Below are 72089 nucleotides of genomic sequence, written 5' to 3'. Positions count from 1 at the left end.
ACTGGCCACATGTGGCCTTCGAAGCTTTTTGTTGTGGTCCGCCAACGGAAAATCTTACATAGTTACAGAATTTATGGAGATGCTTGGAAAAAAAAAACCCTTGATGAAGGAGAGAGGGTATTCGAGAGTATATTCATCGAGGGAATTCCACCTGTGATAAGTTTTCATTCTTTGTATTGTTCGTTATGGAAAAATTAGATTCGCGCGAATGTGACGTTAAGAACGAAAGAAGTATTGTGATTGTTTGGTATTATTTCAAATCCGTAGACAAGTTATCATTATGAAAGCAGTTATCAATGAAATCAACAAAAAATTTTATATCTTTGAGTGGTGAGCCAAATAAAAAGTGTGACATCTTTACAAACTCTTTTACTGAATGCTAAAAAGTTATGATAAAATGATGACAAATATGTGAGATGAATTTTCTTTCTTTTCTGGGATCAACAACTGTCAATGAAACATGCGTACATTTCCCCTAACAACGTGTGTGCTGCACCGCGCTAAGAATAGAGAATCTATTTTTAGTAACATATCCAAGTAATCCATTCAAAGTTTAAGAGCCACAATGCATCTTCTAAAATAACTCAACCATCAAATGCGACAAACTGGAGACACTGTCCAGACATGCCAACAGCTGGCGAAAAACCGATGCCTGACTGCACCAACGCTACATCGTGGTGATCGTCGTGAATGGCTTCAAGTGACCTTCCATACACTAAAGGTGAGTCACGTAGACGAACGTGGTGAGAAAAACCTGATTAGAAATCGCCAAATTCACCAACTCAGCATCATCGAAAAGTTTGTTTTCTGCAAATACACGGGGAACTTCATCATGTAAATGGTAAAGAGGATCCACGTATTTTCGGGACCTCCGGGTTCCCAGGGCTCTGCGCTCCCGAACTTCTGCGTAAAAAAGACCTTTTTTTTTAAAAAAAAAATATCTCTCACGTGAAATTGTTCGTGTGCCCAAATATGCCTATCTAGATGCGTATCCATTTTGCTGATAAACTCTCCGATAGCAATCAATATGTCTACATTCACCGAAAGCCACCAATAATCACCAAACATGACCTCATGGCGGCTGAACGAACTCAAATATTGAGGCAAACTGGCAATAATTCGTGCGCAGTGTTTTCTTCGCAATTAATATGATTTTCGTGAAAGAACAATAGTTTGTGTTGTCGAGATGAAGGATAATGGTTTGTGTCATCGAGATATGGAACAAAAAGTACCTAATTTTTTTGAAGCACTTCTTCCTTTTTTTTTATTGTGTATTTTTTTTATTCTTATGTGCGCAATTTTATTATTTTAACGTGAATGAGTAATACAGCAGAGCGTAAATATACCTCGCGTTAATTCGTTAATATTTCTTACATTTAATATTGTATCTATACCTTGTTGCATTGAATTTTATTTTTGTGCCATAGTATGGCGAATTTTATATCAATGCGCATCCAAACATTTATTCATCTATCAACTTCCCCTAATATGTGTTTAATAAAGACCAGAGGGGGGGGGGGGGGACCAGACCCCCCAAGTCCCCCCCCCCCCGAAATGTGAGAAAATGACCGAAAAAAGGGAAAAAGATGGCCAAATCTATTGTTCTGTCACTTTGGTCCACCCCCCCCCCCGAAATGAAAGTGGTCCCTCCCCGAACGAAATTTCTGGCTACGCCCCTGATAAAGACAACGTTTAAATGTACTTCTCCCTATATCGACTCGGCCAAAATTAATTCTTGCTTTGTTTTCTTTAATCATCTCTCTCCTCTTTCCCCCATATTTCAGCATCCCCCAATTTAGATTTGATTTTTTTTTTCTAAAAATTTTTCCTTGACATGGTGCCGTGTTACTTCGGTGACGTCCTGATTGTTATTGCGGAAGCCCTTAGAATTTTTTTTCTCATGGAACAAATGCTTGCATGTATATGTATATATTTTTATGGTTTGATTTTATGGTCAAATTTTTTTTGGAAACGAATGTTTAAGGTTTTCTCAAAAACAAAAAGAAAAAAAAAAAAAAATGGAAACATCAAATCTCTCTCTCTCTTGCATATTTAGGGTTGTGTATTTTATGGATTGAGGCATATATTAATTACTACGAGAATAAATTTTTTATTTCTTATATTTCTATTGAGCCTAATCAAGTATGATATTACCATTACCATCACACTATTGCTATCTACAAAATTTCAGGGGTAGTGCATAGTTGAAACGATTTTTTTGTTCGAAAGGGTTAAAAATATGAATAGTATGTATTTCATGTCAAAGTATTTTGGAGGAATAATACGTCTCTCATAAAGTTATGCTGGGAACCAACACAATTTTTCTTGAGCACTAAATTTTTTTTTGTAGCAACATGCCACATATGTTTCTACAAGGATACCACTGTCATAGCCAGTTTTTCACATTGCTATTCTGTTTTCCTCGCGGCAAAATTTTGATTTTGCTAATTTTTTCTCATTCCAAATCTACCACCGATTAGCCAAATTTTGATTTGCTGTTATTTTTTTGTTTACTTTCCAAGGCTACCACTGACTAGCCTTGAAACTTGATTTTGCATATTTGTTTTCTGTCTTCATACCACACGTCCATACATGTTAGGCCCACCTACACACACACTTCGTTGTCCGCACAAGGCACAGAAACATATACACAAACAACTCTGTAATTTTGCATGCTGCGTACTTTGCTTCTTGCATTCTATTGTTTTTACCACTTCATTTCCTCCTGATAACCATGGTGTCATGTTGATCCTTAAAATAAATGTAAATTCTTGCTAGCGAATTGCTTTTATGTCTGTGACATGCTATCATGATAATCAGACCAACTTTTTTTTCGTTTCCCCTATCGACACTTATATACATGATGTTTTACATGCTGTTGTCTCTTCGCACACTACTTCTTTTACTCACTTTGACGCATAATGTTTTTGTTTGATCACACTTGTACACGAACTCTTGGTTGCTTGCATTCCACTAACATTGTTTTGTTTTCTTGTGTCGTCCTATACACTCATGGTTGCATTCGGTGTGGCACTTTCTCTTCACATCCACACTTTAAAAATTCCCATGCACACAACCTTTTTGTTTTGTTCACATTTTCATACATTGTTTGTTTTGTGGTGTCCTCCAATAGTTATTCACCTACATGATTTTGCACTCACATTGCTACAGTCTCACTTTGCAAATTCATGTGCACACGCAGACCTTTGCCACATTTTTCTACATTGTTTTGCACTGTGAGGTTCTACTCACTCATTTATACATGTGGTTTTGCATACTCCCATCCACATCCACACTTGGTGGGCAAAATTCACAAACACAATCTTTTTTGTTCCCATCCTACACATTGTTTTGTTTTTGTCGTTCTACTCACTCAGTCACCCATGGGATTTCGCATACTCATCTTCACACACACATTCTGTTTGCGGAATCACATTCACACAACTCTTGTTTTCAATTTACACATAGTGTTGTCCTGTAATGTCCTATGCATGTGCATTTGATTCTCACATTCTCATCAATTTGCATATACCCACTCTGCAAATGCATATACACAATTCTATGTTTGTTCACATTTCACACCTTCCTTTTTGTATTGATCCACGCACACATGGACGTAATTGATTTTGCAAACTCATCGCCTCACATTCTAGTTTGTAAAATTCATGTACACAATTTTTTTTTTTTTTTGTTTGTTTTCATTTCACATGGTTTTGTTTTTGTGCTGTCTAACACATAACACAGTCTCACTGTTTGAACACACGTATACACATACTTCACTGTTTTTGTTTCATACTTTGTTTCGTCTTGTATCGGCATACACATACAGTTGTGCATATGGATTTCACCTACTCTCAGTCTCTTCACATGTTCATACTCAACAAACTAATATGCACAAAAATTTTCTTCCTGCAGTTCACATGTTCATGTTTTTTTTTGTCTTGTATTGTCCCAAACACTCATTTGTGTATGTGGTTTTGCATAAGCTCACCTTTTTCTCGCACTCACTATGCAAAATTCACATGTGCATGATTTTTTTTTTTGTTTTGTTTACACTTCACATACAAATACAAATACAAATACAACGCCACAACAGGCAAATGCCCAACGAGGTGGCTGATAAAAAGATGCCCATAAAAATATGGATGTCATATGTTTCAAAAATACAGCAACCCCATTAAAAATGAAATTAACACAAATTATAAACAATATATACACATGATAAAATATTATACAATGCCCATAAAGAATACTTATGGTTGTCTTATTCCTAGAATGGATAGCTTCTCGATTTACCCCAACATGTTTATCGTATTTCTTTTTAAACGTGTCAATTGTATTACAATTTACTACCTCCGGGGGTAAGCTATTCCATTTATTAACAACCCTATTAGAGAAAAATTCCCTGCGACACCATAACCTTGCATTGTCCCTCACCAATCGATACTGGTGTCCCCTTGTAAAAGCAGTTGATTGGCGGTGTACTAAAAGTTCATGGTCCATCCTATCCATCCCATTGAAAATTTTGAACACTTCGATCATATCTCCTCGACACCTGCGTTCATCCAATGTAAACATATTCAAAAAATAAAGTCTCTCTTCATAACTCAAGCCCTGTGTGCCAATAAGGACACGCGTAGCTCTTCTCTGCACCCCTTCAATCAAGTCTATGTCCCTCTGTAGGTATGGTCTCCAAAACCTTACCGCATACTCCAGTCCAGGACGAACTAAGCCTCGAAAAAGCGGAAGAATGACTTTAGGAGAACGCGAAGAGACCTTTTTGAAAATGAGACCAAGCATTCTATTCGCTTTTTTGACCACCGCTGAACAATGCTCAGAGAACCTAAGTCGCTCGTCAACGAGAATTCCCAAATCGGTGACTCTAGTTGCATCCGGGATAGTGACACCATTCAACTCGTAAGAGAACCGTGGGTTGTTCGAACCAAAATGAGCGACCATGCACTTATCTACGCTAAACGTCATGCTCCATTCATTTGCCCATGCTGCAATCTTGTTTAAGTTGGTCTGGAGCAACTCCCTATCGCTTTCATTCCCGATTACCCCCATTAGCTTCACATCATCTGCGAATTTGCTAGTAATTCCATCGATACCCTGATCGAGTTTGTCGATAAAAAGTGAAAAAAGTATGGGGCCAAGGACACTTCCCTGAGGAACTCCACTTGTGACGTCTATCCAACCAGAAAATTCACCGTTCACCATAACTCGTTGCGACCTATCTCTTAACCACGATTCTATCCAATTCAGCAAGTTGCCCCCTATTCCAATCTCGTGTAAACGCTTCAAGAGTTTGCCATGTTGGACCCGATCGAATGCCTTCTGGAAATCAAGGTAAACAACGTCGACATTTTTGCTCTTACCCAAAGCCTTAGTCACGTAATCATAGAAGCAAAGGAGGTTAGTTACACATGACTTCCCCTTCCTGAACCCATGCTGATTATCCGACAATACATTATTCTCGTCTATCCACTTCACAAACTGCCTTTTGATGATAATTTCCAAAATTTTCGAGAGGGAGCTCGTCAAACTCACTGGACGATAATTAGACACCACTTCTCTACTACCCTTCTTAAATATCGGAACAACGTTAGCCAGTTTCCAATCTCTCGGGACGATACCCTCAGCAACACTACTCCTGTATATTTGTGCGACTGGCCCCAACAATTCATTAGCACCTTCCCTGAGAACCCTGGGATAGATATCATCTGGTCCTGGTGCTTTGCTTGCACATACATTTCTTAGAAGATTTAGGACCTCCACGTCTTCTACTTGAATATCGTTGAGGGTTTTATTACCCCATGCAACACCCGTATATCGAATATCATTATCTCCATTAAAAACCGATGCGAAAAAGTCATTGAAAGCACTACACATGCCTACATTGCTCTCTACCTTAGAGCCTCCTATCGAGAGGGGGCCAACTGTCCCCTTGCATCCATTATTGACGTATCGAAAAAATGATTTTGGGTCAGAGCCAATGTTATCTGCCAACCTAGATTCAACTTCCTTTTTACTATCCCTTATCGCTTTCTTCAACAGTCTTCTTTTATCAGTAAACAATGATAGGTCACCACGTCCACTTTTATACTCTCTGGATGCTCTTTTCTTTTCAAGATAAAGGTTACGCACGCTATCCGTGAACCATAGAGGGTGTGATGTACAAACACGCTTTTTTCGAACAAAGGGTATGACGTCGTGCAAAACAGAGGACAGCTTCGTACTAAATTCTTCCCATTGACTTACCACCCCTACTGATTCCAACCGGTCTTTGAAAACTTCCGCTAACCTTCTTCTCAAAACATCAAAGTTAGTTCTCCGAAAACAAGGAACCAGTCTTTTGTTATCAACCTTACCCGAGGAAAAGTTACAGTGAAATCTGACGATACGATGATCACTGGAAGAAAACTCCTCCCCCACCGAAACATGTTCAACTAGATCCTCAGAACTAGTAAGAACTAAATCCAAAAAAGCAGTACCCCTAGTGGCTTCTGATACATGCTGATACAAAAAATTTTCGAGCACCAACTTAAGAAAGTCTCTTTCATACTGATTTCCAGATGAAAGGTTCTCCCAATCAATACCCGGGTAATTGAAATCCCCTAGTATGAGAACCCTCTGTCGCTTACACATGTAGGAAATTTCATCATGCATTTTGGCAATGTAGTTTTGATCCCTATTCGGTGGATTGTAACAAACCCCAACAATAAGCTTATGACGTCTTTTGCTCTCAAGTTCAACCCATATGGTTTCAATATCACTTCTCTGCACGTTACACTCTCTAGCCTTCAAACAGGATTTCACGTATATCAACACTCCACCCCCTTTCCTATCAGATCTATTTCTCAAAAAAGTATCGTATCCTGAGATGTGTAAGAAAGATTCATCCCCATCGTTTGCCCAAGATTCTGTAATGGCTATAAGATCCAAGCCCTCCACAACTATCATAGTTTCTAAAAAATCTTTCTTATTACCCAAGCTCCTGGCATTTATTAACACACATTTTAATTTGCCCGGTGGTTTGTTGTCAATCGAGAAGCCATCCAAGTCAGAGGTGGGTAATTTCAAGTCAGTACTGTTGTGATTATCATTAACTAACCCGCATTCCCGACTACGTGGTCTGGGAGTAAAAAACCTGACCTAAGACTATCGTAAACCTCCCAGACACCTCTCTTATTTAGATGGATCCCATCCGAACGAAGCCACCTATCGGTAAATGCGGGAAGCTCCAAGAACGTGACCCCAAGTGAGGAGCAAATGTCCTTCAGGCCTATATTGAATTGGTGGATCCTACTCCTATATCCCCTACTACCCCTTGGCAGCACTGGAATCACTGCCACATCTGAACCCCCCTCCCTAGCGGATAATAGTAAATCCCGGTATTCTGACAGAGACTCACTAATATTCGCTCCTACCTGATTTGTTCCCACCCACAGAATCACCTGTTTTGTTTCAATCAACAATCAACAACACTCACATTGTTTTGTTTTGTCCTACATACTTAATCGTGAACTTGATGTTCATATGCTCTGGTTGGTTGTTCTGTACTTCCACAATTTTCAAATTCACACTTCACATGAATTTTTTTTTTCATTTCTATTGTTTGTTGTGATGTTCTACACATTCAGTTGTGCTTTTGACTTTTCCATGTGTGTGTGCTCTTCATATATTCACATTTCGAAAAGTCGCATGCACAAATCCCTGATCATTCATATTGTTTTTGTTCTCACATGCACAGTTGTGTACTTGATTTTTACATGTACTCATTTCAGTTCACATTCACACTTTTGAAATGCACATATACACAAGTTTTTGTTTTGTCTACATGTCTCACACATATTTTTTTTGTTTTTGCTTTTGTTTGCGTTGTCCGGCAGATTCATTTACACATTCGATTTATGACCTTGTGTTCAATCTTGTTTACATTTCACATCTTTGCTCATACACAAACACACAACTAGATTTTTTTTCTTAACGTCACATTCTTTTGTGGGGTACTGTCATATATATATATATATATTCGCAAGTGTATTCAATATGTGTATAATTATTCAAGAATTTACCTACCTAAAACTTTTAATGTACAGAGTGTGCAAGAAGAATATTCCCACATTGATCTGGTCCATATTGTGGGACCACTGATCCCACTCAGATAACATATATGTATAACATGTCAATACGCTGTTGACACACTGGCTGCTCCACAAAGATGTTCAATATTTTTATACTGTGTCGTAAAATTGTGTGCTGTTCAATTATTTACCATGTCACAATAGCATAATCGTATATATTTCCTTGACTTTAATTTTGGCTCTGCAAACTGTTTTTTTTTTTGGCTCAGCTAATTTTTTAACATTTTGGTATGTACGACGAATGTGTGTTCTCGATTTTTTTCCCGTTTTTTTTGTGGCGGGGTAGAATGCCATGCCATCACAGGTATGAATTTGCATTTTTATTTTTATTTTCGTACTCGACCCCGATCGCAAAATTGACTCATACACCTCCCCAAGAATATATGTGTGGTCGCTACAGAGAACGAGCGGTACCTTTTGTCGGCACAAAACGTCATTCAACTGTATACATCGCTCTCAAACTCGCGACAATCAAGCAGACTGCATGTCTCTAGAGCATATAGGGGTTGCCAACCTTCTACCAACTCAGGGCGCACTATCATCGCTAATTCAATGCCAGGTCCTTTGTACAGGCACGGTAAGAACCAGAAAGCACCGGTAACAGTGACCGCTACTGTACAAAAGAACAGTCACGTACACCAGCGGCGAGCTCACTCTCGTACACTTGGCGAGCTCGTCATCGCCAAGGTGTGAAAATGCTGAGAGAAACCGGGCACCTAGCGTGAGCGGATTCAAGATGTGACACTGGTGCTCCTTGTGAGGCCTCCTAAAAATCGAATGAATCACGACACGCAAATATAAGATTGTGTTTACAAAATCGTAAAAGTATAATCCCTGATACATAAAACCTCTCTCAAGTGTATTCCAATGGTGGTCATCGAAGTGCTGTCCGACGTACGAACTGACAACCAGGATCGCCATCTCATCATGCAGAAGAAATGACTTTCACAAGAACGCACAATTTATGAGCTACCTCATTGGATTTTTTTAAATATTTTTTTATGTGCACATTTTTCTTAATTTAATGCAGAGCCAAAACTTTTTTTTGTTAAATGTCAATTCCGCCATCAACAAATTCTGACATGACAATTTAGTGATTTGATTTTTTGTCAATTGCAAGCATTTTACCTTGTGAGAATCTCCCTTATGCAATGAATTAATAAATGTAATTTTTATAGTCTTGTTAACCTCACCCAGCTTCCGGCCAAAAATTCTTGTTTTTTTTGTACTTTTGTCATCCCTTGCCATTTTTCACCTCTTCCCTCTTTTCAGGTATTCTTCACTCTGGTGACAAATCCATTTTTTTTATTTAACCTCACCATTTAACATTATTTCACCACAATTATCATAACTTATGAGTTGAAAATATAGTAATTTCAATCATTGATTTCAATAAAGACTAAAAATTAAAGTGGGCTTCATTGAAAAAACCGAAACATTTTTACGAAAAAGTCGGAATAGCAAAAGTTACGGGAAAATACCGGAATGCCCGGGGAATTACAGAACGGTCCCAAGTAGGTAGCCCTACTCATACCTCCCAGTTTCACTGCATAAATTTCCCAAACAGAATTCAAGTCCATCCATTTAAGACTGGCACATTCTTGGAAGGAAAGAGGAGATTAAAAAAACAGCATCCAGCTGAGCGTGGGTAGGAGCCTTAAAATTTCTGGAAATTTCTTTGGTTAGAAATTAGTGTCCAGACGAAGAATTACAGATGATCGAGATTCTCCGAGATTATCTCTAAAACTTTGTTCGATGAAGCAAGCTCGTCAATCTGGAATATTCAAGTTGTTGTACCAGATTTTACTCGGTGAATTTCGGATCTTGATTGCTGACAAAAAGTGCTCAAATATTATTCCTGTGACTGGATCCCAGTGTGTCCAAAGTATTCTTTTTTTTTTTTTTTTTGGTTACAGTTACAATGAATGAATGAATGAACGCCAAAACTTTGCCCCTGGAATTATCCCGCTGCCGAGATCTCTTCCAGCCCAGATTCGTGGCAGAGTCTGGAACAAAAGACATAGCCCGGACAGGGGCTTGAAGGTTACAGTTTCAGACAGGTTCCAAGTTAGCTGGTCAAGACTAGACGGATGTTTCACAGAGGATCTTCCAGGTTGAGAGAAGGGTATACGATCGTTGCAATTCAAAACAGGATATTGTCTGCGAAGAGTTATGCGTTAGAAGATCTGATCACTATATCTCGGTAGCTGGAATATGTAGGAGCAAGATGATCTTTTAGATTCCATTTCGGACGATCGATATACTATTGACGATAATGCATAGTTCAATTATTCTGTCGGATCTCTTTTGTTTGTGTATGTGAGACACTTCGGTTCCCCGAATCTATTGGTATTCGATTGGAATATGAATGAGAAACAGTCCGGTGTCGGTAGTAAGATCTTATTCCTTGAACTTGAGTATTCACATGGAGCTACTACAAACTGATTTTTTTGAATAGTTCGATGATACATTAAAATTTCATGTCAAGTTCCACGGTTCAGCATTTATTTGTGTTGGAAAAACCAATTTTTCAATTCGTTATGGTGAAACAGTCTGTTCTGGTACGGTTCGACCGTGCTATTTTCTTCTGGTGGATCGAATGACATAACATTGTTGTCGAGCAAGTTGATTTTGCACCACGAAATTGAAAATGTCTTATCTAGCTTTCGTGTCAGTACAATCGATAGCAATGGCCCATCGAATATTCCGTATCAAATATATTTGTGAATGGAAATTATCTAAAAATCTCAGTCTTCGATCATCTCTATCTAGAGTCGCTGAAGTCTTACTCCGTACATTGTAGATCAAATGTGTAGAATTTCATGAAAGGACTGATCAGTCACGTTTTCATTACTTGTGAATTACTTGATAATATCACGGACACATTTCAAAACGTTTGAATCTAATGACACGGCAACAGAATGGAATTTTGGAGGAAATGGAATTTAAGTCATTAGAGATGCCAGAAACTAAAAATTGTGACTCCACTTGAGCAAATCACACGGCAGGATCCGTTTCCCCGAATGGAGGTGCCTTGAAAGCGACACGACAAAAATCGAAAGCGCGTGCGTTGACATCAAATTGTGATGACTGATCCTGTTGTGCATTCGGATCTACTTTCATTAGATTTATTATTGAGATTTCTTCCTCTTTTTTCGTGAAACCAACGTAAACTGGTCTTCATTTGGTTTATTTTTGTTCGCATTGTTCATTTCGTTTGAATATATTTCCTCTGTATTTGTAGTGCAATCATCATTGGGTGGAGTTTCTCCTGTTAAATTTCCAGTATAGGTCACCCCAGGAGGGTTGTCAACCTCGAAGCGGGTAGAATTATCTTCCAACATAGTTTATGAATATGCATCCATCATTGCATACAGTCGCAGTGTCACTGCTATCTAATCATTCCTTGATTACAAAAAGTAATGTATTGGCTTTTCTTCGAGGGGTGCTTAGAATTTTGAATTTTTGAGTGCGAGGATCTGAGCCTGTAGTTGAATTAACTATATCTAAAATACCGTCCAGCATTTGTTTTGGATAATTTAAATTTGATGATTGGATGGCTTGGGAGTTACCAATTCTGCGCAGGCTGAATTAATTTTATAGATGAGGTCTAGGAAATCTTGGAAGTGGTCATCTTCGATCTTTGATAGATCTAGATCTTGTTCTAAATTAACTTCAGAAATTTGATTGATAGAATGAAGATATGTGGCAGATTTGGTAGTGTTGTGCACCACGCTGTTCCGAAGTTCTTGGGTGTTTGAAAAAGGTTCTGTATAGTTTTCCGAAGTAATTCAATCACGATTTGCCGTTGATTCACGGCGTATTTCTTGGGTGGTGCAAAAGGAGTGTGGTTTAGGGAGAGGCTGAAGTGAAGCCAAAGTAGGATAGTTATCTTTTTGTTTCAGATCTTTGCTAACATCACTCATTTTAGATGTTTTGAGCGCATCCACAGGAAGTGCTTTTGGATTCATGTGTGTGTGTGTGTGTGTTTTATAGAGTTTTGCTTTATTTCCTTCTCCAACGGCTGTTTGTTATTTGAAGGATTTGAGGTTCCATCTGGTTCTCCGGAAATATTTGGAGTTGAAGAATCACATCAAAAACTTGCTTGTTCTTTACCTAGCACTAATAAGTTTTCTGTCTCTTTCAGAGGGGTACTTGTATGAGAATCAGCAAGTAAAAAAGTTAATCGTTTTTCTTGTTCCGGCGGAGTTCCTTATATTTCGATAAGAACGATTAATATCCCCGTTAGCAGTCCTCTTGTCCTGGAAATTGGCTGTGTCCCGAGGGCGAGTGAAGTATTTAGATGTGTTGTTAGAAAAGGGTTCCTCAGTGTCTTTAAATTCATGAATTTGCAGAGAAAACTTGTGTATCATATGGATAACCAGATCTTCGACCTCGTCGTCTATTCCAGGTTGTGAAACCGTGCTTTGTAGGACACTCGACAAAATTTTTAACATCGGGCTAATCATATAATTCATCTGGATTTCCATATCACTTTGTTATAGAAAATATTTTTTTCCCTAAATCTGAAGTACCATCTAAACGAGATTGATGTTGTAGATTTGGACAAGAATTCCTATCATAATTTACATCTTTCCCTAAACGTTCAGTGTTCAAACTTTCTTTTGATAGGTGTGAGTACATTTTGTCCAACGAGCTGAATAGCGAATCCTCTTCTGAATTCGATGTTATTGCTAGAAACCTATCAATTTTTGCAAGATATACAGAAAACTGGACGTTGTGAAGATATTTATTATGTGCGATGTTGATTTTCTAAGCAAGGAAAAACTCATCTCTGCCTCTACCAGGAGTCGAACCCGGGCACCTCGACTGCCGGACGAGTGCTCTGACAACTAAGCTACAGAGGAGATAGGCAGAAATAGATCTTCCTTCGCTAGAGCGTATATATGCAAACGGAACCGTGCAATGGACAGTGACACGATCAGCAAATAGCTCATGGATGACAAGCCACCAGATGGCTATAGCATTTTATTTGCAATTGGATGAAATATTTTTCCAAGTCATTTTTGAAACTTCGACTTCGGGAGTCGTGACACCCCTTAAGCGTACATGCACCTCGTACACATTCCTCTACGGAATTTCTAACGAACTGGCACATGCCGGAATGTGTATTCTAGGTGTATGCATGGCTCTAACGTATTTACGTTGTCGAGTTGCGCTTTGTTTCGTGTTCATGTTGCCATCTGCCTTACTTTTTGAACAAAAAAAATTAAATTCGGTTGAAGAATAAGACTAAATCCGCAGGAGCAATATAAAAGTAGTTTAGAAATCTATTGCTACAGGTTGATTTTTTTAAGTTATTTCCTCCAAATACGACTCTACTTATCCAGCCCACGGATAAGAAGATTTCAAACTACGAAAAGACAAAGAATTTTACATCAAACACGTTTTCAGAGATATTTTACAACCACTGAAAAGCCGCAGAAATATTGATTCACTCCACAATCAATAATGTCTGACACACGAAATTAATGCTCACTGATTTCTGGGATCAACATCTAAAAATGTACTATATTGCTCAAAGTTCTTACTGACGAATTTTGGAAACAAGTCACTCACAAAACCCATGATTTCTCTACTCATTGTGGCCAGATTGCTTTAAGGGCAGAAATTTCGATTGCTTTGACACTGATACTACAGATGATATTAAGAAAACTAGACATGGTCATTACCTCCTGATGTTGGGATTGTCTCGCTCTAGGAAAAAACGTTTGCAATGTTAGTTTGATGATTTCAGTTGGTTTTACATTTCACACTTGAACCTAAATCTCTTCCCCGCAGGGGCAGTTGAATTTTTCTCTTTCCGAAATATATCTTCGCAACAGCCAGTTGTTAAAACCTTCGTATATATATGGTAGCGGAGAGTGACGTCATCCTTGTATAAATTATTTAATCTTTTTTTTATCTTCATATGAGTTCTCTATTCCCTTTTTTTTATCTACAAAACTCAACATTTAGACACCGAACTGTACATTTCTATCGGCATATCGCCAGGCGCAAACTGTGCCGTCGCAGCGGCTGGATGCTCCCTCCAGTAATATAAGCTTGATGAGGTTTTCTAAATAAAAGTCTGGGCTAAAAATAGCTCTGGTCTTTGTTGGCGTAGGACTGACAAACACTCGGGGGAAGATATAACTGTACATTCTTGCGAAAGTGTAAATTTCGATCCCATTTAGAAGGAGGAAATGAACAAAAATTAAAATAGTTTCACTCCTATGTCATGATAATAGCACCTAATAATTGTTTCATGTTTCAAGTGGTCCTTTTTCCAAACCTCAAGATCACCCAGATCCTGACATGAGCTGAGAGAGAGTCGAGAAATATATGGATATTTTAAAACAGCTGTGCGGTAACCGAATTTGGAAAGATCAAAGTGGTAATACAATGTTATAAATGATATTTTTTATAGAGTTCGTCTATACACTGTACCAGTTAAGTAACATTTATAAAACCATTAAAAATTAAAGTATAAAGAAAGTACGCTATTCAAATAAAAGATTCTTACAAGTTGGCGAACAAGAAGTCTCTGAAAAAAATGGAAGAAATGCATCTTTAGTAAAAAACACAATTTGTAACGACAAAATTAATGAACAAAAATTCGTTTGAATCATTTTAGAAATATAGATTTTATTTCTCATCTCTTATTTTTTTTTAAAAACTAGAAATTTCTTGGTGATTTTCACGCATGATTACAACGATTTCTTTGGTCATACGTGTTTATTGCAAATGAAAGAAGTCAAATAATGTTATGGAACTAATATTGAGTGAACCAATATGTTACGGAAAATGAAATAAATCCGTATATTATGCATGACTGCTAGTTATTATGCGTAATTGCCGACCATTTTAGTGTGTCTGATAAATTTTGTAAATTTATCATATTTACCGGTGATTATGTATATATACCCCAGCGCGTATTGGTAAATGTGATAAATCGTTAATTGGTTATTCAAATTTTACTGCACATTTTTCTCGATCTTCAGTCTTGAATAATGGATTCGATTATTGATATTGATTATGTTTAAAAATGTTTATAAATGTGAAGAAAGAGCTAACATTATAATGCTTATAATAATTTATATGTTTTATCCTTATAGGGGAACCCGGGGTAGAATGGGGTACCAAGTCGAAAATATGTTTTAAAAATACAAAAGGGTTAATTAAGAGCGCTGCAAATGCTTCTATGAACACATTATAATGTAATAATCACAAGAATGCAATGGTATTGTAAGAAAACAAAAGAACAATATTTTTTTAAATCAAAAATAGAAAATTGTGTCATTTGCTTCGTTCTGCCCCATACCCGGGGCAGAACATGGTTGTAAGGACAAGTAATTATAAAAATATATAAAACTAAAGTTTGTTCTATATTTATTTAGTTTTAAGTGACTGTAAAGGTTTAAATACAGTTTTCATTGATTGTGCCCGTTTCTTGAACCTATTCACAAAATGTACACACTATTACAGCCTCATCATCTTCGCTGTCTATTCCACGCACAGGAATTGTGTGCCCATTTTTTGCACATGGAACAAGTGACCCAACCTTCAACTGACTTTGAGTAAAATTCTCCGCAATATAAAGAAGTCAAAAAATAAATATAAGTCAGAACAATCCTCAAAATCACTCTCGTTAATTTATTTTGGGTTTTTCCATTATTTTTTCCTATTTTCAGGCACTTTCCTTTGTTATTTCAATTCTTAATTTTATTATCTTTCTTAAATAGTTTTACCCTTGCTCTTTCTTGTTTATCAAAGTTTTTTTCTTCTTTTTCCATAATAGCGGCTTCTAAAAACCCTTTTCTGCATGGGTAATCTGTTAAGACAGCGATCTTCCCCATCTTCCGATTCGTCCTTTTCGCGCTTTCTTTAACTTTTAGAATAGGCATTATAGAATTTCCGTTGAAACATGAAATGAAGAGGCCCTGTTGTCAGTTGTCATCCAAGAGCACCTAGGAGTGGCACACTAGCCTCCTTAGCTGGCGTGTCATCATTAGAGTTGGCTGAAACCTCGCCAGCTTTATCATCCAATCTGATAGGCACGTCTTTTTTTTAACTGGTGGACGAGGCGAAGGCAATTCCAATTGTTCAGCTCCAGATATAATAACCTCTTCACTTGAAGGCCTATCAAGTCCGATGTCAGTTGTGTCTGCTGGGGGAAAATCGACGTCGGTGAATATGGATACGTCAGTTGTCCATAGTCCTGTAGCTTGGAAACCATTAATAGCAGTTTTCATTGTTGCGCTGTGGCTAAAAGCTGATCCAAAGGGCGTTGAAATTTGAAAGAGAGTTAAAACTTCCCCTGTGTTGCTTCGTAGCCGTTTTTGAAGCTCATTGCTGTAATGAAAACTTCATTCCGCCCGGGTTCATGAAAGAAACATCAAGTGGTTGAAGTTTGCAACGAAGAAGTGCAACGAAACACCATTCTCCCTCGCGTAGTCTACAACCTCAAGGTTCTTGCTAAATGTTGAGTGGTCATCTAATATAAGAACTGGAAAGTCTTAGTCTTGATGCCTTAGAAAATTCCACAAATTTTCGAAACCATACAAGAAATAACTCAGCAGTCATCCATCCAGTGCTGTGCGCCTCAGCCCATCCTCCTGGTGGCAATCCTAACTCAAATTCTTTCTGCTTCTTCTTTCGAGGTAAAATGAGCATCGGGGACATGTAAATTCTGCTTGCTGACGTACAAATATGACAGGTTACAGTTTGGCGGAATGGGTACTTCCCAATTCCGCCTCAGGGACACGATTTAGGTTAGGGAGGGAAGGACACTCGAGAAAGATACGTAAACAAACGTTTAACTACACGAAACTAAAGACAATTAAACGTACTTCAAGCATGTACTAGCTATAGTTATATTATAAGCAAGTATGTATACCTTACTTTGGTTACAAAATCATCAGAAGTTACAATACAGGAGCGATAAATCACACAACGGAAACCTCACGCACCAAAGCTCAAGAAAACCAGACTAACATGGCTGCCGTAATTGCGCAGTAACAGGTTGGTCTAGCTCTATTTATTGCCGCTCGCTGGTTAACACCTCCTTGCCAGCGAAAAACGTCGAACTTCATTCAGCCCCGGTACCCCGTTTTGCTCTGGGTTCCCCTATATATAATTAACTTTTTATTTCAAGATATGTGTAGTGCACATATCACGTACGAATGAATAAATGAACGCCAGAACTTTGCCACTGGACTTATCCCGTTGCCGAGATCCCTTCCAGCCCAGCTTCGTGGTAGAGTCTGGCACACTATATATTGTGTCAAAAAAGAAAAAAAAGAAAAAGAAAAAAAACCATACAAAATTTTTACAATATATTTTCCCCGGAAAATTTGGTTCTGTCACGATTTACAAATTTTATGGTGATTTCAGCCGAGATGGGGTTGGGAGTTGGAGAAAGTTTCTGGGTTTCGTCAAGACGGATGAATGTTCGCATTATTAGAATGGAGGTATATTTTAAAAGCAATTGGAGAGGCCACATGCCATCTCATTTGTTATCTCACACTTGTCATATTATATACACAGGATAAAAAAAAAATAAAAAAAAAACGAAATGAAAATCTTATTGTGAAATAAAATATCCATCGGAGCGAGCCATCTCGCTTAACACCTTATTGGTGAGCAAATGGGTTTGATAACTTGTGGACTAGAAGCCAGCATCAGTTTTATTGGGTTGAGTTCACTCGCTCCGATGGATTTAATGAAAATATACAAAATAGAAATATTGTGTGGGGGGAATATATACAATGAGGGATCACCCGTGCCATCTCGCTTAGCACCTTACTCGGTGAACAACATGAATACGACAATAATCTGTCACGTACGGGAGAACCCGATTAAGTGGTTGAAATTTAAGCGACATTTTCGCATAATTTCTTCTATATTTATCATACTTATCAACTTCAATCGGAAATTATGCATAATATCACCTGTAAAAGTGATTAATGTAGGATAATTTATCAAATTCACACTTGGACGATTTGTAAATATGCATAATTACCGACTCAACGCGCACACACACAACCAATTATTCCAGCGAAATTCTGTTTTCTGTTTTAATCTAAATATGTAAAATTTCCTCCATTTAACTATTTCAATACGTGTTGTAATATATGTACAGGGTGATTCAGAAAAGATGGGAAAAACTTAGAGGTGATAGTGCGCACCAATGCAAACAATTGTCATTGAAAAATGCATAGTCCAATATGAAACGCAAACGCCCCAGCGCGTTTCGAAACGGCTGCTCCGCAAACGTTAAAACGGCATTCCTGTTGAAATTTATCGGGAGAAAAAGAACGCAATGCATGCAAATGCAACCTGGGGAAGAAGAAGAAACCGTATACAAATCTGCGTCACCGTGAATAAAAGGCGCGGATTACAGCCCTGTGAGGTTATTCGCACAGCTGCCGATGCAAGCGCGCAAATATTTTGGGATTGGGAAACACTTGTAGGAAAAACACTCACCGTACATTCGTGCTGCCTCTGTGGTGCGTCCGTTCGCAGCTCCGTAAATGAAATGCATGTCTGCTTTTTCAGTATTACTAAAGTGGGTCATTATTCCATACCTTACAATTGTTAGAACGGTTGTACGCTGGAATAACTTCACAGGGCTGGTGCCCGCGCTTTTTATTCACTGTGACGGAGATTTTCATGCGGTTTCTTCGATTAATCCTATACGCAGGAGTAAGCGGTCTGCTGATGTTGGTAAACAGTCTGTGAAGAGTTCAACACCGTGAGTAAACGGAATTATTGCGAGCACAGGTCCCACAGAAATTCTTCGGACAACTGGGCAATCAGAAGCAGGCAGTCAGTTAAGACTGGTAAACAGCCTGCAAGACACTACGTGCATAATAAGGAAGGGAGGGGTTACGGTAGATTGAATAGCTCAATGCAAGTACAACGGAAAGAGTACGCACAACACAATTACAATTCCGGAGCATTGCGTTGCTCGGAGCGCATATGGGGCGAGAAAGAACACATTGAAAATACAGGATGGCATAATCGTAGAAGAAGAGGTGACCCACGGAACATCTGGAACAGACAAGAACGACAGACGCACCCAGTATCTACTTGGACAATCCACTGGGGTACGACTGATACCACTCATGAGGCGACGGGGGCTCATCCCAGACTTGGAAGAAGATCAAGGAATCGCTGTATCAACTTCGTACTGTTAAATATGGCCCAGGGACTGAATTTAAGCCCTAATCACTGCAAAACCAGCGGAGAGTGCCACAGCAACCTCCTCATTCAAGGCCTGCGATATCGGAAAAACTGCTTATGGGAGACCAGATAGGTTTTCAGGGCCCCAGTGACGACAGTACCCTGCGGCTCCTCCAACTCAATATAGATAAATCAAAGGACTGCAGATATCATTTGGTGAAGTTTTCCATAGAGAATAAAGTAGATATCGTGCTTGTTCAAGAGCCGTGGATCAACAAAGTTTCTTTGTGCGAGTCGACGCACAACGATGGTCGACCTGAACATCCTTGGACGATAAGAGCGCTATCTTAGTTCCATCAACACGCATCCATCCGGCTACTTTTCGAGTAGGGAGGCATCTCGCGGCTATTCAAATCAGTACAGTGAGCAAAGAGCTCATTCTGGTTAGTGCGTAGAAGTCACCTTACGAAGACATAGAAGAGGTCATCAGGGAACTGGAAGAGGTCTGCCAATCCTCCCAAGAAGTCGAAAAACTGTTTTGCACAGATCTAAATTGTCATTCGTCTTTCTGGGGCTAAAAACACACAAGCGTCAGAGGAAGAAAACTACAAGACTTCCTCAGTGGGTGTAATATGTTCCTTTTTAGCACTAGCCGCACAGGACTTATATATGAGTTGACAGGTGGCCGCCGCTGGCCGGACCTGACTTTCACGACCTCTCCGTCGCTATTTCTGAATCTCGCTTGGTCCATTGGCGAGGAAGATTCCCGCAGCTAGCATAAGTATATTCACTTGTTCTTGCGTGCGAGTGCGGTTCAATCACACGAGGTCGTTATAGAACAACAACTAGGAGGCTGCGCAAACTGGCAGCAGTCACAAGGCCGCTGTTCAACGTGCTCCTTTAGCAAAGTGGCACGGTTTTATCGGAAGACGGTGTATATAATAGCATCGACAATTTCATATTGGAATTACTGAGAAAATTCGCAGATACTCTTAGGTACGTCCAAACGAGACCAAATCGTCTTCCAAATTGGTAGACCCTGCAGTTGGCCATTGAAAGAAAAAAGGTTCGGGCACTGGAACGGAGATTTCTAAAGGCCAAAGAGGACAAAAATATAGCAAGAGCGCAATACAAGAAAGCAAGGGCAGTATACAAGCGTTCTGTTGAGAAGGCTAAAATCACCAGTTGGACGAAGTTTTGTGCCGAGGAAAGCAGTCCTTACGGTGGAGCATATCGTTCAGTATTTAAATGCAAACGTATACCGCCTCAAGTGAGGATGAGTTTCAATGGATGTTCAACTCAATCATTCTTGAGGCAGCAAAATATCAGCTGCAGTAAAACCTCGATAAGTCGTCACCTCAAGTTATCGAAAAATTATGACGGCTTAAGCGGAGTGTCGTCAGTTTTAATGTGCAATATTGTGAAAGTCGTATAAGTTTAAAGTAATATGACATTTATTAAAGTATGAATCAAAATAACAATATTAATAAAATTTATAGATTGCGAAAGAAAAAAATAATAGCAGTTTTTTACCTTTTTTTTTCTCTTAGTACTTAAATTATTGTAGTAAAATGTACAGTGCACTTTGATTTATACTTGAGTAATTTTTAATTTAAGACTAACTAACAGAGCAGCTGTTAGAAAATAGGTAGCTTTTCTTCATAATAGAACTCTCTATTACACATTAATTTTATATACACATAAAATTTAATTTTAGTGTTTTAATTATTCATAAATGATCATGATACAACTACAAAGTAATCTTGAACACTTTTGACTTAGTGGAGGGGCCTTGGGCAGGAAAAAATAAACAGAAGACCTGAGAGAACTTGGGAAAGAATGTCTAATTTTTTTCAACAACGATATTTTGTTTAAATTTCAAGCCCTAAATTAGTAGAGTCCATGCAGAAATTAGATCTAGCTCGAACAGCCCCTTACGTTTCAAAAACCTTAGTCGGCAGATGAACTTCCCCAGCGTAACTTTCGCTAATCATTTTGGGTATATAGGATTTTATGGTGACTTTTAAGCATACGGCAATGCTGTTAACAAGCTCTTTTTTTAATGGGATCCAGAAAAATTCGCTTCAAGCAAAGCACAATAATACGCAATGCATCACAGTACAGCACACAATGCAGCACAATACGTAATAGGAACTGCATTACAATGAGCAATATAGCACGTTATGCACTATAGTACGTAATGCATAACAAAAATCAGCAATGCACTGCAATCAGCGAAGCATCGCAATAATCAACTTACAATAATACGCAGTACAGAATGCATCGGACTGCATTATAATAAGCAATACAGCATGCGATGCACTAAAATCAGCATTGTATTTGCAGTGCACCACAATAAGTAATACATCACAATAGAAATACCCATTGCATTAGATTAAGCAATACAACACACGATTCACTGCAATACGCAATGCATTACAATACGCAATGCATTACAATACGCAATGCATTACAATACGCAATGCATTACAATAAGCAATATAACACACGATGCACTACAATACGCAATGCATTACAATAAGCAATACAGCACAATAGCAATAACCACTGCATTAGATTAAGCAATACACTACAATACGCAATACAGTGCAATACGCAATGTATTACAATGAGCAATACAGCACAATACACAATGCATCACAATACGGAATAAGCACTGCAATATAATAAGCAATGCAGCATGCAATGCACTACAATACGTAATGTACCATACAATGCACTACAATACGTAATGTACCATACAATGCGCATACTGCATTGATCCATAACAATACGAAATGCACCATATTGTAGTGCACCACAATAAGCAGTAGCCACGATATTATAATAAGCAATACGGCACACACGATGTAGGAACAACACGCAATGCAGCTCAAAACACAATACACCACAATTCGCAATACGTACTGCATTATAATAAGCAATACAGTACGCGATGCACTACAACACGTAATGCATAACAATACGCAACACACACACCATAATAAGCAATACAGCTCAATACGCAATAAAGCACTATACATCGCAATAAGCACCACACAATACGTCACAACCACTGAAACACAATAATCAGCGATGCACTATAATAAGCAATGCGCAACTATTTGCAATGCACCACAGAAAGCAATACAGCCCAATACTCAATGCACCATCGGCGATTCGGTGCAATAAGCACTGCACCATTTTAGGCAATGCAGCACAATAAATAGTGCAGCCTTATAAAAAAGTGCGCCACAAAAAACAATGAGTCACTATATTCAGGGCACCACATTAAGCAATACAGGACAATACTTAAGAAGTCTGCAGTTATGGTCCTCTACAGCAGTGGTTCTCAACCTTTGGAAGCCCGCGGCCCAGTTTCCCCGGGAGCACTGGTGATGTACACATACCTCTGGGTACATGCACAAAACTTGGTCCCTATAGGTCGACTTGTTCCCGATGTGCTCAGGAGTTAAATGAAAACTTGACCCAAAATCGTAACCGACATTCGTAACACAAAAACGTAACAGATTTCCGTCATAAAAAACGTCACCCACTTCCGTAACATAAAATCGTCACTAATTTCGGTTGCTTAGAAACAGGCCATTTTCGAGTTTGTGATTTTATATTATAGAGTTGATTTCAGATTGATTGATGAGATTGGTATATTCTAGATTGGATAAACTCAATTCCAGATTGTGTCAAAGACAAATATTATTCTTTGATTATTTACATAAGGACTATTACGATTACGGACTGATTATCTGTGGATGATGCTATGATCACAATTTTTACTCCAGATTCTTTATTGTATAGATGTATGTATATCGTTGTTTGTCATTTTTCCATAAATTAATAAATTTCCGGATACACCCATCCCCCGGGAAAGCTTCAATATCTCTCTGAGATGGGAAGCGGGGTGTGTCCGGCCCTTCAATGTTTCAAAACGCGAGAGCATTTTTTCATTTAATGTTAGACAGTGAATTCTTTGATGACAATTGTTTGTATTGGTGTGCACTGTCTCCTGTGTTAAAGTTTTTTCCAATCTTATCTGAATCACCCTGTATATAAAATATCATATCCTGACAGATTCATCATCACCGAGCCGGAACTACTGAAGCTATGGATATCCAATTTAGTCAATAGTTTTATTTTATGTCGTAAAGACTCAATAAGGCCGAGAACTGACTGCGGCGTGGTGTCAGGCGCTTGCGATGTGGGGGGGGGGGATCTATAGTTTTATTCTGTCAGTGCACAGATAAAACCGCAACCGCTGGCGGCGGTTTTTGCAACCGAGAACATCCACAGTTTTTTGGTGTATCGACAATTCCGCACAGTGCATTTCCGCAAATGGGGAATTCGGGGACATTTCCGCACTTGCGAAAATAAAAAAGCCTTTCTTGTCTTTCTTTTTTTCTGTAATTTTTTCCTGTCTCTTCCTTCCTTACCATAAATGCACTGAAGTTATAAGGGGGGGGGTTGTATCCGCATGAAATCGTGCCACTGTGCTTTTTCAATTAATTTTTCATTTATATATATGTATATATATATATATTTGTATATATATGGTAAAATATGTATTCACTTTTTTTTTTATTTTTTACCGCAAATCAGAACAACAGAAAAAGTCAATCACAACGCTTCCTTCAATAAGGCTTTCACAGTAGGTGCAGTAAAATATCTTACACCTTTTTTTTCTACGCAGTGTGCTACATGAAATTAATTCTTCAATAAATTCTTCAACAGGCAGAAGGGTGGAGGTGAATAATTCGCTCCCCCCGGGTTCACTATACACCCCCACCCCCCCCCCTCCCATTTCCCGTTCGAAGAGCCTGTAAATGCTTACGGCAATATCCATAACGTTTCAAATTTGACAGATGCACATATTTCTCTTCAAATCGAGATGAGTTCTACTGTATGGCAGAAAATTTTAAATATTTCTAAATCTGAAATATTTACTTATATCAATCCATACATGTGCATCTGAAACTGAAAATTTCACTGATATTTTAGGGTTTCGATTTGTTTGCAAAATTTTTACAATAGAGAAGACTCCGGCGGTGCGCTAGTCTATCTGGTCCAGTAATCCGACATTTTTAAGTGTGTTTTCTTAATGCACAGATGAGGAAGTTGTGTCTCTCACTGCATGTGCAAAGAAATTTATATTATTTAAAAATGGACTTTTTCAGTTAACTTCTAGTATTCGGGCGATTTCGGTAATCCGGCACACTCCGGTTTGACAAGTGTCGGATTAGCGCGAGAGTCTACTGTATTTCAGTCCGTAATATACAGTATGTACAAGGAGTATCTGCAAAAATTCGAAATGCATCATTAACCATAGGCGGTCTGTCCTGGTCTGTCTCATAACCTGGTCTGTCCTATTTTGAGTCTCTTGCCACAATATATATATATAAACACTCATATATGTAATATATACAAGACAGGCAACATCGTCCATTGACAGCAACGGAAATGAAGGAACTTCATTGTCTGTCAGAAGTCGCGCACATCCCAACACATACCAATGAGGGTTCACGGAACCTGTGCCCCCGATGTTTCGCCTCCGACATTTCGTCCCCGACATCTGGCTCCTGTATATTTGACCCCCGGAAATTTCGCCCTGGCCATATCAGTGACCATATGTGTGACTCAGTGTGTAATCAAGTAAATCGGAAATTTATCTCTGATATTTCGCCTGCCCTGATCGTACGTGTGACCATATGAGTGAACATATGAATGATGGTACAAGTGACCAAGTGAGTGAATATATGAGTTATCAAGGGAGTGAATACATGAGGGATTGAGTTAAGAAATGAAAATGAAATTAAATAAATTTAATGAAAATTTACCCCCCCCACCGGACATTTCACCTGCCCTGACCCAGTGAGTGATCATATAAGTGCAATAAATTGAAATTTTTGGCAAAATTTAGTGATAAGCCGTATTCAGCATTGCAATTTCCTGCATTCTCCTCGATGATGCATGGTGAACCTAAGTATAAATGTTTTTATTTAAACCCATCTGGATATCTAGGAAGCGTGAGGGGAGGGAAAAAGTACCTTGGGGGATTTTAATGTTTTTGTTCAGGATGGTAATACCTCTGCTTATATTGAAAAATTTCGCAGCAACGTAAATTTGGGAAAAATATTTTATGCTTCAACTGAAAATTCCAAATTCTTAGAATCCATTAAAGTGTGAGTCACTTGGTCACTCAGTGCTACGTAACCACCTATAAAAAGGGAGGGGATGAGGAGAATCATCTTTGCAGACACTCCACCCTCGCACTTTGTCAATCACTCAATTGTTCACTTTGTCAATCACTCAATTGTTCACTTTGTCAATCACTCAATTGTTCACTTTGTCAATCACTCAATTGTTCACTTTGTCAATCACTCAATTGTTCACTTTGTCAATCACTCAATTGTTCACTTTGTCAATCACTCAATTGTTCACTTTGTCAATCACTCAATTGTTCACTGGGTCAATCATTCGGTCACTCATGCACTCACTCAATTGGTCACTCACTTGGTCACACATTCACTTATGCGTTCCATCACTCAGTAACTCCCTTGGTCACTCACACGGTCAGTCCATTGATCACTCACTTGGACACTCATACCGTCACTCACCTGGTCACACATACAGTCACTCACTTGGACACTCATACCGTCACTCACCTGGTCACACATACAGTCACTCACTTGGTCACTCATGCAGTTAACCACTCGGTCACTCATGCAGTTAATCACTCGGTCACTCATGCAGTTAACCACTCGGTCACTCATGCAGTTAACCACTCGGTCACTCATGCGGTCATTCACTTGGTCACTCATGCAGTTAACCACTCGGTCACTCATGCGGTCATTCACTTGGTCACTCATGCGGTCATTCACTTGGTCACTTATACGGTTAATCACTCAGTCTCCCCCTTGATCACTCATATGCTCAATCGCTCTCAGTCACTTGGAAATTTATTCAAGTATGCACTCAGTCTTTCATTCCGTCAGCCACTCGGTCACTCATACAGCTAATCACTCGGTCCCTCATGCGGTCATTCACTTGGTCACTTATACGGCCATTCGGTCAGTCACTCGGTCACTCATACGGTTAATCATTCAGTCTCTCCCTTGATCACTCATATGCTCAATCACTCGGAAATTTATTCAAGTATGCACTCAGTCGTTCATTCCGTCAGCCACTCGGTCACTCATACAGCTAATCACTCGGTCCCTCATGCGGTCATTCACTTGGTCACTTATACGGCCATTCGGTCAGTCACTTGGTCACTCATACGGTTAATCACTCAGTCTCTCCCTTGATCACTCATACGGTTAATCACTCAGTCTCTCCCTTGATCACTCATACGGTTAATCACTCAGTCTCTCCCTTGATCACTCATACGGTTAATCACTCAGTCTCTCCCTTGACACTCATATGCTCAATCACTCTCAATCACTCGGAAATTTATTCAAGCATTCACTCGGTCTTTCATTCCGTCAGCCACTCGGTCACTCATGCGCTCAATCACTCACTAGGAAACTTACACCAGTATTTAATTAGCCACTCATTTGGTCACTCATTCGGTCAGTCACTTATTCACTCAAACGTTCCATCGCTCAGTAACTCCCTTTGTCACTCACACGGTCAATCCCTCGATCACTCAATCGATCACTCATGCGGTTATTCATTTGGTCACTCATACGGCCATTCGGTCAGTCACGTGGTCACTCATACGGTCATTCACTCATAAAGTCAATTGCACACTTGTTGATACGGTCACTCACGTGGTGAGTCATTCTGCCACTCGCTTAGTCATTTGTACGGTCACTAACGGCACTAACGCACTCCTACAGTTCATTTCACACTCACTTGGTCACTCATACGGTCACTCTATTACTCACACGGTCACTCATGCAGTCAATCACTCATACGTTCAGGGCAGGTCAAATGTCAGGTGTGAATTTTTCGGGGGCCAAATGTAACGGGGACGTAACGTTCCAGGGGCGAGATGTCGGGGGCGAAAGTTCCGGATCCCACCAATGAGACGACCCCAAAATATCTCATTTCATGCCAGAGGATCATAGGCCGAGTCTGAGGAAGGGTTGTTATCAGCTTGTGAGGGAACTGAAAAATCCATACTTTGGCACTGTTTCGTGATTGTGATTTTGTCTTCGTTTGAAATGACGTATCTAATAAGGCGCTTAATTCTTTCGAATTCTGGAGTGTTTTCTCAGTAACTTTTGCTTCCAAGTGGTGTAATTCTGTGGCGTATAGAGCCAAAATGAAAGTCCTTGGTATACTCCCATGATGTGGCATAGTGAAGACGGTTCCCTCCCCTCCACATTTACACATGCTAGAAAACCTACTCTTATGAAAACGATGAAGATAGGAGGGGAAGGCGCCATATGATCTGAAAAAAATAAAATAGTCTCTCTGGATCAGCCATAACAAGAACATTTAATTTGTAGAAGAACTTCACAGATCTTACGATGTGTGTTCAGTTCGAAACGTGCTGGCCGTGGAAATCAACTGCTACCAGCAGCGCGGGTTTAATTATTAATTTTAAGAGCGACAAAAACTTAACGTGTTTTTATCTAAATCTTTTCAAAGGAACACAACAAGACTGGACTGGACTCGCCAGCTTGACAAACCAACTCTTGCCACTCACATGAACAGAAAAATAATAACAATTATAAAAAATATCCGAAAAGCCTACACAAGACTTGACAATCTTTTTCATGTCATTTGACCATCGTGATTGCCAGTAAGAAATCATTTCGAAACTTCTTCATCGCCCACGACTTCGGGAGAAGGATAGAGAAATCTGTTCCTGGTCTCTCGGTCGCTCTTTTGGCTAACCGATCAGTTGCTTCATTCCCAGTATTTCATCCATGCATGGGCGGAGATACGGGGGGGGGCGTGGGGTTCATGAATGTATTTCTTTAACCCTTTGCGGTCAATGCCGCGACAGAGGCGGCATTCGCTAGTCGTCTTAGAAGTCTGTGCCGCCAGCCTTCCTGAATGTTGTGGGAAATTTTGAGAGTTCATCAAACAAAATTACAGAAATAAAAAATTTATTTTTGTCACAAATGCATCAACACTCACTCCCCCCTCTCCTTCTCATAGGTAATCCACAAACCACACATAAATACATGGAAGCAACACGTGTATTCACGTTCCCTCGCCTGGGACATCTACGACGCATTTCTGTACTGAATAAGTACTTGTGACGCAACACAATCACAATCTCTCTCGTCACCTGAGACACACATTGTACCTCTGGGCCAATGAAAACCCTGACAGATATCAGGCGATTGCTTTCGTCCAATAGCAGGAATCTTCAACTTGGTGTGTGAACACGCGAGGCTTTTCGCCAGAGAAGATTATGGGAGTTGGTCGACGAATATGTCACGGTTGAGTATGGCGTATCTCTTTCTCTCCCTAACCCCGGGTCGAGAGCCCCCTAATGTAAGGGTGGGTTATGTCTTTTCACGGAGATGACGGTGAGTGATTCAAACTTTAATATATTATTATTGTGTGACCTTTTCTGTATAAACCATAGTAATTGAGTGAGACTGCCCTTGTTCGAATATATTCTGTATTGAGTTTAGTGTAATGCACCACGACTAAGGAGCAAGAGAAACGATTATGTGGCGATTACAAAATAAGCCTCAATATAACCATGAACAACTTTCCATATCCCATTCCGGCAGTCAATATTCCAACATGTACCAATTCGTTAGAAGTTCCGCCGAGGAATATGGACGAGGTAAATGTGTGGTTTAGTAGTAGTCGTCAATAGTTTATTATCGAACCTGAAGGGCGGAGGCTACTATACTAAGATAAACCTCGCACAGGCATACCTGCAACTCAGGGTGGACAAGGAATCTGCTGAAGCCCAAACCATCATTACTCATAAATGTGCCTTCAAGGCGAATAGCTCAAAGTAAATGTGGCCCCAGGTCTGTTTCGAGCAATTGGTCGCAGATTTAGAAAGGGTAGTGCCCTATTTCGATGATGTGCTTATCAGAGCAGAATCTATAGACTGTTTTTATCGGTACGCATACGTCAGGTCTTGAGTAGAACCAAGGATGCCGGTCTTCGTGCAAAGAAAAAAAAAGCCTTTTTGAGGTGAGAGAAGTGTAATTTCTGGGATTCAGAGTTAATTCTGAAGGTATACACCCATCCAAGTCCGAAATCGAGGCAATTTATGCGGCCCCTATTCCAAAAGATAAGAAGCAGTTGCAAGCTTTCTTGTACCTGATTAATTTCTATCGTAGCTTTTTGAATGATAAGGCAACGATAGCTGAGCCGTTGCATCGACTTATGGACGAGAATACTTTATGGCGATGGGCAAAAGAGCATACAAAAGCCTTCGAAACTTTGAAGAGGTTAATTTCTTATAGGTAAACTTCTTCTGAGGTTATTTCTTCGGAGATTAATTTCTTCTGGCAGTGTACTAGTTCTGTTCAACGAATCTCTGCCCATTATGCTGACTTGTGATGCTTCCCCTTATGGGTAGGTGCTACATTAAGCCATAGACTTCCCGATGGTAGAGAGTCATCTATCGTATTCTTTTCCTGAATCTTGACACAGTTGGAAGAAATTATGCCCAAGTCGATAAACGAACGTTGACTATCGTGTCCGCTGTGAAGAAATTTCATCATTTTCTATGTGGTTATGCGTTTACTCTCGTTACGGATCACCAGCCGCTCTTGGGATTATTTAATAATCAGGAAACATCTAACACGAAAAGTGTTGAAGTTGTGAACTTCTTGAAATTGAGAAGTTAGTTGGTTTGATAATGGCCAAAATTTGTGTAATTATTATTTCAAGCTTGGGACATTTTATAAGAAAGCTTCAATTAAAAGTTTGATATAGTATAATATTCAAAGATAAAATATTCAAGGTAAGTCTCTCATTATTGTATCAAAATAATATCTAAAGTATTCCTGAATAATTACACAAAAACTAAAAATTATAACTTTAACACCAAATCTTCAATTAAGGGGTCTCGTACCTTTTAACATTGTGGAAAACTATACTCTAATAGAAATATCATTAAAAATACTATTTAACCATCGATTTATTCCAAATTTTTTACACATGTTCTTGATTGTATGTGCTATCCTATGCTGGTATAAAATTTTATATATCTTAGATACTTAATTTTTTGTGAATTTTCAAAAAAAAGCATTAAAACAGCTTGCATGCATGATAAAATACCATGACATCAATTCAATTGATTAAAAATAAAGGAAACTGTTCAATTCATGAAATAAAGCAAAATGTTGAGATTTTATTGACTCAATCTTATTTAAAATTAAATTTTAACTAAAAACTTTCGGAATTTGAAATTTAAGTTTTAAAATTTAATTTTAAATAAGATTGAGTCAATGAAATCTCAACCTTTTGCTTTATTTCATGAATTGAAAAGTTTCCTTTATGTTTAATCAATTTATATTTAATTACATTGATGTATTTTGTCATGCGCGCAAGCTGATTTTAATGATTTTTTTTCTTGAAAATTTACAAAAAATTAAGTATCTAAGATACGTAAAACTTTATACCAGTATAGGATAGCACATATAATCAAGAACATGTGTAAAAAATTTAGAATAAATCAATGGTTAAATAGTATTTGTAATATTTCTACTATAGTATAGTTTTTGCCATGCCTAAAGTAATGACACCTCATAAAAGAACTCTTCGATTAAAAGAAACTTGCTTCTATAAAACAATTGTAATATTGCAATGAATAGTTTATTTTTTAAATTTGGAGTATTTTAAAAAAAAAGTATGTGCATTTTGAGTAGACATGAAACAAATGTTTTGCATTTTTCAGGAGATATCTTTTTAATTTTGAAACTTAACATTTAAAAAAAACATTGATCCCATGTTAAAATTTTATTTTCGGAATTTTAGTTGAATATTTTTTTCTAAGTGTTTACAATTCACTATTTAAAATTAGAAACTAAAATTTATTTTATGGAAATTTTATAAATGAGTGCAACAAGAGACTTTTCATAATGTGAAATCCCATCAGGATTTTGAAATGTGTTTTCGAAGTTCCCCTCATAGATTAATGAATTTGAACATTTACAAAAATTTTATGTTTAAAGCAGCAACTAATTTCCCTTTGAATTATAATTGATAATATGAATGTAGCTCAGTGAATAAAAAATATTTTAATGACACTGTTGTTTTTATTTTTGTACATTGCCTGTGTATCCGTTTATTTTAAATACAAATTCTAATGTCATATAAATAAAAAAATAAAAAGTCAAATATATATTGTCTGATTTTTCAAAAATATTTGCTTGGGAGCAAAAAAAAAACACCTAGCAATACGTGTTGACAGAGAATTTGTGAAACCCCTATTTTTTTTTAATAATTGTTGAATTACCTCTTTTTATAATTTCATTAATTTAACATTCAGTGTTTTCCGTATACCATACTAGGTAATAATTACTATAAAAAATCGTCAATTTTTCTTTCTAATTGTCAAAAAATACATGTTGGTAGCGTGTTTAAGTGCGAAGCGTGTACGCGGTAGGACCCGGGTTGTGACGTCACGAAAACATGTTTCAGGCTTGTAGTATCTAGGAGGCTTTGGCATTGCACCCCCCCCCCCCCAGCGTCAAAGGTGGAGTCGACTGATCTAATGTATATATGTATATACGAATTGACATCACCATCAACCCCCCCCCCCCAGCAATAATGACCTTGCCCCCCAGACTTCCAAATCTATCTCCACCTATGGCCTAAACCCATACCAGAGTACAAAGTTCAAGCTCGGAGAGCTTTCCAAGCCACAAACACCATCACCGGAACAGTCCCCCGAACTCTTCCCCTCGCAACGACATTTCCGCATTTATTGTACTTCAAGAAAATCGCTAAACCCATCATCACCGGGGTGGGGGTGAAAATCACAGCAAATTTTAATTGTAGCGACTTCTATTTGAACTTTCACCGATTGCGGAAAAATGACGTCACTTCGCAATTTTCTGGTGCGAATGATTGTTACCTAGCAACGCTAGTTGTGATATAAAATCGAATGTTTTTCTTCGCTGTCGGCAAGTAGCCATTGTTATGTGATGTGCTTCATTTCTATGTGTCCGTACCAAATAAATCATATTTATTTATTCAAAACCTTCTGATTGTTACTATCTTTAATAATGGAGCTCAACAACTGGTCCTACAGATAGGCGCCTACACACCGGTGCCCTGCATCGGTTCCTACACTGGTGCCTAAATAATTATTAATTAACGATTTAATGAATTAATTAACGAATAAATCCAGATCTTGACATCAGATTTACATAAGAAAAATATCCAAGTCTTTTCATCTTAAAATATCAATGTTTGAATCACCGATCAAATACACTGAAGAGCCAAAAAAACTGGTCCACCTGCCTAATATCGTGTAGGGCCCCGCGAGCCCGCAGAAGTGCCGCAACACGACGTGGCATGGACTCGACTAATGTCTGAAGTAGTGCTGGAGGTAATTGACACCATGAATCCTGCAGGGCTGTCCATAAATCCGTAGGAGTAAGAGGGGGTGGAGATCTCTTCTGAACAGCACGTTCAACGTTGCAAGGCATCCCAGATATGTTCAATAATGCTCATATCTGGGGATTATTGTGGCCAGCGGAAGTGTCTAAAGTTAGAAGAGTGTTCCTGGAGCCACTTTGTAGCAATTCTGGACGTGTGGGGTGTCACATTGTGCTGCTGAAATTGTCCAAGTCCGTCGGAATGCACAATGGACATGAATGGGTGCAGGTGATCAGACTGGATGCGTACGTACCTGTCACCTGTCAGAGTCGTATCTAGACGTATCAGGGGCCCCATATCACGCCAACTGCACACGCCCCATACCATCACAGAACCTCCACCAGCTTGAACAGTCCCCTGTTGACATGTAGGGTCCATGGATTCATGAGGTTGTCTCCATACCCGTACACGTTCATCAGCTCGAAGCAATTGGAACAGAGACTCGTCAGACCAGGCAACGTGTTTCCAGTCCTAAACAGTCCGATGTCGATGTTGTCGGGCCCAGGCGAGGCGTAAAGCTTTGTGTCGTGCAGTCATCAAGGGTACACGAGTGGGCCTTCGGCTACGAAAGCCCATATCGATGATGTTTCGTTGAATGGTTCGCACGATGACACTTGTTGATGGCCCAGCATTGAAATATGCAGCAATTTGCGGAAGGGTTGCACGTCTGTCAGGTTTAATGATTCTCGTCAGTCGTCGTTGGTCCCGTTCTTGCATGATCTTTTTCCGTCCTCAGCGATGTCGTAGATTTAATTTTTTACCGGATTCCCGATATTCACGGTACACTCGTGAAATGGTCGTACGTGAAAATCCAAATACCATCGCTACCTCGGAGATGCTATGTTCCATCTCTCGTGCGCCGACTATAACACCACGTTCAAACTCACTTAAATCTCGATAACCTGCCATTGTAGCAGCAGTAACCGATCTAACAACTATGCCAGACACTTGTTGTGTTATATAGGCGTGGCCGACCGCAGCGCCGTACTCTGATTGGTTCCATATCTCTTCATTTGCATACGCATTCCTGTACCAGTTTTTTAGGCTCTTCAGTTTACATATCTTTATCTCGTTTGTATTCAAGTGAATAATTAATTTCGTTTATGAATGTATCTATATACAGGGTGATTATAAAAAACTATCCCGACATATGGGCCCCTAACTATCATACCATTCACAGAAACTGAATGAAATTTTGGCATAAGGTATTTTGATGTATGCGCTCAAGAATGATATGGGAAACAACAGTGTCACTGTAACAGTTACGGTTGCAGTGAGAAAATTTCGGAAATATCAAATGGCAACACCAAGCTTTTTGTATTGGAATGTGATCTCCATTGTGAAAAACCCTAAATTACGTTAAGGCAAAAAGTGAGGACAACCAATAAGAACAGAGAAGCAGCATAAAATAAAGCATTTTATTGTGATTCACAAATTTTCCACATGACCTCCTTCACACACGATGACACTTTGCATGCGGCAGATGGTGGATAGCACTGCAGCACGTACCATGGCAATAGGAATCTCTTAAATTGCAGTTCTGATGGCATCTTTCAAATCAGATGCAGTTTGCGGACGAAACTGATACACTTTGGATTTCAGATATCCCCACAGCCAGAAATCCATTGGTGTGAGATCAGGAGACCTTGGTGGCCACGGAAACGGGAAATGACGGGAGATAACTCTGTCACCAAACTGTTGACTTAAGACACGTTTGACTGAAGACCCTACATGTGGAGGAGCGCCATCTTTAACATGTCCAGATAGCGAGCACTCGTTACTGTACATGTTTGCAGATCACCGGCAGTAACCTCTTCAAAAAAGTAAGGGCCGAGTATGAACGTACTCGTTATACCACACCACACAGTCACTTTTTCCTCGTGTAATGGACATGCAAGCACATTATGTGGATTATTGTCTGCCCAATGCACACAATTTTTCGAATTCACGTTACCAGTTAACGAGAAATGCGCCTCATCTGTCCACAGAATGCGTAAAGGCCAGCTGCTATCTTCATCGTACCGGATAAGGAATTGATTCGCAAAATCCAGCCGTAATTGATAGTCTCCCGCTTCCAACATCTGGACACGCTGGAATCGATACGGAAACATATTTAGAACAGAGCGCAGAATCTTGCGGACAGTTGAATTCGGCAGATTCAGAACACGTGAACCACCGCGTGCACTTGCGCGACGAACTGTGCTTATCGTCTGATGAACTTCTGCAACAGCTTCCACGGGAACGGAAGGTCGTTCAGACCGAGGTCGATCGCATATACAACCAGTTTCTTCAAATTAATGAATCAAGTCCCGTACAACTTTGACAGTGCACGGGCCTCGCCGTAATCTATGGTTTCTGCGGTAAACACGCAATGTCTCTGCGGCATTTTGTCCGTTCAGGTAATAAATCCTCACGATTTCCCCACGTTCTTTCCCTGAAAGCGGCATCTTGTTCGGAATGGCAGAAAGCAACATACATGGCTCGCATTTCACAGTGCCTTTCTTTCACCTAGCGTGACGACGTCAGTCATGACTGTGTCTTACGTAGAACCCGAAATTTGCATTTCTTGGTTTCTTCTTCTCGTTTTGTGGAGGACTAATCAGGCTGGGATCTCAGCCGAAGAAACGGTGTGACGAATGAAACGAACATTAATGCTCTGGTGCACGGCAAAGTCCTTTTTACTTTTTCCTTGCCTAGCTCCGGGGATTTTCGTGCTACAGGTGCCATTCCAACGCTATTTAGTGTATTTCAGTATGGTGATCTCATTCCAATACAAAAAACTTTGTGTTGCCTTTGATATTTTCGAAATTTTCTCACTGTAACCGTAACTGTTAGAGTGACATTGTTGTTTTCCATATCATTCTTGAGCACATACCTCAAAATACCTTATGCCAAAATTTCATTCAGTTTCTGTGAATGGTATGATAGTTAGGGGCCCATATGTAGGGATAGTTTTTTTATAATCACCCCGTATATAGGAAACATGTGGTACCTGTAAATACTTAATAAAATAAATTTATAATTTTCGTAAGTGCAATCAATCAACAATGAATCAACACATGTCGTCGTATTTAAATGCAACTTATTAAAAATTATACTTTCAGAAAAAATAGTGCTATACCACCAAAGCGATTTATGTTTCCATACATTTAGATAAACTATAAAATGTATCTTGTAAAACGAAGTTTCGCATTGAGAGATCCAGATATCACAGAGTATTATTACTGAGGGTTAATTACATCAAGCTGATCTAAATATGCTAAAAAAATATGTCAAATTTTGCACGTAAACTACGTATATCCAAGTGGGCTATGGTAAGATTCTTTATATTGCCATAACAAAATATGTTGAAATCGTCAATTGTAGAAAATGTCAAATTCTGATCCAATTAAAAAAACAAGCAAAAACAATCGCATGCCTGTGAGTTACAAATTTTTCAATACATCTGAATTCACTACGCGAAATAATCGATTACCTGATTGCTTTCTGATTAGAATTTTACCATCTTTGACCCCCACGAAAGTATAACCCTTTTGTTTCGCTACTTCCTTGGCCTCCTTGAGTAGTTTGTTCTGCTGCCTGAGATGCTCGTTGATGAACACTCGCTGTTGTTCCGAGAAGGTACCATGGATGTCTTTCGCCGTCAAGCGCATTTTACGTGATGCGGTAATGTAGGCATCCCGAATGTCCCGTGAACGGAATTGTGCAACAATTTTGTCAGGTTGTTGGTCACATTAGTTTCTGATCCGGTGGGTGACATCAATGTCCATCTCCAATATTTTAAGTCCAGCTTTCTGTCCCACCGTTGATATGATAGTCTTCAAATTTTCATCTTTCGTGCGTGAATTCCAGATATCTCTACATTCCGATTCCGGCAATACTGTGACATGTCATTTAGTTGGCACATTAAGGGCAGTATTCACCGACATGGTTTAAACTATAGTCACAATTTTTTGATAAGAGATCCACACGGATTGGCTAAATTCAGGTTTTCAACCAATCTATGTTGATCTCTTATACAAAAATTTTGACTACAGTTCAAGCAGTGTCGGTGAATGCGGCCCTGAGTCACTTCCTTGAACTTCCAGCGATGCCTGATTCCGAGAAAGGGTTTTTTTGTTTTTGTATGTATTTCATCAGCTGACACTTGCAATTCATGTATTTGACACCGGAAAATCTCATTTGACTATTTCTTTTCTTCCAGCTTTTGCGAGTTGTCTTTGATCTTCAAAATCTCCGTCTTGAAAGCCGCAAACATTGATTTCAATCTCAAAAATATCACAGTTTTAAAAGACCGGCAGAAGTCACACATCCATGTATTTTTCCGCGAAGCCGCTTGCCTGGGAGTACCGGTAATGCCAGTGCATACGAAATTTAAACTTCGACCAGTTTCCCCCGCATTTTATCAAATCCTTCGTATTTGCGATGTTAGGGTACGTCCATAGTGCACCGCTTCCCGCTTCTCGCTTTATTGCTTAAACCGCGGCAGTTGTAGAAGGCGAGATGATCCCGCGCGATTCTAGCCGGTGGTGGTTATAGTGCACCGCTCGCGGGAGCGTCTGCCTGCATGGGCAGTTGGCATCATGGAGCTATCACGTGGGGATCTATTGTGTGTTTTTGTTGACAACAAAAAATATTTATTATAAAATTAAACATGAAAGAATGACGAATGTACATGAAATTAATAGGACTCGCCTTGAAGTTGCAATGGGTTTAGTGTAATCGCTAATTATAGTAAATTAATTAATTGATGATAAATCAGCGATTTCGCTTTTAGTGCCACAACAAATTTTCGCTTAGAAAAACGAAAATTAATCGTTACAAAATTCCGTTTGATTTAGTTTTATCGTTAATTAGTTTATTAACGATAAAACTAAATCATGATCGATAATTAGTAACGATAAAACGAAATCCAACGGTATTTTGATTAATTAACGATATCGTTTTCATTACGTCAACTAATTAACGATTAGTATTAACAATAATTAGGCGTCATAAAAACTCCGTTGGATTTAGCATGATAATTAATGATCCTTAATTAACTAACGATTAATTAGCGATTTCGCTTATTATTATGTCATAACTAATTAACGATTAGTATTAGCAACAATTATCCATCACAAAAACTCCGTTGGATTCAGTATAATCGTTAATTAACCTTAATTAATGATTAACCAACGATATTGCTTTTATTATGTCATCTAGTTAACGATTAGTATTAACAATAATTAATCGTCACAAAAACTCCAATTGGATTCACTATAATTGGTAATTTTCTTTAATTACTTAATGATTAACGATTTCGCTTTTATTATGTCATAATCAATCAACGATTAGTAATAACGATAATTGATCATTACAAAAACTCCGTCGATTTACTATTCCATTATAAAACGAACACTTAGAGGAAAGTATCCGTTTAAAGGCCGGTTTACACGCACCGTTTTGTCGTCCGTTTTGGGGGGGACCAAACCGGTCTGAAAATCGTGTCATTTTTTGGGGGTGTCTACACGCAACGATTTTTCAACCGTTTTATCTTGCGATCCAGCTTGTGACTGTTGATGGATGTCCACAATGGAAGGCGCGCTCTTTCTATTCACTCTTTACCAATTGTATCAGTTGCAGAAGAGCAGGAAGAAAAATAAAAGAAATCGCAGGTCAGAGACATAATTTACTATATTAAAGAATCGATGAAGTGGAGGGAACATAATATAAAATCAAAATACAAAAAAAAAGAAGCGAACTATTCACAAAAAACGAAAGTTACCCAACAAAAAAATGTTGGCGCACTGCCATGGGTGGAGATACGCCTGGGGGGATGCACCCCCTCCCCCAGCGTCAAAATTGAAGTCGACAGATATAATGTATATGCGTATATATGAATTGACATTATCATCATGCCCCTTCCCCCCAGACTTCCAAGTCTATCTCCGCCTATGCGCAGGGCAAGAAAAATACGTACAACTGAGGTCGGTAAAAGACAAAAATTGCCCTGAAATATGTCTTCTGATACGTGGATTTTATAGACTCCTTTGAATGGACGCAGACCATTTCAACTTTCGGGGGTCGCCGAGAGATGTGCAAAAAGTTTGACCGTTTTCTTCGTAATTGTTTACTTAATCCGAGGTGGCCTCGGTCCGATCCTCCTCGAATTATCGAGAGACTGCCGTAACTCTCTACTTGAGTTAAAATACCACTTTCAGAAGTTTCTCGATAAGCAAAATGAATTATGGCGTGCAAAACATTTCGTACTACCCTCAGCCCGAAATTCCGTATCTACATAAAAAAAGTTTTAGGTGCCAATACTGATCAAAAAATGTTTTTGACCAGTTCAGCAATTGCAGATCGCAAAGTTATAGTTAAAAAAAGTACTTTATTTATACAGCCAAACACGGTTAAAATGATATCGAAGATTCTGCGAAATTTTTTTGGTACAAACGATTCGTCCTTAGTAGAGCCCGGAAGTTCAGGCAAAATGCCACATAAATGGTTTTTTTTTACTTATTTTTAAACTTTTCCGGTAAAAATGCCTTTTTTGAAATTATCGTGCCATAAATGCCTATTTTAACAGTTTCAAGTTTATTAGTGAATTTCAAAGGCATAATCTGTAAAACTTGAATATTACGGGCATTGAAAACTTAAAAAAAAAATCGCTCTTTTTAAAATTTCACAAATCTCAGTATTACTTATCGTCAGAAAGCCGCCTTCCCCAGCCCCATTTAGACGCAACTAAGTGATCTGAGAGATTGCTGTTGGCACGTATTAATTTTGCTTTGACCGGATGATATTAGCCGTGAATGATTTTGTTTCAGATGAACGCAGTCCGTGTTAGAAAAGCGGAGGAAAGTTAGAAATTTGTTTCTCCTCACAGGCTTCATATAATATGTCTCGCTCAGGCATTGGACTGCGTTGTATGTGTATAGTGGACCGATGATTGTCCGAAAAGTCTTGAATTGGCAACATGGCTTATGGAAGGCGGAATAGGAGCAAACAGGGCTCTGGGGCCCATGTTGTTTGGCTTTATTTTTTGCACCGTAAATGCGCTGCAAACAACCATGGTTATTTATTAAACATGTACATTTAAAATCGATTAAATTGACAAGAGTTCCCCCTCATGGGTGTGTGACACATGCGGTCATGCAGGGCCCCACGCTTGAAGTAGTCTTGTATACGTAGTAATATAAAAATATTTTTTTCTTTTTACAAAAATAGAACACGATAGCCATGTTTCAACTATAGAAATGATAATGATTATTCAAAATGATACGACAAATAAACGAGAATCATTCGCAACTCGAGATAGCTCCACAGATCATTATCCCTACCGACCCCGCGTCTGGTAATCGTGGCCCTGGAATTAGTAACCTAATCCTGACGGTCTAGTAACATTTTATTTTTGACTTGAAATCCATTTAACTTAAATAATAATGCAGTTATTATACATTGTAATTAAAATAATAGACGGATTAAGTACAATCGATTTTTCAGCTATTTTTTGGGCCCTCAATACCTTAGTTTTTAGTTATTTGTAGTTTTTTTTTCCATTAAAATTATGTCTTTTTTTTGTGCCTATTTTATTCATTTTTTAGTGCCTTTTTGCCTGCCTATTTCGACCATCTTTAGTGCCTAAACTTCCGGGCTCTAGTCATTACAAGCGAGGCTGACGTACTTATTTTTTGGATCAAAAATGTAATCAGATGAAATCAAATATAATGTAAATAAAGTGTTCATTGACCATAATTGATCTAGAACGGTACGGTGAATTGGGATCATAAATACGAGGCATCACCAATTTTTGCTAAAAATATAACCGATTGTAGGTAGAATTATCGAAAATTGGGAAAAATGGGGAATTTTCTTAAAAAGACATGCCATAAAAACAAAAGAAAAAGTGACAAAAAAATGAATCGTTGTAACCGAGGGCGTTGAATTTCTTCGACGTTGTAAGCAACGTTCATGAAAATTCTTCTGTATGGGAATTAGTCATTCCGCCAAGAATTGTTGTTATAGAAAAATTGTCATTAAAACCGCGATCGTTATGAATAGGTCTGACTGGGAAAAATAAATTCAGGAAATTAAAATAAAATACAGGGGATCCCGCTTATAACGTTTCAAAAAACCGCCATGAGGAAACGTTGTAAGCGGGAAAACGCTTTTAACGGGAAATCTTAATGAGAATCAACTAGACCCCCCCAAAATTATTTCCATCAAGCGCGAAAACGTTATAAATGGGGACGTTATGACCGGGATCGACTGTACACGAAAATTCATTCGATAAAAAAAAAGGGTACGAGGAGGGAAAAACTGACGACAAAATGGAAACGCGTTTACACGCACCCTTTTATCGTAGGATTTCACGGAAACTATTGCTCGGCCACCAGATTTTTTGACGCGACCTTGAACCACTTGACTTTCGATTTTTTCCGTCTACACGACACCATCTTATCGCAGACACTCCCTCTTTTCCCCAAAACGGACGACAAAACGGTCTGAAAATCGTGTCATTTTTTGGGGGTGTCTACACGCAACGATTTTTCAACCGTTTTATCTTGCGATCCAGCTTGTGACTGTTGATGGATGTCCACAATGGAAGACGCGCTCTTGCTATTCACTCTTTACCAATTACATCAGTTGCAGAAGAGCAGGAAGAAAAATAAAAGAAATCGCAGGTCAGAGACATAATTTACTATATTAGAGAATCGATGAAGTGGAGGGAACATAATATAAAATCAAAATACAAAAAAAAAAGAAAGAAACGAACTATTCACAAAAAACGAAAGTTACCCAACAAAAAAATGTTGGCGCACTGCCATGGGTGGAGATACGCCTGGGGGGGATGCACCCCCCCCCCAACGTCAAAATTGAAGTCGACAGATATAATGTATATGCGTATATATGAATTGACATTATCATCATGCCCCTTTCCCCCAGACTTCCAAGTCTATCTCCGCCTATGCGCAGGGCAAGAAAAATACGTACAACTGAGGTCGGTAAAAGGCAAAAAGTGCCCTGAAATATGTCTTCTGATACGTGGATTTTATAGACTCCTTTGAATGAAGTCTATAAAGCCTATAATACCATTTCAACTTTCGGGGGTCACCGAGAGATGTGCAAAAAGTTTGACCGTTTTCTTCGTAATTGTTTACTTAATCCGAGGTGCCCTCGGTCCGATCCTCCTCGAATTATCGAGAGACTGCCGTAACTCTCTACTTGAGTTAAAATACCACTTTCAGAAGTTTCTCGATAAGCAAAATGGATTATGGCGTGCAAAACATTTCGTACTACCCTCAGCCCGAAATTCCGTATCTACATAAAAAAAGTTTTAGGTGCCAATACTGATCAAAAAATGTTTTTGACCAGTTCAGCAATTGCAGATCGCAAAGTTATAGTTAAAAAAAGTACTTTATTTATACAGCCAAACACGGTTAAAATGATATCGAAGATTCTGCGAAATTTTTTTGGTGCAAACGATTCGTCCTTAGTAGAGCCCGGAAGTTCAGGCAGAATGCCACATAAATGTTTTTTTTTTACTTATTTTTAAACTTTTCCGGTAAAAATGCCTTTTTTGAAATTATCGTGCCATAAATTGCCTATTTTACCAGTTTTAAGTTTATTAGTGAATTTCAGAGGCATAATCTGTAAAACTTGAATATTACGGGCATTGAAAACTTAAAAAAAAAATCGCTCTTTTTAAAATTTCACAAATCTCAGTATTACTTATCGTCAGAAAGCCGCCTTCCCCAGCCCCATTTAGACGCAACTAAGTGATCTGAGAGATTGGTGTTGGCATGTATTAATTTTGCTTTGACCGGATGATATTTATTATTTGAGATGTTAATTTTTTAAGGAATTAAAAAACTCATCTCTGCCTCTACCGGGAGTCGAACGAGTGCTCGATTGCCGGACGAGTGCTCTGACCGCTAAGCTACAGAGGAGATAGAGGTTTTCCTTCGCTAGAGCGTATATATGCCGAACGGAACCGTGCAATAGACGGTGAAACCGATCAGCTAATAGCTATTGGACGACGAGCCACCAGAAGGCTATATATATATGACATTGCTATATATATTGACCGTCCATTGCTCGGTTCCGTTCGGCATATATACGCTCTAGCGAAGGAAAAACTCTATCTCCTCTGTAGCTTAGTGGTCAGAGCACTCGTCCGGCAATCGAGGGACCCGGGTTCGACCACCGGTAGAGGCAGAGATGAGTTTTTCCCTTCCTTAAAAAATTAACATCTCAAATAATAAATATCTTCACAACATCCAGTCTTCTGTATATCTTGTATTAACAAGTGGAGAGCGACATTCATGTCATTTGTATTTATTAAAAAACGTACAGGATATTACAACAGCATCGATTTGTAACAGTACCAGGTAGTTGACCCATTGTTTCAAGCAGCAATTGTGTTGTTTGTTGTCCAGAAGGTGTTGCTGGATTATAGGAACTAAAATTAGCCGTTTTGGTTCCAAGGGTCGTATAACCAGGAAAAATGGGGTTTTCAAAAATCTTTTGGAAAACTGTCTTCTTATCCATAATAAATCTGTACAGATTCATAGTTGCCTCACCTGAACTAGAGAAAGTTTTAACCCAGTACAAAATCACCGATTTACGCATATCCTTTGAGGAGAATGAAGATGAAATTGAATCATTCGGCACGCCCAATCGCACCTTGCACATAGGTTTCGACTACTTTGGACACAACATTGCAGTATCAGCCCATAAAACTCCAGATGTGCTGCTGAAAAGGACGTCGGTGGAAGTACATGGAGATGGAGAGAAATACGTCGGACCATTTCAAGGCAAGTTTTACGAGTTCGAGAACGAAACAACGTCAGTGTTAGGATACTTGACTGAAAGTGGTGGTTTCGAAGGAAATGTGAAAATGAAAAATGTCACTTATTATTGTGTTCAGGCGTTGAGGTACTTCAACGACACCAACATGATGTCGAAGACTGTGGTGTACAGAGATGTCGATATCAAGAACAATACAACCCTGATTTGTGCACCGAATCAGCATTCCACGGCCAAAGAGACCGATCAGAAATCCAGAAACAAGAGCGATTCGTACAACAACCGCTCAAACTTTGATCACAAACTCAGTGTATTTGAAGATTTCCCAATTGCTGAACAACAAGTCCTCAGTTCTAATAGTTCCCTGGTATGTAGAGTCGAGGTACTCGGTGACGTAGAACTTTATGAATCGTACAAAGGCGATACTCTTCAGTTTTTGTATCTAAAGCTGAAGTTAGTCGACCAGGCGATTCGCAATACAGATTTAGGAGCGTATGTCGTCCGACTATTGCCTTGGAAGATTAAAATTTATAAAAATAAAAACGGACCAGACTATCCGTTCCCTGGAGCCATAAAAGACATTTATAAATATTACGCTGAATTCCAAAAGATTAACGAAAAGCGCAGTAATTTTTCTTGTTTGATACTTGGTGTAACAGGAACGGCCGTGAATGCCAATGGGATAGCAAATAAAGGAGCTGTCTGCTCTAGAAATAATAAGAATTTCCTAGTCGTAAGAACTGGCATACCGCACTTAGATAAAGCGTTCATTCATGAGTTTGGTCATTCATTTGGGGCACCCCATGATACAGATGAAAATGCTACATGCGTACCATACGGAATATTCAATTACGTGATGATGTCTCACGGTTCGATGGGTGGAAATAGCGAAAAATATTCTCCGTGCAGTATCGATGCTATACGGGCTACGCTAAAACTGGACTACGTGAGGGAGTGCATGAGACCCTCATCTCCAGAATGTGGAAATGGAGTGAGGGAAGGTGACGAAGAGTGTGACTGCGGTCCTGATGAACATGTTTGTGGAAAAATGGACAAGTGCTGCACACCGAAAGGTGGTCTGGGTGAAGACAAAGAATGCACCTACCGTCGTAGTAAAGGTTACACATGCAGCGACGAAACGGACTCGTGTTGCGCAAACTGTACAGTGGCCGTAAATGGGACACGATGTGCTTCTGAAAACGGTGGTTGCGTCGTGGGGACGTGCGATGGTAATTCCAAAGACTGCTGGAAAAAAACTTTTTCTAGAGATGGGACAACTTGTACAGGTATGAGCGACGGTGTTCATACCTGCTCTTCAGGTTCGTGCAATAGCAGCTATTGCCGAGACCACAGTCTTGATGACTGCATGTGCAAACAGAAATGGAGTTGCAGAGTTTGTTGTTTGAAAGACGGAAAGTGCATTTCAAGCGAGATACTGGGACTTGTTCCACATGGAGTTAGGGCAAAATTGCCTTATGGAACAATATGTGGCCCTAAACTCCAGTGCAATGGTTACGGGTGGTGCACATCACCTACTGGTGAATACCCAAGCGATGTAAAAGTTTGGCCGTATGTTCTTACAGCGCTTATCCTCTTCACTGCTATTGTGGCTGGTGCATACTACTATTGCGTTAGAAGAAAGAATAACCATCTTCCTCGAGTATGGCCTTGCAAAACTGCACAGAAATCCTCCGCTCGTCAGGCTTTACATACGTCAAGAATTCAAGGAAAACATCATAAAACTCCTGTTCACCCGAAGCATCGGATTGGAACACATCATTAGCTATACGCAAAATTCCCATCAGGAAATGCCTGACATTGAAGTTAATTCGAATCCACAAAACACTGAATCTCGGAATATTTTATAGGAACTATTAACTAGTTTTATTTGAAAAAAGAAATGGAACTTTTCCAAAAAATGGGTTCTTGATTTTCTCTCTATTTGTTTCTCCTCGGGAAAAATATTTATCATTCGTAATAAAAGTGTTTCTTAGACCAGAAAAACACTCTCGGGAAAATATTTATGATTCGTACTAAAATAGTGTCAGAAAACATCAGTAAAGTATTCAACACCCATGCATCTCTGGTTGTATTTTCTGCTTGCAGTTAGTTCAATGATTATTAATGTATTATTAATTGAATTATATCTATTTACATCTATAGTAGTTATTTCTTGGGAATAAAAAACATTTCTCTATGTTGTTCGTATTAATTCTCGTAACGAGAAACCCGTTCAACAAGCACAATCTCTCACTTCTGACATTATTTCCGCTCTGCCGGAGAAGCAGCACTTCCCTAGAACCTAATAGTCAACCATTTGTCACAGTTAATATGGGTATTATCACCCATTAATCATAATATAAGTAGATGTTAAAATTTTTTTCTGAGCACCTTGTATAAAAAATGGCAGATTTTTTTCCCGTTTGGTTTTAAAAGTGGGAATAAAAATATTAATAACAAATTAGAATGTGACCATTAGAATTGAACATGAAACTTCAATCTAATATGCAATTATATTGATTCCATAATTTCTCCTTGCTGCATTTTACTGGCGAATCGTTGATCATAGAGCCATACATACAGCTAGATAAAATGTCCAAATAACGTGTAGACTTAGATATGTTTTCCATGTTTAAAAGGGTAGTGTAGTTATTAAAATATAAAAAATAACTTTTTATATACGGACACCCTGTTCTCACATCCCAATAAGCATGTTTTTTTCTGTCTATTCTGTCGCCAACGAAAAGTTTACTTGGTTCTAAGTGGTGTGAGGAAGCACAGGTTGATAAAACTCTCGCCAATTAGACTCAAGTCTAATTAGCCCTCGTGTGTAGCAAAAACGATGAATAACGTTTCTAAGTGCAATATCCACTGAGCAGACGTGCCAGACTTTGGAATCCAGAAAGCCGGAGATTCTGGCGAGTGAGCTACCCCCCCCCCCCCCCCTTCCCCCTCCCTGGTAATCATAGACTCGATCAGTAAAATTCAAAAAAATATGTTTTTGAAAAATATTTTTTTAAATAAAGAAACAGTTAATTAAGAAACAGTTCCATTCCTTCCCCACCCCCCCCCCCAAGGCAGGTTTTGCATTGCCCCTGATCAGCGTATAATTCCACGTCAGTCTTTCCATGAAGAATTGAGAAATCACATCTACATACTGTTCAAAAAACATAAGTGTTTCCTTTCGTGGATGCTATCAAGTGATTGATACGAACTCGTAAAAGTTTTATATTTAGCTTTATATAGCTTAAAGTTTTATATTTCCTTTCTGAAGACATATTTAATCGGAAGAAACAATTTAAAAAACTTTAAAATACAAAGCTGCTGGCGAAAAAACTTGTGTTTACCGCATGGCTGTTAATGGAATACAATAACGATTATACAGGAATTTCGGCAACCAAAGTCATGTCCCCGATGAATGATTGTCGATAAACGCTACGTAAACAAAGGCACGTTTATGCCAGTTGCTTAAATGCGGTCACCAAGACTTTTTTTACGGTCGCTCGATGGAAATGACCACGGCTGTACTCCCAGGGTGTTTTCCCTAACGACGACGGCAGTCATTGGTGTCACGACAACGTGAAAGCTCACGTAAAATCTAATTTTCTGTCAAAATCTGGAGAAATTTTAACAAATCTGAAGAGCAGGAGGAAGGGTTAAAAATCCGGAGTCTCCCGCCTAATCCGGAGAGTTGGCAGGTCTGACTGAGGTATTTGAATTCAAAAACAGGAAAATAGTTATGAAAGAAAAGCGTATACTAACAGACAGCGCTTCATTTCCTCGTTTATGCTGTTCTTTTACCAACTTTTCTCCGATTTTTTAGTTCAAATATTTCTGTGAATATTGCACTTAAAAACGTGGAATGTCGTTAGCATCACGAGAGACTGGGCATTAACTTTGCAATTTGGTTCTTGGGCACAGGGTGTCCGTATGAAAAGTTAACATTTTTATTTTAATAACTATAAAACCTCTTGCAGCATGAATAAAAGAGTCTAAAGGTGTCATCCTCAAATAGTTTCTAAAAAATTACCATTAATTTCACTCATTTAAATATACAAAAAAATATAAAAATATCCGGCGGAATTATTATGGGTCACACAAAAAACATTTTAAATATTAATATTTTGAACGCCAATACAGGCTAAGAACGAAATTTAAAATCCAAAAATCCCACATCCTTAGAGTCGTAGTGTGACGTCATTCAAACAACGGGATTAGGTCAACACCACCTGCAGAACATGGTTGCAATTTTGTACCCAATTTCGTACCGCAAAAAGGTAACGTTCCACTAAATTTTATTTCTTCAAGTTCAAGTTATTTGAAGTGCGCGATTTAATTATTTGTCCCTCAAGTGTTATTGAGAAATGGTATTTATTTTTATCTCTCTCTCTCTCTCTCAGTGTTGGAGATACAATTAAACATATTGAATTTTGTAAACCTGTCTGGGGGGGGGGGGGGTGGAAGGGAGAGAAGTCATTTTCTTGAAAAAGTTCTCCGTTTAAAAGACTTACACATTAATAGGACCTTTTGGCTGTACCTTTGGCCTCTTGAACGTCGTATAAACGAGGTTCCACTGTTAGCAGAGAGACATTACAGGGGAAAAAAGCTAGAAAAGTTCTTCATAGATCATAGATATCGCGAAGAAGTGTGGCGGAGTTTCGCCAACGCTTGGCGTTAAAAGTGACTAAGCAGATTACGCGCGCCAAGCGACCGGAAGAAGAAAAAAAGATACAGTTGTTGCAGGGAGTGCCCTAATACCGGTTTTCTAGCTACTCTTTTCGAAAAAGTGACGTCACCCGATTCCTCACGCGACCGTCTCCCGTTGGAACACTGAGTAAAATTACTGTTCTTTGATAATTTTTTTTGCACATAGTTCTACTTCACAAAACTCTCAGCAATTTTGTTAGAGTAGACGCCACAAATATCGCTGATTAGGGAAGAGCAGGTGGATCTGGTCCGGGGGGGGGGGCAAATTTCACTCTTTCACCTCTCCTTCAATTAACATTACAAGCAGGGCCGCAACTAGATGCTTGGTCACCCGGAGCAATTGCGCATTTTGGCGCCCCCTTGTAATGTTGAAGGAGAGGTTTGAGAATAAAATTTGCGCCCAATCTGGTCCAGCGCCCGGGGCAAGAGACCCACCTGCTCCCTCCCCCCCAGTTGCGACCCTGGTTACAAGGGGACACCAGAATATGCACTTGCTTGGCTGACCAAGCATCTGGTTGCGGCCCTTCCCACATTACTTGTTGAACATAGAACAGGGCCTGATTTCCGCATAGGGAAGTGAAGCATGTGCCCTGGGACAGGACAGCAAATAGATGCTTGGTCAGTCGGAGCAAGCAAGTATTTTGGCGCCCCCTTGTAATATCGAAAAGAAGGTTAGAGGATAAAATTTATCCCCGGATCCGGAGCACCAGACCTGCCCGTTCCACTCCGGAATACGGCCCTGCACGACAGCTCCAACATTTAAACAACATGAGTTCACTGATTAACAAAACGTCTTTGATCCAGGGCACGGATACATCCCCCCCCCCCCCGATGTCTTATTTGGGCCCCGACATGGATGTTCAGACTCTTGCACTCTCACTTAAGCCGCCCCTGACTGAATGGTGAAGCTCTGTTCGACAGAAAATAATTATTTTAAAATGTTTAATTGATGCTTGAATAATTTCTGCATAGTTACTACTGCACCACAATCATTAGTGCATTATATAATATAATTCGATTTCGTATACGTGTTACCCAGGGGTGTACTTTTTTAGTCTGCGGGCCACAAAGTGATGCAATTATCGTGTTGTAAACACTCGGTACTTTCTTAACAAAACTTTGATGGAGCCGGATGATATCTCTTGTCCCCCTGTCCCTGGACTGGAGGGGCAGTGGTACGTTGCATTATATATTTATTAATTATTTGGGGTTCAGCCCCCTCGCACAATTTATTAGGGAGGGGCTCAAACATCTTCAACCCCAGGTCTATGGCCCGAGGACAGGGCCGGGTTTAGTTTGTGGGCACCATATGTGGTTATTTATCCATAGTTAAATTTTATTTGACTCCACTAAGACTGTTCAATTCTAGATACGGTTAAATATACGGTTTATTAATTAGAAGAAACACACGGCACGTTAACACATATATACGAAATAAGAATACACGGACACACAGTTAACAGACATCTCTACTCTGCAAGAAACCAAAGCCTTCTCTCCCAAACAGCGGAAGAGAGGCCAAGAAAAGGCGCGCACACATAACGAGGTGTTGGCAGATTTATGCTATTCGAAACCAACACCTACACACTCTTGCCGACAGCATCGCCACAGTACTCCCCCACGAGTCCGAAGGACGTTAAGCTTGATAAGGTGTTACAAAACGGACTTTCCGTCCGAACCTCGTGACGAAGCCCTGCGGCGAGGCTGGGGCATTACATATAGATGATTTGCAAACATTAGATTCTTTGCATTCGAGAGAATTAAACAAAAATGCAGGTTTTAAACGATCAATGGAAATACACTTAGATTCATTATTGATACGCAAAGTAAAAAATTTATCAGTCCTATTCAAAACTTCATAAGGTCCTTGGTAAGGCTGCTGTAGCGAACGCCTTACAGTGTCAACCCTCACAAAAACGTGTGTGGATCTGGCCAAGTCCTTGTGCACAAAAATGTTTTTTGAGGAATGATTGGACAAAGGCGAAGGACGAAGCTTTGACATAGTCATACGCAAGTTCGTGACATAATCAGATTTTGAGGTGTGCTTACCGGAATCTTTGAAGAAGTCTCCTGGTAACCTCAGAGATGTTCCGTAGACCATGTCCGCCGGCGTAGCACCAAAATCAGGTTTGAAACTTGAGCGTATCCCGAGTAGAATGGTAGGAAGAACGTCAACCCATCTTTCAGTGGCGTGACACATGATGGCAGCTTTCAAGTCCCTGTGGAATCTCTCGATGGCTCCATTGCTTTGTGGGTGGTAAGCGGTAGTACGCACCCTGTCCACACCCAGCAACTTCGCAAGAGATCGGAAGAGTTCAGATTCAAACTGAGAACCCCTGTCCGTAGTAATGCGTTCTGGAACGCCAAAACGGGAGATCCAATTCGACAGGAAAGCGAATGCCACAGTTTCAGCAGTCTGATCGGGTACAGGAATAGCTTCCGGCCATCTGGTGAATCGGTCACTGCAAGTCACAACGTAGCGATTTCCTTTACTTGGTGGAAGTGGACCCACGATGTCAATATGGACATGCGAGAACCTTGCGGAAGGTAATCCGAATGCATCAATAGTAGAATGTGTGTGACGACCAACTTTGGATCGCTGGCAATGGATGCAAGTTTTGCACCACTCTTTGCAGTCCCTTTCTAAAAATTTCCAGATGAATCGTCTGCGAACCATTTCAGTAGTAGCTTTGGCACCAGGGTGGGAGAGATTGTGCACTGCATCAAAAATAGCGCGGCGAAACGTTGACGGTACGTAAGGTCTAATTGAACCAGTGGAAACATCACACTGTAGAATGACTTCAGGAGAACCGAAAGTCATAGGTTTTAACTCGAGACCTGAGTCCATTTCACGAAGTAATCGCAATTCTTCCTCATCCTGAGCGCGAGCCATCTCGGCGAAATCGATACTAGGAGGTATTTCAATTTCCGATATTCTTGAAAATGCATCGGCTACTGCATTTCGATCGCCTGAAATGTGCTTGATACGGGTTGAAAATTGACTAATGAATTCTAGATGACGAATCTGCCTAGGTGAACATTTTTCACTTTTTTGGGAAAATGCATAGACCAATGGTTTGTGGTCTGTGAGAATTTCGAAGTCAGATCCCTCCAGCATATGTCGAAAATATTTAATTGCTGAATATATCGCTAGCAATTCTCGATCGTACGCACTGTATCTGCGTTCAGCTGAAGTTAGCTTACGCGAGAAGAATCCTAATGGCTGAGTTTGATCATTAACTGCTTGATTCAAAACTCCGCCAATCGCGAAATCAGACGCGTCGACAGCTAGAAGGAGATGCGCACTTGAAATAGGATGAGCCAATAGAGCAGCATTGGAAATCATTTCCTTGCATGACTCGAATGCAGATTTTGCTTCCTCAGACCAGACGATTTTTGTTTTATCCCGTTTTTGTTTGCCTTTAACTAGATCATGCAAACATGCTTGCGTAGAGGCAGCGTTTTTCATGAAACGATGATAAAAATTTATTAGTGCCAGAAAACGTCGCAGCTCATCGATTGTGTTGGGCAATGGATAGTCCAAAAGTGCGGTAACACGATCCGGCAACGGGGAAATGCCCTTTTCTGACACAAGATGACCTAAAAACTGAATTTCTTTGAGTCCAAATTGGCATTTGTCAGGATTGAGAACTAAACCGTATTCGCTTAGTCTCTTGAACAACACATCGAGATCTTGTTCATGCGACTTCTCATCAGCTGACGCAACAAGAATGTCGTCTAAGTAAACATAGCAGAAGTCGAGATCCGAGAGGATGCTGTCAACGAATCGTTGAAATGTTTGTGCGGCGTTCCTGAGCCCAAAGGTCATGAAAACATACTCAAAGAGACCGTGCGGTGTAATCACAGCCGTCTTGGGAATATCACTTTCTTTCACACGAATCTGGTGATATGCCTTTACAAGATCGAGTTTAGAAAATATTCTTTTTCCAGCCAGACCGAAAGAAAAGTCTTGAATATTGGGAATAGGATAACGATCAGGAGTAGTTACGGCATTCAACCGACAGCATCGCCACAGTACTCCCCCACGAGTCCGAAGGACGTTAAGCTTGATAAGGTGTTACAAAACGGACTTTCCGTCCGAACCTCGTGACGAAGCCCTGCGGCGAGGCTGGGGCATTACATATAGATGATTTGCAAACATTAGATTCTTTGCATTCGAGAGAATTAAACAAAAATGCAGGTTTTAAACGATCAATGGAAATACACTTAGATTCATTATTGATACGCAAAGTAAAAAATTTATCAGTCCTATTCAAAACTTCATAAGGTCCTTGGTAAGGCTGCTGTAGCGAACGCCTTACAGTGTCAACCCTCACAAAAACGTGTGTGGATCTGGCCAAGTCCTTGTGCACAAAAATGTTTTTTGAGGAATGATTGGACAAAGGCGAAGGACGAAGCTTTGACATAGTCATACGCAAGTTCGTGACATAATCAGATTTTGAGGTGTGCTTACCGGAATCTTTGAAGAAGTCTCCTGGTAACCTCAGAGATGTTCCGTAGACCATGTCCGCCGGCGTAGCACCAAAATCAGGTTTGAAACTTGAGCGTATCCCGAGTAGAATGGTAGGAAGAACGTCAACCCATCTTTCAGTGGCGTGACACATGATGGCAGCTTTCAAGTCCCTGTGGAATCTCTCGATGGCTCCATTGCTTTGTGGGTGGTAAGCGGTAGTACGCACCCTGTCCACACCCAGCTACTTCAATTTAAATGTCATTATCACGTCCGGGTCACCAGTTTGTGGGCACCATATGTGGTTATTTATCCATAGTTAAATTTTATTTGACTCCACTAAGACTGTTCAATTCTAGATACGGTTAAATATACGGTTTATTAATTAGAAGAAACACACGGCACGTTAACACATATATACGAAATAAGAATACACGGACACACAGTTAACAGACATCTCTACTCTGCAAGAAACCAAAGCCTTCTCTCCCAAACAGCGGAAGAGAGGCCAAGAAAAGGCGCGCACACATAACGAGGTGTTGGCAGATTTATGCTATTCGAAACCAACACCTACACACTCTTGCCGACAGCATCGCCACAAGTCCTTCAGCGGCACGGTGCAAGAACAGTTTTGTGGTCCTGGTGATAGGGGTTATTTGTTCATGCGAACAAAGAAAACTGAATTCCTATCTCAGTGGCAGAACCTCTTCAGTCTTCTATGATCTTCAATGGCACCTGCTGCATGAACCAAATTTCTGTTGTTGCCAGTGTTCTACATGCTCCTACTGAACACAAAACACCTGCCTGTGTTGCGAAACCAGAGAAATTTCCAGTGTGTGTGTCTGAAACGTCTTCAGTACATCTCGTACCGAATCACTCGCTCAAAGACCTACAACAAGCCCAAGGCAAAGATGAATTTTGCCAACACATCAAAGACTGTGTTAGAAACAACAAACACTTACCAAGACGATACAAGGACATCACCTTTTTCTACCACAATGGCATTTTGTGTGTTACATCTAAGGCGAAACCGTCTAACGTGAAAACGGTTCTTCCCAAGCCATATATTCGTGAAATTTTGTCGTTATCACATGGTGTTTCATCATCCACACATGCTGGAACATCACTAACACTCACTCGTCTTCGACAAAAGTATTGGTTTCCTAACATCACTTACCTGACAAAAAAATTTGTCTCTTCATGTGTGTCCTGTGTGCAAAAACATGAATATAGACCATGGAACTGTACTGTGTCTCGTGTGTGCACCACTGACTGTAAAAGTTCATTGACATATGGTTCTCACCAACCAGACGATGATGATAAGTGGACTGATATGACTCAGGTATGTCCAATTTCTTCGTCTTATTCATCTTCTCAAATATCTCATACCTCCTCTAGTTTTTTTTTTTTTTTCATGCCGAGCACAACTCAGGTCTATCGCCATGGGCAATTTACTACCTAGTGAGTTGTGCCGGAAGTGTAAGTATGAGTACCTAACAGTCTGAGTGCGTATCTAGTGTTATGCATGATTTTTAGTGCTGCCATCTATATCTCAGAAGTGAAGTGAGTGAAGTGTAATGACTGAATATTTGTACTGTTTGTAGGACTGTTGCTCTCTGTGGCGAGACTTTTTAACGGGGAGATCGGCTCGCATTTGCGCCTTGAAGTTGGAAACCACAGAAAACCAACTTCAGCCAACCACCACTGTGGCGACGGTGGGGCTCGAACCCGAGTCCGTCACTATGACCACTCGACCACCACAGCGGCACCTCCTCTAGTTGTAATTTGAGATCATTTTTGCACCAGATAGGTGTCACCACTTAGTTGATTGTTTTTGTAGAATGAGAAGGTAACCTGTGTGTTTGGCTGTGTGTTTGAAAGTAACCTGTGTGTTTTTTTTTTTTTGGTTATGTATTCACGTTCGTAGCTTTGGTTTTTTTTCTCCATTATCTTTATGATGGGAAGTTGTTGTTTAACTGTTAGATGAGAAGAAGACTGCAGGTCGAGCTGCTAGTGTCCCACATAAATTCTCCCACTCACTTAGAACATTTTCTACACTATCACATTCTTTTTGTTGTTATATCTTCATAACCACTGTGTCACTCTCGTCGTATATATGCCCGCTTGTAACAAGAACTGCTCCTGTCCCTTGTGTACCCACAAGAACTGACCCTGTTTTAGTGACTGTGTTTACCTTGTATTACATGATTTTGTATTGTCGTGCTTCGAGTCGACTGTGCGATATCTACATTTTTTTTTTCTTTTTTATTGATCTTTCTTTGAATTTTTGTCATTTTGGTTATTGCTTAAAGCTTCTCTTGTATATCATTTAATTGGCACTGACACTCTCACTCACCCGATTGGTCACTCACCACCACCTTCTTTGCCTTCGTTATGATTTCATACATGTCTATATCTATAAATAATAAAGTTTTATTGGTGTGTACGCATGATATTAATTCTTGTCTTTTATGAGTTTTTCAGAAAAAAAAAACCCCTGTCTTTGTTTCTTTGAAAAATTCACCATGGTAAATGTGTCGCACCTATTTTTACTGTCCACAATATAGCAGTCACTGCTCTAGGATGAAGGTGATGCTTTTCTCCTTGAAGTTTCGTTCAAGTGCTATTTTGAGTCACATCTGCTGATGTTCATGAAGTTTACTTCACTTTTTCTGTGTTTGACGCTGAGAATCATGGTACCAAAGATGTTTTTATTGAATAGCGTCAGTTTCGACTACAAATGTTTAAGTCGTTGTTATATAATTGAAATGTTGAATTATGATTACTCGTTGTATAGCTGAAAAATGTTGTCTAATGATTTTGTTTTGTTTATCCCTTTCTCCTGAGCAGATGATAGTTTAAAAGATGGGCATTATATTGACCTCGAGCATATCCTGATGGAAAAATTTTCATTTTGGAGATAAAACAAGATAAATCAGGGCTTTTTGTGTAGCATTTATGTTTGTATTTTGTTATCATTTAGATGACACTATATTTAATATGCATAACACATTTTTTTTTTTTTTACATTCATGTTGCTGAGACAATAGACTTTAATTCTTTTGATATATATGATATCATGCTCACATTTATCAAAAAGCCATATTTGTCTTTTTAACTTACTTACACACCATATACAATTTGTTTTAAATGTTTGAACTTTTGTTTTGTTTGCATATCACTATGCATAACGCTATTTTTTTTTCTTTTTTTTGTGATTGTACATATAACATTATCTAATGCTTACCTGTGTTTTCACGCTATCCTTGTTATATAATTGTTTCACAACTCACCTTGCTTATCATGTCACATGTAATTGATCTCTCACCACCACACCTTACATTTCCCCCCCCCCCTCTTTATCGGTATATGTCATGATCGCAATTTCCACTTTAAAGTATTCATTCTAAAAATCTAAAATCCCATTTTAAATATTAATTTAAAGTTAACATGTCCATTAACATCTTCCTACATTCTTTCCCACGCTGAGAATTGCAGCGCATTCATTTCATTTATATTAGATATAACTTGCTGGGATCCATCAACAACATTGACGCCAATATATGAAAGCATAATCATGACATAGAAGTCGTCACGCCATAACATACTTGTTTTTCAAAATATCTCTGGCATTAGAAAAGATGCGACGTTTCATCTTATGAATCATTGCTATCGCCACAATCTGGATTTTACCAGTTGAAATCCAAAACACCTTCTCCTTTTCATTCTTTGGTTTCTTAATATGTGATGGCTAATAAGGTGAAAAGCACCTTATTAGCCAATCACATTAGTTGTTCATGCGAACAAAGAAAACTGAAACTAAAACAATTCTGATTTTGCCTGTTGAGATAGACAGAGCTCAGCAAGTTTTCTAGCAGAGAACACACGCTCGTTCTCGTGAGTTCGATGAGCGTGTAGTCCTCAATGTTGAAGTGCTAGGCACTTAGGATCTTTTCTGAAGATGTGTCTTTAATTTCTTAAGGCGCTAAAATGCGCTTAATGCGTGAAACGGGACTATGAAGGAAATAAATATGTGAGGTGCCGTCAAAGAGGGATGCCTCGGTGAATGGCGTAAAAGGCCATCGATCCAGGTGGTGTTTGGTGAGTGATTAATATTTTCTTTTTATATATATTGTTTTTGAGGGTGAGTGAGATAATGATGTTGATACATAATAATATAATATGAAAAGTTAAGAATAAACTTTATGCAGTACAACTATTATCTTGAGTACGTTTTTGAGCAATGTCGATATATTTAAACTTAATATGATCGCGTTATCACGGCGCGCGTCAATGTCTAATACTGTGAAATAAAATTTTGAATCGGGATAACTGGCACTTTAAGTCTGATAGGGTGAGTCCCTTGCACCTAGGGCTCATCACAGTGTTAAGGTCATGACCAATTTATGGGAAAGGCAGACCAGGCTGTAGGGGCTTTAGTTATCGGTCTTATATTTATAAATATATAAAAATATAAATTTTCTTGAATTGCAACCAAAGAAGCCAGATAAAAATCTTAGTCTGGGGGTCCTTTCAAAAATTAAGGCCCCCATCCAAGGATGTGGGGGGGGGGGAAGTGCTGCAGATTCACTACCACGAGTGTCTTTTAATAAATCGACATATTTTTCATCAATGGATTCAATATAATTTCACGTTCTGACTTTTTAAAGTAAGTAAGTAAAGTTCGCGTAAAATATTATACATAATCAATGTGCAGTAAAATCCATTTTTACGGTCCATAATATTTTGCGGCCCAGTGCGATCGCACCCTTCGCAGCTGCCCAATTCTGGAACTGGGGGCCGGAAGTTGTGCACCCTAGGTTTAACAAACATATTAAAGCATTAAACGTAGTAATTGCATGTAGCAACATTCGCATGCGCAAAGAGGGGGGGGGGATGTAATACCCCCAATCCTCCTAGAGCCGAAATTATAGTGTTATTTTTCAGGAAAAAACGTACCCCTCCCCCAGGCCCGTCATTTGGGGGGCCGGAGTCCTTGCTCCCTTCCCCGGCTTTAAAAAATGCACCAGAAGCGATATATGTGTATGCACACATTGAGTATAAGTACTTTGTCCCCCTCCCCCCAGAAAATATTGAAATAACGGGCCCCCCCCATCAGAAAAAAAACATGAAACCCCGACCCCAGCCCTTGGGAAAATCCTGCGTACGCCTAATAAGTAATAAGACTGTTTTCAATAAAAGTATCAGCAGAATATCAGAATATTTGCGGTACAAATCACAATGTCATCTCAAGATGATGTGACTCACCATTCGGAAATCACACTGCCTTCAATATTATCCCTAACATATCTCGTGGCACAGCCGTACCCGGAGGGAAGAGCAGAGTCGTCCAAAGAGCATCTTGGGACCCCCTGGCAAATTGATTTTTTTTAAGACCGCATGCATTTTAGTGCCTCCTTTTAATATTGAAGGAGAGGTTAAAGGCTGAAATTTGCACACCTTCTGGTTCAGCGCCCAGGGCACCAGACATGACTGTTCTCCTCTAGTTGCGGTCCCGTGATTCCTTACCAATTTGCATGCTTAATCTCGAACGATATCTCATTATCATGAGGGCCATCTCTGCGTGAGACCCCCGGGCCGTGTCTGGGTGGGTCCATGCGTTAAGACTACACTAGGAAACAGCGCGATTACTTTTTTTTTAATGCAGTTAAAAAACGAACGAAAACCCCTTCCTCTTGTTATTGCCCCTTACCCACGGTTCCGTGGCATCCTGTTTGGGAATCAATTTCACTACATTATAACTGCATATAGAAACGTCCTCTCCACTTGTATCTTCTATATGCATATGGCCATCTGGTTGGACTTAGTCATTTACGAGCTATTAGTTGATTGTTGACGCCGTCCATGTACGCTCCAAGGTTGAAGGGTTCTGCTTCCGTAGCTTAGATGGTAGAGCACTCGTCCGGCAAGCGAGAGACCGGGGTTCGAGTCCCCGTGGGGGGGGACAGTGATGAATTTTCTTCCTTGTAATCTTCATCTCCACAAATAACAAGTCTTTCGAGTAATTTTGTACATTATAACTGTTTAAACAAGTTCAGGTGTAGGCGAGTTACCGAATGGACCTCCGTACGAAGGTCCATTCCGTGTTGTACGTAGATTGACCAAGGACTTCGTGGTGGAAGTAAATGACGAAGAGAGGGTGGTCAACATCGACAGATTAAAGCCGGCGTTTTTGCTGTTGGATGAAGCCATTCAGGATGACTCATCACGTTCCAGTGACAGTTCCAGTAATAAGAACAAAACTTACATCTCCCAATACGGTCGCAAAGTTCGGCTTCGTCTCGCAAATGACGTGTGAGACTGGCGAGGTAGTTGTGTGGCGGAGTTTCGCCAACGCTTGGCTTTAAAAGTGACTACGCAGATTACGCGCGCCAAGCGACCGGAAGAAGAAAAAAAGATACAGTTGTTGCGTGTCAGTGTAAATAACATGTTGATGTTTTTTCGTGTATGTGTGAATTTTTGTAAATAAATTAATGTGGTGATTGTTGACAAGTAGTCTTATAATCAGATCAGAGTGGAGTCAGATGAGCGTTATTAAATCAACACGGTCAGAATCCCAAACAAGCTCGAGAGGCGATAAGTAGCCAACTGTTATGATTTTTAATAATTTTTTGTAACTTTGATAATTGCATTCCGCTGCTAATTTTTTTGTTTTTGTGTGTTTTTGGGTGAGATGAATGTATTTAATTTTTTCATAGTTTTTTGAGGATCATATTTTTGATCCTTCCCTTGTATTCCCTATACGTTATTTGAATACTTTTTCTGATTGTAAGTATGCTTCTAGGATAAACGGTTCGCGAATAAAATGCGGCAAAGAAGTTATGGAATCACACTGTGTAGTGTTCTGTACGCGCGTCTCCCAGTTAAAACCTTGTCGTAACGATACGGTATAAGGCTCAAGAGCCAAAGAAGAAGGAATAATTTTGAGGAGAAAGGAAAAAAAGCGCGAGAACTGAGGTGGACATTCGAAAATAGAAAAAATTGGGTCAGGTGTGTGTGTGAAAACGATCGGGTACGATCGACGTCTTCAGTGTACGTTCTTATTATTTTTACTAATAAATTCCTGTTAAGTTTATCTTGATGAGGGCTTAATATTCGGAGAAGTTTTAGGGTCACTACATTGGCGCGGACGGTAGGATAGTGAGTAATATGTAGATCGGACAATATCTAAGGGGAAAACTTTCGTTTTGAGAAGGTGACGTGAAGAGAGGAAAACTTTCGTCATGAGAAAACGACGCGAAGAGAACTTGGGTAGTGAGAAGGCGATACGAAGAGCACACGAAGAGTGGTTGAAGAACGAAGGAAAAGTGCGGTGAATGTTTTTTTTTTCTTTTGATGAGAAATTTTTCAGCTTTTTTTTTCTTTTCTTTGAGGGAATCCTGGCTTACTTAGCGAGATGCAAGAAGGAGGACTTACAGGAAATTGCAATGGAAATGGGAGTTGGAAATGTTACGGATGTGAAGGTATATCAAGTCAAATCCACAATAACTGAGGCAGAATGCTACGACAAAGAGTTCATCGAAGAGTTTTTGAACACCATAATTGAAGAAAGAAAACGGAAAGAGATGGAAGCAAGAGAAGATGGGGGCAACTTGCTGAATTGAATAGAATCGTGGTTAAGAGATAGGCCACAATGAGTTATGGTGAACGGGGAATGCTCTGGTTGGACAGGCGTCACAAGTGGAGTTACTGAAGGCAGTGTCCTTGACCCCATACTTTTTTCCCCTTTTTATCGATAAACTCGATCAGGGTATCAATGGGATTGCTAGCGTATTCGCTGATGACGTGAAGCTAATGGGGGGGGGGGGTAATCTGGAATCAAAGCGATACGTAATTGCTCCAGACCAACTTAAACAGGATTGCAGCATGGGCAAATGAATGGAGTATGACGTTTAGTGTTGACAAGTCACGGTCGCTCATTTTGGTTCGAACAACCCACGGTTCTCTTACGAGTTGAATGGTGTCATTATCCCGGATGCAACGAGGGTCAACGATTTGGGAATTCTCATTGACGAGCGGCTTAGGTTCTCTGAACATTTTTCAGCGGTGGTCAAAAAAACCGAATAGAATGCGTGATCTCATTTTCAAAAAGGTCTCTTCACATTCTCGTAAAGTCATTCTACCGCTTTTTCGAGGCTTAATTCGTCCTGGACTAGAGAATGCTGTGAGGTTTTGGAGACCATACCTACAGAGGGACATAGACTTGGTTGAAGGGGTACAGAGAAGGGCTACGCGTTTTCTTATTGGTACACTAGGCTTGAGTTATGAACAGAAACTTCATTTTTTGAATATGTTTACATTGGATGAACGCAGGTATCGGGGAGACATGATCGAAGTGATCAAAATTTTCAGCGGGATGGATAGGATGGACCATGAATTATTAGTACACCGTCAATCGACTGCTTTTACAAGGGGACACCAGTATCGATTGGTAAGGAACAATGCGAGGTTATGGTGTCGCAGGGAATTTTTCTGGAATAGCTTATCCCCGGAGGTAGTAAATTGTAACACAATTGACCCGTTTAAAAAGAAATACGATAAACATGTTGGGGTAACTCGAGAAGCTATCCATACTTAGAATAAGACAACCATAAGTATTCTTTAATGGCATTGTATAATATTTTATCATGAATATATATTGCTTCTAGTTTTTGTAATTACGTTTTTAATTGGGTTGCTGTATTTTTGAAAGGGAGAACAACAATGGATCTTAAAGTAATCGGACGCCTCTTTCAGAAGCTCCTGCGATTTTGCTATTAGTGGTGGTTCTGTTCTGAATTCGGCTGCAATTGGGGTGACCCGAATTCGACGACTTCAATAGGAATCCAGTGATACCAAAATCAAGTTCCTGTGATGACGGGCTGAGAAGATATCATCGTTTTCTGGAGCCGAGGAGCTGAATCTCCGTCTCAGCCATATTGGTTGCTGACCCTATTGAACTTTAAAGCTTCTTAACTAGCCCATAACTATTAAATTTTAATTAACTTTGTGGTTTTGGCTTTCGCCATTTTTAAACCTAGCATCTTGATTCATAATCAAATGATTGCTCATCGATTTTGAAGTGATTTTCGTCTGAAATTGCCATATTCTATACTACCATTGATTTCTAATTGGAATGGAGATGCCTTACCATTATATGGCGAATATAGCATTACTATAAAGGCCAGCCCTTATTCTATTAGATTATAGAGGCCTCTTTATTATTGCTTTCAGATTCTATTTAAGCTCGAGATCAGAAATCAACATGTGGTGCTATCGTCTCTTTATTGAACTATGCGGTGGAACTGAAATACAAGTTTACGAAAATAAATAAAAACAAATAGGTGAACAAACATCCGAAAACATCCCAGCTGGCTAGAATTCCAGGGTCAATATGAAATTTGATCAATTGAGCCAATATTTAGCTCAGACGAGTGCGACGCCACAGCAGGATCATAGCGGTAACACAGATGCCCCTAGTGCCAGCGTTTTAAGACTTATGGAGGCATTAGACTTACCCAATGTACCCGGAGAATCTTCATCTGATGAACGATGCCGCCGGCGATCGATAAAGGTTTCCATTCCTCTCTACAAGATGGTCCTGAGGAGAAATTTTCTTAAAGCAACAAGCAAATTGTCCGATGTCTTGACTCCAACACTGCCTTCTCTCGTTCAAGCAAACACCAAACCGATCTGTATGAAAACGACTGTTCGGGTCAGCCCCGATACGGAAGAGACTCCCGTCAGGGGTCCATACACTTACGACGCAGCTCTACACATCTGGACACTTTTGACCGATCCGAGAAGAGATTCATTGAACCGACCTCATTATCGTCTTCCTGTCAGTGAGCACACCAACCTACAAAGTTTACTCAAAGATACAATAGATGCTGTTAAATCGACTTGGGAACTTCTCAGTGCCACAAAAAAGGTCACTGCAAAGAAAGTGCGACACAATGTGCCGTTGAAAGATCAGAGCATCGTCGCACATTTGTTAATTGAACTTGTTAGGGAAATTGTTGGTCTTCCAGATGGTACTCGAACGAGAACTGAGCAGGCTCCACAGCCCACATTGACAAACGGTGCGGAAGACAAACAGCCTATATTCAACTCTGTGATTGCGAGTAATCCAACCAACCAAACCCACAGTTCTACACAAACGGTCGACACCGAAACTAGTACGTCCCATACGAACGCTATGGGTTCTTTTCGAATTGCGCACAAGTGTACGCAAGCGGATCTCTCTTTGCAAGATCCTTCATCTACTCAAAAACGGCAGCGGAATCATAGGAAAAAAAGGAATCAATCTAATAACAACGAGGGCGATAAGATAAGTTTGGTAGTGATGTCGAGCAAGAAAACCGAGTTGAATCTCTCATCTGTGGTACCTCTGCTGATCCTTGATACAAACTTATACGGTCAGGACAGAGTAGAATCAGACAAGCAAGAAGTTTCTAAAGCTCTGGTGCCTGAGCAACAGAGAAAATGTTTCCGGGAGGCGAACAACAACGACTTGAGGGATCAAAGTTCCCCAAACGGGTACGTAATAACGGACGCCTGGCCACAGCTACAGTGTGAGACGGAATCAACCGTAAACCAAGACAAAGTAACCGAAAACCCAGTATCGAACAAAGTGCTACCCGAATCTAATGCACAAAAGCGATCCTGGTCGGAAGTGGCCAAAACCAGAAGCCCTAATAAAAGACAGTATGACTATCGCGTGCTATTGGGTTATAAGAGCGCCCAACAGATGACCAAGAATTCACGTGAGCCTCCTAGGTCCGGTCAGCCAATATGCGACGACGTTGAGTCAAATATGAACGGATTGACTCCATCAGATTATAATATCGTTGATGTATGGCCAACGCATATAAAGAACTGGGCCGACAGATACGACGATTTTGAACGCAACCTAACTAGCAATACTTCTGCAAATCCGGTCCACAGGAGCAGGCGAATTGTGGATGCTGGTAAAGAACCTGCTAAACATCATCTAAATAAAGCAGAGGAACGGGGAGAACGGGAGCGCAGCGTGATCAGAAATACTTGGATTAATTCTATACGCAGGAGTAAACGATCTGATGATGTTGGTAAACAGTCTGTGAAGAGTTCAACACCGTGAGTAAACGGAATTATTGCGAGCACAGGTCCCACAGAAATTCTTACGACAACTGGACAATCAGGAGCAGTCAGTTAGTCAGGACTGGTAAACAACCTGCTAGACACTACGTGCATAATATGGAAGGAAGGGATTACGGTAGATTGAATGGCTCAATGCAGGTACAACGGAAAGAGTATGCACAACACAATTACGGAGCATCTCATTGCTCGGAGCGCATATGGGGCGAGAAAGAACACATTGAAGATACAGCATGGCATAACCGTAGAAAAAGAGGTGACCCACGAAACATCTGGAACAGAAAAGAACGACAGACGCACCCAGTATATACTAGGACAATCCATTGGGGTACGACTAATACCAATCATGAGGCGGCGGGGACTCATCCAAGACCTGATAGAAGATCAAGGAATCGCTGTATCAATTGCGTACTGTTAAATATGGCCCAGGGACTGAATTTAAGCACTAATCACTGCAAAACCAGCGGAGAGTGCCACAGCAACCTCCTCATTCAAGGCTTGCGATATCAGAAAAACTGCTTATGGGAGACCAGATAGGTTTTCAGGACCCCAGTGACGACAGTACCCTGCGGCTCCTTCAACTCAATATGGATAAATCAAAGGACTGCACATATTATTTGGTGAAGTTTTCCATAGAGAATAAAGTAGATATCGTGCTTGTTCAAGAGCCGTGGAGCAACAAAGGTTCCTTGTGCGGCTTGCCACAACGATGGTCCACCTGGACATCCTTGGACGGTAAGAGCGCTATCTTAGTTCCATCAACACGCATTCACCCGGCTACTTTTCGAGTAGGGAGGCATTTCGTGGCTGTCCAAATCAGTATAGTGAGCAAAGAGCTCATTCTGGTTAGTGCGTACAAGTCACCTTACGAAGACATAGAAGAGGCCATCAGAGAACTGGAAGACGTCTGTCAATCCTCCCCAGAAGTCGAAAAACTATTTTGCACAGATCTAAATTGTCATTCATCTCTCTGGGGCTATAAAGACACAAACGTCAGAGGAAGAAAACTGCAAAACTTCCTCAGTGGCTGTAACATGTTCCTTTTTAACACTAGCCGCACAGGACCTACATATGAGTTGGCAAATGGCCGAGGCTGGCCGGACCTGACTTTCACGACCTCTCCGTCGCTATTTCAGAATGTCACTCGGTCAATTGGCGAGGAAGATTCCCACAGTTCGCATAAGTATATTCACTTGTCCTTGCGTGCGGAGTGCGGATCAATCACAGAAGGTCGTTATAGAACAACAACTAGGAGGCTGCGCAAGCTGGCAGCAGCCACAAGACCGCTGTTCAATGTGCTCCTTAAGCAAATTGGGACTGCTTCAACGGAAGATGGTGTAAATAATACCATCGACAATTTTATGTTGGAATTACAGAGAAAATGCGCAGATACTCTTGGGTACGTCCAAATGAGACCAAATCGTCTTCCAAGCTGGTGGACCCAGCAGTTGGCCATTGAAAGGAAAAAGGTTCGGGCACTGGAACGGAGATTTATAAAGGCCAAAGAGGACAAAAATATAGCAAGAGCGCAATACAAGAAAGCAAGGGCAGTATACAAGCGTTCTGTTGAGAAGGCTAAAATCACCAGTTGGACGAAGTTTTGTGCCGAGGAAAGCAGTCCTTACGGTGGAGCATATCGTTCAGTATTTAAATGCAAACGTATACCGCCTCAAGTGAGGATGAGTTTCAATGGTATGTTCAACTCAACCATTCTTGAGGCAGCAGAATACCAGCTGAATCTTATATATCCGGATACAGTAGAACGAATTGCTCTAGTGCGGAGACGAAGCGACGTATTCGAACATGATTTACCAATTACGACGTCAGAGATAGCTCACATAGTGAATAACCTCAAGAACAGAAGCGCACCAGGCTGTGACAATATCAACATCCCAATTCTGAAAAAACTTTTCGAAGAATATGCTGAAGTCTTTACCTTCGTTTTCAATAAACTGCTAGACATATCGGTGTTTCCTCACCATTTCAAAAAAGGGAAGATTCTTCTTTTTCTGAAAAAGGATCGTGACCCAGAGTCCTTGGGATCATATCGTCCAATATGTCTTCTATCCACAATAGGAAAAGTTTTTGAAAAGGTTCTGGTCCAGCGTATTGTGTATTATTTAGAACAGGTTAATTGGTTAAGTCCTCTCCAGTTTGGTTTCCGTGCTGGAAGATCAGCGGAAAAGGCCATTGAGGCTCTTCTTCGTGTCGTCAGACACAAACACGCCCATGGTCTTCAAACAGCTGTCGTGTCGGTGGACATACGTGGTGCTTTCTACTCCCTACGCCACGAACTCATTATAAACCAGTTACGTCGAACGCCACTTCCGTCGTCTTTGGTAAGTATCGTGGAGAATATGTTGCGAGACCGTTACATAACAATGACTACTGATGGAGGTGTATCAACAAAAGAGCAGCGTCAAGGATGCCCACCAGGATCCTGCAGTGGTCCTCTACTGTGGACGCTGGTACTTGATACGCTGTTAAAACTTAACTGGGGTCCTCATGTCTACATACAAGCATTCGCAGATGATCTCATATTTGTAATATCAGGGGACGACCACGACGACATAACTCTGACAGCGCAAAATGCATTCATGTCTCTGTCGAAATGGTTGAGTAATAATAAGCTGCAGATGGAAGTGGAGAAAACCACGTTTCTTTGGCTTCATCCCAAGAAGCAGAAGCCGAGGATCGTTATCAATGGATTACGGATTTGGCCTTCCAAAGTAATTAAATATCTAGGGGTGTACATAGATGACAAGCTCAGTTTTATGACACATATCGCTAAGCAAGTAGACAAGGTACACGGTACCCTCCAACTCCTTCGTAGAGTAGCCGGACCAAAATGGGGGCTCCAGCAGAATTTTAGGAATATTTTATACAGATCAGTTGTGCAGCGTCAGCTTTCCTTTGGATGCGCCTCTTGGTTTCGGTATCCCACGCAAACACAAAGGAGAATTCTGGACATAGCCCAGCGCCCGTTCCTGTTGTATGTATCCGGGGCCTACTCCACCACTGCAAATGAAGTCTTATATGTCGCCACAGGGAATCCGCGGCTGAGCAGTTATATTGAATATGAAGCCCGCAAGACCAGCATTCTTCATTTGGATGAAGACGTTGTCATTAATACTCAATCACTGCAAGCGCAGGCTTTTGAAAAGCAACACAAGCTATGGCTCATGCATCCCAGCGTGGACATTGACGCAAATCAGGTCGTGCTGTCTGGTGCTGAATGCATTAAGCTGGCTCCTGGAACAGTAAAGATCTATACAGACGGCTCGAAGTCTTCTGACGGTACAGGGTGCGCTTATGTAGTTATAAAAGAAGATGGATCCATCGAGGAACAATGGAGCAAGCGGCTCGCAAAAGAAAACAGTGTTTTTCAAGCTGAAATATATGCGATTCTGAATGCCGTTTCAAGGGCACACACCTTATCGAAACCAGTGCTGATCCTCTTAGACAGCGCTTCGGGCCTGTTATCAATCAAAAACCCACGTTCTGTGCATCATAATGTACGGGAGATTCGCCGAATTTTATGCGCCAACACGAGAATCCGATTGGCCTGGGTTAAAGCCCACGCAGGCATCTTTGGCAATGAAATAGCCGACAAACTTGCCAAGGTGGCCACAAAACTTCCGTCTCAAGACGACCAACTTTGGCCAAGGTGTTTGGTCCATCGGGTGCTTAAAGAGGACGTGTTGCAGGAGTGGCAGACCAATTGGAATACATGTGCAGCAAAGGACGCATACAAGATACAACGACGAGTTCATTGGCGTTTGAACGTATGGCCTAGAGAGAAAACAATCGCTATCACCGAGCATGGCCCTTTTCCGGCGTATCTTCTGCGTTTTAAACGTTCTAGTAACAGCGTATGCATCTGCGGTTCAAATGGTTCCCTATGGCACGTTATATAACCACGTGTCCCCAGACGAGAGAATTCCACTTTGGCCAACTCCCAGAGTCCAGAATGCTTGCTTGGAAAATGAGAATTCTAGACAGCCCTCTGAACTTTCAACGTTTGCAGAAGTTGATTCGATTCCTGGACCGCAACCTACATCTACTCCACAATAAGACACGAGCTGCGGGATCAAGGGGACGGCATTCGCGCTCGGAGGACCCGTCTTACGAGCCAACAAGAGAGGTAACACGGTTACCTATTAAAAAGTATAATTTACGGCCAAGAAGACATGCATCGGTTGTTTCACCGACACCTAATAATCGATACAATTTACGCCCAAGAAGACAAGTGTCAACTGTTTCATCCTTTTCCGGTGGGTGTGAATGAAATGGAGATGCCGGACATATAGACGTCAATTTATATCTTATTACAGCTTGATTGTCGAGATTGTTATATTCTAGATTGGATAAACTCACTTCCAGATGCTATCACATACAAGACAAAAATTATTCTTTGATTATTTATATAAGGACTATTACGATTACGGACTGATTATCTGTGGATGATGCTATATGATCACAATTTGTACGATTATTTATTCCAGATTATTTATTGTATATATGTATATCATTGTTATTTTCACATAAATTAATAAATTTCCGGATACACCCATCCTCCGGGAAAGCTTCGATATCTCTCTGAGATGGGAAGCGGGGTGTGTCCGGTCCTTCAATGTATTTTTGAAATATATGACATCCATATTTATTATGGGCATCTTTTTCTCAGCCACCTCGTTGGGCATTTTGCCTGTGTGGCGCTGTATTTGTATTTGAATAAGATGAAAAGCGGATAATGCAAATGGAATTCGAACTAAAAACACAATGCAAGAAAATGAAAGGATTCACAATGATGAAGCGGGAGAATCTCCGATGAACTCAACAGCAAAGCCGAGACTAGCGCTACAAAACATTTTGTTAAAGCCGCAACGTTGTGCTATCAGCCTCTACATTTGCTGCTGAGGCAAGCGAAGAAAGCTGAAATCGAAAAGGGAACTCTGGGTTTCATATCTGATTGGAGTATTACCCCATTCTGCTGTAGAGAATAAGCCTCAGTTAGCTGTGTTTGCACACCTTTATGAGCTAAGAATTTCCTCAAGTTTCGGTTCAGGTATTCGCCTCCTCGATCGGATAGAATCACCTCTACTTTTCGACAAGATTCAGGTACTGTTAGAGCATCGGATGCGTCCGACTTTTGTGCCAACAAAGGTACTTGAGTGTACCTCGAATAGTCGTCGATGAATGTGACAACATACCGCTTTCCACTCAGTGTGATCGTTTGCATCGGGCAGCACACATCGGTATGAATTCGATCTAGCGGTGCGCTCGACTCACTCGTGGATTTCTTGGGAAATGGCAGTCTCGAAAGTTTCTTTTTCATGCACGTATCGTAGGACATGTTGATACCACAGTCAAAGAGTTTCAAATCATGAACAAGTCCTTCAGCACGCATCTTCTTGATGGTTTCTATATCTCTATGACTCATTTTTCGATGCCATGTGTGTACGCAATTTTCTTTATGTCCAGTCACTGTATTTACTTTATGTAACTCACAAAACCGTAATCTGTACAGATTTCCGACAGTCACCACCAAACCAGAACATGGCTCCCACTCTGTCCCAAGATAGGGATATAAGCGGTTAGCGAAGCCACGCTGGAGAAAAAGAAAAGGAGGGGGGAGGGGAATCTAAAAATAATAATAATAATGATAAAAAAAAAGAATAAAAAAAAACATAAAAAATAAAATTAAAAAAAAACAAAACTGCAGCAATTCTTGCAGACAAACACGCAGAGACACCTGCCACACCAGCGAGGAACCAAGTCAAAAAAAAACAAAAAGAAAACACACAGCAACGGGAATACAGCATTATAAGGACCCACATAGATCAACACAGAATTAAACATACATAGCAGAAATCAGTGGAAATCATGATGAACATCACTGTCCAATAGAGAAAAGACAATGCAGTGGGTACACAACATCACAAGTACCCGCATAGATCGCAACAAAATTAAATATATATGTAATAGAAATCAGTGGAAATCATAAACATCACTGTCCAATTAGAGAAAAGATAATGCAATGGATATACAACATTATAGGTATCCGCATGGATCGCAACAAAATTAAACATATATATATATATTACAGAAATCAGTGGAAATCAAGATGAGCATCACTGTTCAATAGAAAAGGCATTGCAACGGATATACATTATAAGGGTCCTTATGGTTCATAGTCAGAATTGGTGCACGAGTCACTGTCGTTATGCACTTCTTGTTGGGCTCTTGGCACAATTATTTTGTCCTGATTGTCATTGATGAATTTCATCAGGGTACATAGCTTGTCTCGGATTGCTTTGTTACTGAGGATAGATTTTTTCCAAGCTATGATATCTTCTGTTGAGCTATGCAGGTGAACACATTCAGTAACTGGTCACTCTATGGCGAGGTGTAACACGCTGCCAACTTCCCCACATTGACATTTCTCAGACCTTCGGTGGAATCTATGTAGATATGTGGGGAAGGGACCATGTTCAGAGAAGAACTCCACCTCCTCTTTGGTCCATTTAAGATTTTTAAATTTCACTATGGGGATCACTTCGAAGATCTTTCTTCCAGTCTTTGTGCGGTAAATCCATCTATACTGCCACTGATTCAGAAGTTCCTTCTCCAATTCTTTCATTGCCCATGATTTAGGAAGGAATAACGAGAAGTCACTATCGATTCTTTTAGTGGCGTCTTTAGCTAGGCAATCAGCCAACTCATTGCCTACGCTCCCGGTATGTGCCTGAACCCAACGTAAGTGGACATGAGAATTATTGCACAAAATTTTCCTTATTTATCTTGCCATTGCATGTTCCGATAAAGGGTTCTTTATTGCCATAATTGATGACATCGAATCAGCATAGATGAATGTGGTAGTAGTGTTGCCGACAGAGTCAGCAATTGCGATCTGCTTTCCATCTTTATGAATTTCACAATAATCACTATGAAAGTTCACGCGGAAGCATCATGCAAAGTTAGCTGACGAACGGATATTAGATTACTGGCGACATCAGGAGTATACAACACATTCGAAAGTAACACTTTTCTCACATTACCGTCTAAATTTTTCAATAGTATATTCCCGGAACCTATGCCTAGTACATGAATTGTTTCGCCGTTTGCGACTTCAGTATTATCTTTATACGAGTTATCTAACGACGTGAAAAAAAATTGATATCATTACTCACGTGGCGCGTGGCACCAGAATCCACAATCCAGTTTTTCGACCGTATGCCTAGTGAAAGCAAGATATCCTTTTGCTGAGCGGCACTCACATTATTTTCACTTGAGCTCCTGGACGTTTTCTCCGGATGATTCCTTTTCCACTCGTTGTATTTCCTGCATCTGTTCTTGACGTGATCGGGCTTCTTGCAAAAATAGCACTTTATGGAGTTTTTCTTGTCGATGTGGCTTGATCCGAGTTTCATCATTCTTTCGGAGAGGATACTGCCTGTATCTGCGTGTTGCTGCCTTCTTTCGTATTCGGCGATGACCTTTTGCTGGACAACAGTGAACGCCAACTCGGTTTCGGCACGTGTTTGTTTCAATGCGGTGATCATCCTGTCAAAGCTCCTTGGCAGGCTGCTGAGTAGCATGGCAGTACTCCATTTATCCGATAAGGATTTCTCGCCGAGGTCCCTTAGCTTCAGAAAAAGTTCTTGCATGCGGACGACGTGCTCGGGAACATTTCCGCCTACTTCTAGCTTCAGGGAACAGATTGTCCTCATCAGGTGAACCTTGTTGGTGAGGGTGCTCTTCTCGTGATACTCTTTCAGGGCGATCCACATATCCTTCGCGGATTTGCTATCACGAATGTGGATGAGCTGATCATCCTCGACAGTTAGTCCGATATACGCTTGTGCTTGGCTGTCGCGGCTTCCTCCCATAGATCGAGGTTCCTTCGATTCGCTTCACCTGGATCCGGCCTGTCGTTCTCGATGACTTTCTTGAAAAGTTTCTCTTTCATTAGCAGAAGTTTAACTTTATATTTACAGTTCGAATAGTTTTGAGTATTCAGCTTGACAATATTGTCCTTGATGCTGGCCATTATCGTTGCGATGGTTCCTGATGCACACGATAAAACG

The 72089-nt window shown here is 40.0% G+C and overlaps 2 protein-coding genes across 2 annotated transcripts; one reads left to right on the top strand and one right to left on the bottom strand.

Moving 5' to 3' along the window:
* Window positions 1-43380: 43380 nt before the first annotated feature.
* LOC149078697 (disintegrin and metalloproteinase domain-containing protein 10-like) lies at window positions 43381-45465 on the top strand. Its single transcript, XM_089241389.1, has one exon. The coding sequence runs from the start codon at window positions 43381-43383 to the stop codon at window positions 45463-45465; it is 2085 nt and encodes a 694-aa protein (XP_089097515.1).
* A 6985-nt stretch (window positions 45466-52450) lies between these two features.
* On the bottom strand, window positions 52451-53014 carry LOC149078696 (uncharacterized). Its single transcript, XM_089241388.1, has one exon. The coding sequence runs from the start codon at window positions 53012-53014 to the stop codon at window positions 52451-52453; it is 564 nt and encodes a 187-aa protein (XP_089097514.1).
* Window positions 53015-72089: the final 19075 nt, after the last annotated feature.

This window comes from Pholcus phalangioides, unplaced genomic scaffold, assembly GCF_987345545.1.
Source record: "Pholcus phalangioides strain wild (caught in Gottingen) unplaced genomic scaffold, Ppha-v1.0 ptg000013l_1, whole genome shotgun sequence".
NCBI lineage: Eukaryota > Metazoa > Arthropoda > Arachnida > Araneae > Pholcidae > Pholcus > Pholcus phalangioides.
Note: the sequence above shows the minus strand (reverse complement) of the source record. Positions and strands in the feature narration are given on the sequence as shown.

Bases quoted from the DNA above. Each gene is read 5' to 3' on its own strand.
- LOC149078696 (XM_089241388.1), bottom strand. From the start codon at position 53,014: ATGTGTCACGCCACTGAAAGATGGGTTGACGTTCTTCCTACCATTCTA.
- LOC149078697 (XM_089241389.1), top strand. From the start codon at position 43,381: ATGGGGTTTTCAAAAATCTTTTGGAAAACTGTCTTCTTATCCATAATA.